Here is a 72,089-nt window from a genome sequence, read left to right as displayed (position 1 = left end):
GCCATTATCTTCAGTTCCGCCACAAATTCCATTCCCTAGCTATCAAATCCATCCCCCTCCCCAGTCAGTGGGATTTAAACCCAGGAGTCAGGTTTGAATTCCACCACAGCAGATGGAATTTGAATTCAATAAAACATCTGGAATTGAAAGTCTAACGATGACCAATTGCCGTAAAAACCCATCTGGTTCACTAATATCCTTAGGGACGGAAATCTGCCGTCCTTACTTGGTCTGGCCTACATGTGACTCCAGACCCACAGCAATGTGGTTGACTCTTAAATGCCCTCCGAACAAAGGCAATTAGGGATGGGCAATAAATGCTCACCTAGCTAGCGACACCCACATCCCATGAATGAATAAAAAAAAAACCTCAGGATGTCACCTGCCAATTAGGTAATCAATAGTGATTGGTTGATCTGAGGTCTTCTTAATTAAGTTACCAATGAACTGTTTGACTGAATGAATGTGAACAAATCAGAATTAGTTTCAGTGAAAATGAGGCACAAGTAAGCAGTAGAAAAACTGGCAAATCAAATTGAATGAAAATAGCAGAAACCAACCAAATAATTTTGTGAACTTTCAGCTTCTACTTTCATTTTTTAACTAACTGAAAACGTAATGGTGTATTTTATCACAGAAGAGCAATACAAAAAAATATAAACAGAATATTAGCTGTAATCATAGAAATGCCTACCGTGTGTTGTAAATCAGTGAGACATGTTCTCTTGCAGAGGTCCAGGGACTATGGGACACAATTTGAAGCACTTGTCCCAGACTTCAATTATTGAGTTGAATTTATAGGCCCATTTTTTTTCCTACTAATGCCTGGCTCCTTAAGATTGGTTGCAGTCCAATCAATCTTGTACCTGCTCCCTTCATGTTAATTCCCGAATGGAGTTCAGGCTCCTTCCTTCTGAGTCCAATGTAGAGCACCGCAGTTTGGAGGTGAGAAGCTGCATAACATACCAAGGTTTCTTTTTGATGATGACAGCCAGTCTAACGACTTAAATATAGAGGTCAGGGTTAAGAAGTTTGCAACTGATGCAAAATTGGAGGAAAGCTATAGACTGAAGGAATAAATGAATGGACTGGTCAGGTGGGCAGAAAAGTGGCAAATGGAATTCAATCCGGAGAAGGATGAGGTAATACATTTGGGGAGAACAAACAAGGAAAGGAAATACACAATAAATGTTAGGATGCTGAGAAGTGTAGAGCAACAGAGGGTTTTGGAGTGCATGTCCACAGATCCCTGAAGGTAGCTGGACAGGCAGATAAAGTGGTTAAGATACATAAGTGATGCTTTCCTTTATTTGCCAAGGCACGGAATATGAAAGCAGGGAGCTTATGCTAGAACTGTATAAAACATTAGTTAGGGTACTGCATACAGTTCTTGTCACCACGTTACTGAAAGCATAGAATCATAGAACAGTTACAGCACAGAAAGAGGCCATTTGGTCCATTGTGTATGTGCTAGCTGAAAAACAAGCCTCCCAGTCTAATCCCACTTCCCAACATTTGGTCTGTGGCTCTGCAGGTTATGGCACTTGAGGTGCACATCCAGACACCTTTTAAACGAGTTGAGGGCTTCTGCTTCTACTATCCTTTCAGGCAGTGAGTTCCAGCTCCCCACAACCCACTAGGTGAAAAAGATTTTCATCCTCTCCCCTCTAATCTTTCTACAAATCACTTTAAGTCTATGCCCCCTAGTCACTGACCTCACTGCTAAAGTAAATAGGCCCTTCCCATCCATTCTATCCAGGCCCCTCACAATTTTGTACATCTCAATCAAATCTCCCCTCAGCCTCCTCTGTTCAAAGAGCAACCCCAGCCTATCCAATCCTCCCTCATAGCTGCAATTTTCCAGTTCTTACAACATCCTCGTAAATCTCCTGTGCCCTCTCTAGTGCAATTACATCCTTTCTGTAATGAGGTGACCACAACTGCACACAGTACTCGAATTGCGGCCAAACTAATGATTGATATAATCGGATTAGATGTAATCGTATTAGAGAGGATGCAGAAGAGATTTACAAGGATTTTACAAGGCCAGAAATTGAGAATTTTACCTTTGGGGAAAAATTGTTGGGCTGGGGTGGTGAGTGGCTTGGAGGGGAAATTCCAGGTGGTGGTGTTGCCATGAATCTGCTGCCCTTGTCCTTCTAGATGGTAGTGGTCATGGGTTTGGAAGGTGCTGTCGAAGGAGCCTTGGTGAATTCCTACAGTGCATCTTGTAGATGGTACACACTGCTGCAGTTGTACGTCGGTGGCGGAGGGAGTGAATGTTTGTGGATGTGGTGCCATCAAGTGGGCTACTTTGTCCTGGACAGTGTTATGCTTCTAGGCTGTTGTTGGAGCTGCACTCATCCAGGCAAGTGGAGAGTACTCCATCACACTCCTGACTTGCGCCTTGTAGATGGTGGACAGGCTTTGTGGAGTCAGGAGGTGGGTTACTTGTCACACGATTCCTAACCTCTGACCTGCTCTTGTAGCCACAGTATTTATATCGCTGGTTCTGTTCAGTTTCTGGTCAATGGTAACCTTCATGTTGAAGTGGGAGATTCAGTGATGGTAAAACCATTGAATGTCAAGGGGCGATGGTTAGATTCTCTCTTGTTGGAGATGGTCATTGCCTGGCACTTGTGTGGCACGTATGTTACTTGCCACTTATGAGCCCAAGCCTGGATATTGCCCAGGTCTTGCTGCATTTGGACATGGACTGCTTCAGTATCTGAGGAGTCGTGAATGGTGCTGAACTTTGTGCAATCATCAGTGAACATCCTCACTTCTGACCTTATGATGGAAGGAAGGTCATCGATGAAGCAGCTGATGACGGTTGCCACTGATTGAATTTGGATTGACATTCAGGAGAGATGCACTCCAAGACCATGCAGTAAGTATTTTTGACTACTTCCTGCTATGTAAATAAATAAAGTGTTTTTGTTATCACTGCAGTTGTGTAAAGAACAAAATTGTCTCCCTTCACATACCATAATTACATAAATAATATGAATGCACTGTATTGTGGTCACTTTTCAAATTTATTGGAGGTAACCGACAGGAAAAATGATGCAACTACATTTAAGAGCTTTTTATGTAGCCTCAGTACACTGCATTCATGCTTATTTATTACGATTGTGGTATGTGAAAGGAACAAATGTGCTTCTGTACCTAAATGAGGTGGGTAAAGAAAACATTTTCACTATTTACTTAACACAAGCAGTCAAAAAATACTTCACGACCTTGGAGTGAATCTTTCTCAAGCTTCGATCTAAAGCCTCTTGGTGCCCAGGTAAACCCTTGCCCACTCTAACACTCACCTATGCAACATTATCACCTCCAACTCCCTGTAAGCAATGCCATTGGAAGCATGTTATTCATTTAAAAAGTTGAACTTTGTACATTAACAAATATCTTTTCCTACAAAACGCCCACACAAAAATTTATTATTATGAATTCCTCCAAACAAAATATTAGATCTAAATCTAGGGTCACATGATGTATGTAAAGTCACTCTCAGCCAACCTCTGATGTGTTAAGCAACACACATCTTTTCTCCAGTAACATCCCATCTAAGGTTCAGTTTATTACTTATGCTGTCCATTTAGCAAAGCAGCATTTCGATATTCTGAGACGGCATCTCAATAGCTACGTTTTTTTTTAAACAAAAACGAAATGTCTGATTAAAGAGGCTAAAATCAACCACATACCGCATGTGATCTGTGCACAACGTAATTTGTGCATAATTTCAATTAGGAAGTAAGTTTTGTGGTCAAGTGATACAGTTAATGTGGTTATATAAGAATGTAAAGAACAGCAGGAACAAACTCGTCCTTCCTGACCTATGAAAGACCCTCATTGTGATATTTTCATATGCAAATTCATGCTTGCAGCTGGGTTCCACTTCACATGAAACAGGGGCAAGCTCAGGTCCTAGTAATGATCAGTTATTCGGCTGGCTGGCTGCCAAGTGGTTGCTAAGCAGCCGCATTCTCCTCAGGCTCTGTGGCACTAGAGAGTTTTCCTTGGTTTCCTCCAGTTTTGTACATAAAGACTTCCATGAGCAATGCTGGATAATCATTTCCCTTTCGTCGAAAATCACAGACTCCATTCTCTGTGTCCTGCTGTGTGAAGGAATAAAAGCTAAAGGTTCAATCTATGTTAACCCTTTGCCCTCACCTAGAGTTCAGGTTTTAGATTCAAGTAATCACTTCATTGGAAACTCTCCTCAGATAAGCATCTGGCTCACTGCACCACATTATGCAGCAAGTAACCTGATTCAGTGAGACCCAGGAAATAGGCAGGGCCACTTAACCCACAAAGTGCAGTCTCTTATATCATAGACAGGAACAGCCACTCAGCCTAGGTACTGGGCCAATGAGAAGAATTTCAAGAGGTAAAGCACCAACTAGAATAAGTAATAACAGTCGTGAGTATTGCTGAAAAAAGAGTCAAGCTGTCAAAGCTTTTCATCTTGCACTCATCACAACAGATGCAAGAATACCAAATTTCAAAGGGAACAACAATTTATAACACATGAGAAAAGGGGTGCTAATTGGTTGGCAGGACAGCTCTGATTGGTCAAAACATTGCCATGGTGAATGCACCAGCAAGTTATTGACCCCCATGAAATTCAGCATTCTTGCATCTGTCCTGGTGAGTGCAAGATGAAAATCTTCGACAGCATAACTCTTTTTATCAGCAATACTCAAGTTCTGTACTACAAGGCAACTATTAATAATAGTTAATAGCTCTGATATCTATAGCTCATTATATGGCTAATAAAGGGAATCAAGGAGTATGGGAATAGGGCAAGAAAGTGGAGTTGAGACAAAAAATCAGCCATTATCTTATTAAATGGTGGAGCCATATGACCCACTCTGGCAACTCTTTCACCATGGCAATGTTTTGACCAATCAGAGCTGTCCTGCCAACCAATTAGTTCCCATGTCATATGCTCCTATCACTAGTATCCTCTGACTCACTGGAACATCTACATTAAAAACCTTGTCCTATGCATACTTCCTGTAAGTATAATGATTACTTCCATCATACTTGTCAATCATTCTCAATGATAACAAAAGGAAGTTATGCTAAAGTAAGGAAATTATACTAAACCTGTATCGAACCTTGGTTAGACCACAATTGGAGTACTACACGCAGTTCTGGTCACCATCTTGTGAAAAGGATATAAAGCCACTGGAGAGGGTGCAGAGATGATTTACAAGGATGATTCCAGGAATGTGTGGATATACAAATCAGGAAAGGATCGACAGGCTATGTCTCCTCTCTCTTGATAAAGGAAGGCTGAGGGGTGGCCTAATAGAAGCCTTTAAAATTATGAAGGGATAGAGATGATGTTTCCTCGTGTGGAGAAGAGGATAACTAGAGAAATCAGAAGAAACTTCTCCACCCACAGAATGGTGAGAATTTTTTTTTTATTTACAGGATGTATTTATTGCCCAACCCTAATTGCCTTTGTTTAGAGGGCATTTAAGAGTCAACCACATTGCTGTGGGTCTGGAGACACACATAGGCCAGACCAGCAGGTTTCCTTCCCTAAAGGACATTAGTGAACCAGATGAATTTTTACAACAATCGACAATGGTTTCATGATCATCATTAGACTTTTAATTCCAGATTTTATTGAATTCAAATTCCACCATCTGCCATGGTGGGATTTGAACCCAGGTCCCCAGAACATTACCCTCGGTCTCTGGATTACAAGTCCAGCAACAATACCACTACACCATCACCTCCCCACCTACTACCATAGAGAGTGGTTGAAGCAAACAGTGTAGATGCATTTAAGGCAAAACTAGACAAGCATATGAGGGAGAAGGGAGTAGATGGTTACAGTGGTAGATTTAGATGAGAAAAGATGGGAGGAGGCTAGAATGGAATTTGAACATCAGCATGGACTGGTTGGACTGGTCTGTTTCTGTGTCACATATTTTATATAATCCAATGGATTAGAATTATCCTAAAATATATTTCTTACCATAGATTAATAGATTCAAACAGATTTTGGAGTCTCAGCAACCTCAGCGAAATAAAGTTAGAACAGTCTGCCATGGATCAATCCGGATGAATCTGCTTTGCATTACCTGTGATTCATTCATATTATCTATCTGAGTGACCCATTATGCTTCCTTGCCATAAAGACAGAAACTACCCTTCAGGGTTTCTGGCTGAAACCCACATGGATTGCTTAATGTTATACAATGTCCAAAGTCACATTTTAAGCAAAAAGAAAGAGTTAGTCAAAACGGTTAAAGTGTTTGCAGCACACAGAAGAGAACAAAGACAATGGGCTGAAGTATCTGGCAGCCCAACATCAGGACTATTCGTGGGTCCTGAGCCCATGTATATGGGCAGAGCATGCCCGCCAGCACAACTTTACATGATGCAGCCTCCTAATTGGCCTCCTCCGTGTTCACCATCCAATTAAGAAGAGGGACGCGGGAGGCTCAACAAGAGGGCCTGAAGGACTTGCTGGGCAAAAACCCCACTGGAAGAGGTGGGCACAGCTGAGGCAGAGGGTGAGCACTATGGCACCTCAAAAACAACAGTGTACTGAAAAGGCTGCAGGAAATTCCATAACAAAAAAGTCCCAAAGTTTTTAGGGCCAACGCACTTGGCCGTGGCTGCGGCCATATCAGGTTTGCGTCAGCCAGCCTCACAGCCATACGCAGGTGGGCTAAATTGGTGCAGTGTGGGACTTTCGCCCATCACGGGGGAGGAGGTTGTGCCCTCAGGAGCTGCGGACCAATCGGATCGGCCGGCAGCTCCAGCAGTCCTGGCAGTTCCCAGAGTGCATTAGTGGGCACTACCGGGACTGTAAACAGGCCCAAGGAGAATGCCCATGGATTCTGGAGCAAGGTAAATTCAGAGTATTGGGCGGGGAGGGTTTGGAGGCGAGGCGTTTTACAGAGCAGGCAGGTAAATGCACAAAGAGCACCCCCACCCCCAAGGATCGTATAGCCCCTGCCCTTTTGAAAGGTTTTTTATAAAAAACACCCTGCCCACTCCCACTTGACTGCCCACGCCAGCAGTATTATGGCATGGGCAGCGTATTATCGGGGTCAATCGGCTTATTAACAAGCTCAATTAACCCTTAATTATTTATTTAAATATGGTGGCTGGGCTGCTGATTTCGGTGCTCACCCACCCCCTGTATTATCGGAAGGGGGAGGGGCGGGAAGGTGGTGGGGTTGGCACCCCCCCTCCCCGGCCCCAGCTGAAAACACGCCTTGTGCGGGCTCATAATATCCAGTCCCTAAATGTTCCTGGTTAGTTTACTGGGTTCACTTAAGGCAATGCAACGTACTTGAATGGCAAGTCACTCACTGAGTTATACTGGGTATAGCGCTGCTTCTGGAGGAGCAGGGCATCTAATTTCCCCATTTAACAGTGCTTGGGCAATCATCAGAAGTCGATGTCAAACTTCCATGTGACGGTGAATGCTGATAGGCTCACCTGGACCTTCTCTCGAAAATGTAAATGTTTTTAAAATGATGAAGGGTTTTGATAGGGTGAATAGAGAAACTATTTCCTCTGGTTAGGCAACCAGTGGCCAAGGGTGATTTATTATTTTTTCCCTCGGGTTTTTAGTAACTAATAAACTTACTCTTTCTTTGACTCAAGAAAGCCCAGTAAAATTGGCTCCTTCTGAAACATAAATATATTTGGACTGGGAAAAGGTATCCACAAGGGAAGGGATCCCTTTTAAATTAACCTTGCTGCGACCAACCAAGGGGGTTGAATAAAAAGATAAAAGCAAAAAACTGCGGATGCTGGAAATCCAAAACAGAAACAGAAACAGAAATACCTGGAAAAACTCAGCAGGTCTGGCAGCATCAGGGGAGGAGAGCACAGTTGATGTTTCGAGTCCTCATGACCCTTCAACAGAACTAAGTAAAAATAGGAAAGGGGTGAAATATAAGCTGGTTTAAGGGGGGGGGAGGTTGTTGGGACAAGCAGCCAGTAATAGGTGGAACAAGGCAAAAGAGAGATATGAAAATCCTGACGGAGAGTAGAACAAAACTTCTTCAAGGTAGGCATTTCTTGAAGAGAAGTGGCAGTCAATTAAACAAAGAGATAAAAGCAAAAAACTGCGGATGCTGGAAATCCAAAACAGAAACAGAAACAGAAATACCTGGAAAAACTCAGCAGGTCTGGCAGCATTGGCGGAGGAGAGCACAGTTGACCTTTCGAGTCCTCATGACCCTAAAAATAAAAAGGGGGGCCAGCTCATTCCTCCTCACCCGGGAACATAACAAAATTGAGGTCCCGTTCAGGAAATAACAATTTGGGGTATCTCGTCCAGGATGATGACATATTGGGGGACTATGCCCGGGGACCGGTCATAGCTGTGTAATTTTAATGGAAGGCAGTTATAGCAGTGAATATGTACTCACATCATTCAACCTGACAATGAAAGCAAAGAGCATAGCAAATGATATAGGGAAAGTTCGATGGGCATTTCACCAACCAGAGAAATGTAATTTCCACAAGGACCAAACTTCATAAAACAGCAGTGCAGAAATCCTGCAGAAACGTTTAGAACGGACCTTTATAGATTATCAGGAAACCGGGTGCAGACACGATATGTCCAAAAAAGAAATGATCATGCACTAACTAGTAGTGGGAATAGATGAGGTTTCGAGTGCCTGACTGCAGTTAGAGGTGTTATTGTCAATTGTGAATGTGTACAGAAAATTCCATTATCACATATGGATGTAGGGTCAAAGTCGAAACTAACTGCAGATCATTTGAGAGCGTCATGAAAAAAAATATTATCTGCAGTGGCACCACGATTGAAGAACATGCGCTTAAAACTCCAAAAGTAACGTAGGATTTTCAGCAAAATTGGGAGAAAGAAATCCCAGGCATAAACTTTCTCTCAGACCTCCAACCAAACTGTGTAAGAAAGGAATGCACACTAAGCATGCATGCTGCATTCCTGCAAGGCAATAAAATTACACAAATACAAGGCTGAGGATGATTTTTGTGGGTTTCAATACAACATTGGTTGTGCCTTCCTGTACGATCTCGACTGGTTTATCTTGGCAATGCTAGTATTCATTGTCACCAATGGGTGCACCGACCTTGGCTTTTGACCGTCCTCACTTCCCCATAACGATGACTCCGCAGGCACGAAAGTGTGAGAAAGGCCGAAATGCCAATTCAGATCTGGCAATACAAGGCAGTGCAAGTGTGCATTTAAATGTGGTTATATGGTGAATCCCAAAGGCTGGGACTATTACATCACAAAATGATTTTGTACGGTGACAATTAAAGTTGACCAGCAACATTGCATTTTTGACATGTTATAAAGATTTTGTTTACCATCCCATAATCAGTGTTTTATAATTCAGACAACCGTATTTACTGTGCTTTACTAGGTTAAAAGTGCATTACATAAATACAAGTTGTTGTTGTATCCATATTTGTTTTGTCCATATTAAACTAGTTATGTGTTTGACAGGAAGGCTGCTGCTAGCAACCCAGGAGAAAAATATTTTGTATTTGCGGGTCACAGCACTTCGCACCTCTGTTATCCCGCCTTACAATTCCCATTCTTATCATCAGGCACCATCAGGTGAGCAAAGAGACTACCTGGCCGTCTCAACCATTCTCCATCTCCCAGAAGTGACCTGGAATTTCTTCATTGCTGGTCCCAGCCTGTGACCTTGTACTTCTGGCAAAGTTGCGGCATACAGAGGGACCAGCAAACCTTGTTATGTCATAGGAACACAGGAACAGGAGTAGACCATTGTGTCCCTCGAGCCTGTTCTGCCACGCAATGGCTGCTCTGTGACCAAGTTTCCTATAGCCAGCTTGGCTCCACGTTCTTTAATACCCGTCGGTTAAGGAAAATCTACTGAACTCAGATTTTAAACTAACAATTTGATTGAGCTTGAATCGTCGTTTGCGGCTGAATGTTCCAAACTTCTTGCACCCTTCGGATGTAGAAATGTTGCCATGCTTCACTCCTGAAAGGCCTGGCAATAACTTTTCAGCTGTGTACGACAGTCAGCAGCAAAAGTCTGGTTTTGGCTTAGGAAATCTGAAATTTAGTCACACAGAAATCACAGTGCAGATGAGGCCCTTCGGCCCATCGAGTCTGCACCGACGAGTCAGCAAACATCATCATTACTCTATTGTGTGTGTGATCTAATCTGTAATCTGATGGGTACGATAGCATAGTGTTAATGTTACTGGACAAGTAATCTAGAGACCTGGACTAATGCTCCAGAGACATGAGTTCAAATCCCACCATGGCAGCTGGTAGCATTTAAATTCAATTAATTAATAAATCTGGAATAAAAGCTCGTCACAGTGATGATGACCATGAAAGGACCGGATTGCTGTAGAAACCCATTTGATTCACTAATATCCCTTTAGTGAAGGAAATCTGCCATCCTTACCCGGTCTGGCCTACATATGTGACTCCACGCCCACAGCAATGTGGTTGACTCTTAACTGCCCTTGAATTGACCTAGCAAATGGTGTACCAAACTGCGACAAAAAAGTTGAAGAAGAATAAAACTGGACGGACCACCCAGCATTGGCCTAGTCGCTGGAAACAACAAAGGCACACCCTACCCAGTCACCCCTGCAAAGTCCTCCTCACTAAAATCTTGTGTCAAAATTGGGAGAGTCAGTCCACAGACTTCTTCAAGCAACAGCCTGACATAGTCATACTCATGGAATCATACCTTACAGAATACGTCCCGGACACTACCGTTACCATTCCTGGGTATGTTCTGTCCCACCAGCAGGACAAACCAACCAGCAGCACAGTGGTATACAGTCGGGAGGGATTGCCTCAACATCAACTCCTGATCCCATGAAGGCATCAAGTCAAACATAGGTAAGGAAACCTCCTGCTGATTACCACCCACTGCCCTCCCTCAGCTGATGAATCAGTGCTCCTCCATCTTTAACATCACTTGAAAGCACTGAGGGTGGCAAGGGCACAGAATTTACTCTGGGTGGGGGACTTCAACGTCCATCACCGAGTAACTCAGTAGCACCACGACTGACTGAGCTAACTTAGCCCTGAAGGACACAGACGCACAGTGGCAGCAGTGTGTACAACCTACAAGATGCACTGCAGCAACTCACCAAGGCTTCTTTGGCAGCATCTTCCAAACCCATGACCTCTACCAGCTAGAAGGACAAGAGAAGCAGACACATGGGAACACCACCACCTGCAAGTTCCCCTCCAAGCCACACACCATCCTGACTTGGAACTATATCGCCGTTCCTTCACTGTTGCTGGATCAAAATCCTGGAACTCCCTTCCTAACAGCATTTTGGGTATACCTACACCACAAGGACAAGCAAAATTCATCTCAAAGGTAATTAAGGATGGTCAATAAATGCTGGCTTAGCCAACGATGCCCACATCCCGTGAAAGAATTTTTAAAATCTGTAAGACTGGGCCTGTGGCAGGTGCTGAGGGAACCAACAAGAAGGAAAAACCTCCTTAAACCAACCCTCACCAATCTACCTGTCATAGATGCATCTGTCTATGACAGTATTGGTAGGAGTGATCACTACATAGTTCTTGTGGAGACAAAGTCCCGTCTTCACACTGAGGATACCCTCCATCCTGTTGTGTGCTAAATCGGATACATTCAGAACAAATCTAGCAGCTCAAAACTGGCCATTTGTGAGGCACTTTGCACCATTATCAGAGGCAGAATTGTATTCAACCACAATCTGTAGCCTCATAGTTCACCATTGCCATCAAGCCAGGGGATGAACTCTACTTCACTGAAGAGTGCAGGAAGGCATACCTAAAAATGAGATACCAGCCTGGTGAGGCTACAACACAGGATTACACACAGACGAAACAGTGGAAGCAGCGTGCGTTAGAGAAAAGTGATCCCACAACCAACAGCTCAGATCAAAGTTCTGCAATCCTGCCACATCCAGTCATGAATGTTGGTGGATAATTAGCCATCTAACAGCAGGAGGAGGCTCCACAAACATCCCCATCCTGATGGGGGAGGCCAGCACGTCTGTGCAAAAGACAAGGTTACAATCATCTTTAGCCAGAAATGCCTGAGGTCCTCAGCATCACAGATGCCAGCCTTCAGCCAAGTCAATTCACTCCTTTTGATATCAAGAAACAGCCAAAGGCACGGAATACAACAAAAGCTATGGGCCTGAAAACATCCTAGCAGTAGTACTGAAGACATGTGCTCCAGAACAAGACATGCCCCTAGCCAAACTGCTTCCACGTTGCTACAACATTGGAATCTACATGGCAAAGTGGAAAATAGTCCAGGTATGTCCTGTTGACAAAAAGCAGGAAAAATCTAATGCAGTCAATTAAAATCTAATGCAGTCAATTACCACCCCATCAGTCCATTCTCGATCATAAGTAAAGTGATGGAAGGGGTCATCAACAGTGCTATTAAGCAACATTTACTCAGCAATAACCTGCTCACTATCGCTCAGTTCAGTTCCTGCCAGGGCCACTCAGCTCCTGACATTACAGCTTTGGTTTAAAGTTGGACAAAAGAGCTAAATTCAAATGTGAGATGAAAGTAACTGCCTTTGATATCAAGGCAATATCTTACTGAGTGTGGCATCAAGGAGCTTTAGCAAAATTGAAGTCAATGGAAATCAGGGGGAGAATTCTCCACTGGTTGCAGACATACCTTGTACTAAGGGAGATGGTTGCGGTTGTTGGATGCAATCTTCTCAACCCAGGGCATCACTGCAAGAATTCCTCAGGGCAGTGTCCTCGGCCCAACCATCTTCAGCTGCTTCATTAATGACCTTCCCTCCATCATAAGGTAAGAAGTGGGGATGTTCGCTGGTGATTGCACAGTCTTCAGTTCCATTCACAGTTCCCCATGTACTGAAGCAGTCCGTGTCCATATGCAGTAACATCTGTACTGCATTCAGGTTTGGGCTGATAAGTGACAAGTAACATTCAAACCACACAAGTGCCAGGCAATGACCATCTCCAAGAGAGAATCTAACTATCTTCGAGTGACATTCAGTGGCATTACCGTCGCTGAATTTCCCACCATCAACTTCCTGGGGTTACCATTGATCAGAAATTTAACTGGTCCAGCCATGTAAATATTGTGGCTACAAGAGCAGATCATAGGCAGGGAATTCTGCAGCGAATAACTCACCTCCTGGCTCCCCAAAACCTATCCAGGAAGGAAAGGGTGGTGGGGTAACTTTGTCAGTATGAGATGGAATAAGTACGATAGCAAGAAATGATCTTGGATCAGAAGATGTGGTATCCATATGGGTTGAGGTAAGAAACAACAAGGGGAAGACGACACTGGTGGGAGTAGTCTATAGGTCCCTGAACGGTAGCTATGCTGTCAGACAGAGAATAAATCAGGAAATAATGAAGGCATGTAAAAAAGGCAATATATTAATCATGGGTGACTTTAATCTCCATGTAGATTGGGAAAATCAAATTGGCAGAGGTAGCCACAAGCAAGAATTCATAGAGTGTATTTGGGACAGTTTCCTAGAACAATATTTTGTGGATACAACCAGGGATCCGGCTATTTTGGATCTGGTAATGTGCAATGAGGCAGGTTTGATAAATGATCTCAGAGTAAAAGATCCCCTAGGAAACAGTGACCATAACATGGTGGAATTTAGCATTTCGCTTGAGAGTGAGAAACTTAGTTCGGAAACTACTGTGCTAAACTTAAATAAGGATAATTACAAAGGAATGAGGGCAGAGTTGGCTGGAGTGGACTGGGAAAGGAGTTTAACAGAAAAGACAGTTGATGGACAATGGCAGACGTTCAAGAAACTAGTTCATGACTCACAACAAAGATATATCCCAGTAAGAAAGAAAAATTGTAGGAAGGGGATTAACCAAGGAAGTTAAGGATAGTATCAAGGTGAAAGCAAAAACATACAATGTGGTAAAGGCTAGTGGTAAGCCAGAGGGTTGGGAAAGTTTTAAAAACCGAGAGAAGATGGCCAAAAAAAAAAATAAAGAGGGAGAAAATAAACTTTGAGGTAGTATAAAAACAGCAGGTAGTATAAAAACAGACAGTAAGAGCTTCTTCAAATATATAAAAAGGAAGAGAGAGGCCAAAATCAATATAGAGAATGAGGCTGGGGAAATAATAATGGGGAACCAGGAAATGGCAGAGGAGTTGAATAAATACTTTGCATCAGTTTTCACGGCAGAAGACACTAAAAGCAATCCAAAAATACTAAATAATCATGGGACAAAAGGTGGGGGGGAGGAAAAAAATACAATAGCTATCACTAGAGGAAAAAGTACTAGGGAAACTAATGGGGCTAAAGGCCGATAAGTCCCTTGGACCTGATGGGTTGCATCCTAGGATATTAAAGGAAATAGCTGCAAAGATAGTGGATGGCGTGGTGGTGATCTTCCAAGAGTCCTTAGATTCTGGAAAAGTCCCAGAGGTTCGGAAAACTGCCAATGTAACAACCTTATTCAAAAAGGGAGGGGGACAAAAAACAGGTAACTATAAGCCAGTTAGTTTAATATCTGTCATTGGGAAAATGTTGGCGTCTAGTATAAAGGATGTAATAGCAGAGCATTTAGAAATGCATAATATAATCAAACAGAGTCAGCATGGCTTCATGAAGGGGAAATCATGACAAATTTATTAGAATTCTTTGGGGAGGTAACAAGCAGGATAGATAAAGGGGAACCAGTAGACGTAATATATTTGGATTTCCAAAAGAAAATCAGTAAGATACCACACATAAGGCTACTCAATAAGATAAGAGCCCATGGTGTTGGGGGTAGTACAGTAGCATGGATAGAGGACTGGCTAACTAATAGAAGACAGGGAGTTGGGATATGGTGGGGGGGGGCATTTTCAGGATGGCAACCTGTAAATAGTGGAGTGCCACGGGGATCAGTGCTGGGGCCACAATTATTCACAATACATATTAATGACTTGGATGAGGGAAATGAACATACTATCACCAAGTTTGCGGATGATACAAAAATAGATGGGAAGGCAAGTGGTGAGGATGACACAAAGAGTCTACAGGGGGATAAAGACAGGTTAAGTGAGTGGGCAAAAACGTGGCATTTGGAATATAATGTGGGAAAGTGTGAGGTTATGCACTTTGGCAGGAAGAATAGAGGAGCTGGATATTATTTAAATGGAGAAAGACTGCAGAAAGCTGCAGCACAGAGAGATTTGGGAGTCCTCGTGCATGAATCCCAAAAAGCTAACATACAAGTTCAGCAGGTAATAGGTAAGGCAAATGGAATGTTGGCCTTTATTTCAAAGGGAAATGAGTAAACTGTTCAAGGCACTAGTTAGACCACACCTAGAATACTGTGAACAGTTTTGGTCCCCTTATCTAAGGAAAGATATACTGGCATTGGAGGCAGTCCAGGGAAGATTCACTAGGTTGATCCCGGGGATGGAAGGATTTTCTTATGAGGAGACGTTGAGTAGGTTGGGCCTGTACTCATTGGAGTTTAGAAGAGTGAGAGGCGACCTTATTGAAACTTATAAGATTCTTAGGGGGCTTGACAGGGTAGATGCTGAGAGGTTGTTTCCCTTTGTGGAAGAGTCTAGGACCAGAGGGTATAATCTCAGAATAAGGGGGCACCCATTTAAAACAGAGATGAGGAGGAATTTCTTCTCTCAGAGGGTAGTCAATGTGTGGAATTCTTTACCGCAGAGGGCTGTAGAGGATGGGTCGTTAAGTATATTCAAGGCTGAGACAGACAGATTTTTAATCAGTAATGGAATCAAGGCTTATGGGGAAAAGGCAGGAAAGTGGAGTTGAGGATAATCAGGACAGCCATGATCTCATTGAATGATGGAGCAGACACAATGGGCCGAATGGCCTACTTCTGCTCCTACATCTTATGGTCTTATGGTCTAAGTAATGAGTGTGATAGAATACTGTCCACTTGCCTGGATGAGTGCAGCTCCAACAACACTTAAGAAGCTCAACACCATCCAAGGCAAAGTAGCCCGCTTGACCAGCACCCCATCTAATATCTGAAATACTCACTCCCTCCACCACTGCCGCTTAGTGGCAGCAGTGTGTACCATCTAAAAGATGCAGTGCAGCAACTTGCCAAAGCTCCTTTGTCAGTACCTTCCAAATCCATAACCTCTACCACCAAGAAGAACAAGGGCAGCAGATGCATGGGAACACCACTATTTGCAAGTTCCCCTCCATACCATTGTGACTTGGAACTACATCGTCATTCCTTCACTGTCACTGAGTCATAAACCTGGAACTCCCTTCCTAACAGCACTGTGGGTGTACGCACACCAGATGGACTGCTGTGGTTCAAGAAGGTGGTTCACCACCACCTTCTCAAGGGCAATTAGGGATGGGCAACAAATGCTGGGCAGTGCAAAAGCATCAGTGTGAAACCCTAGTATAGAAGCTAATCAAACCAGCAGAGAACAGTACTGAAGTTTGGACCTCTGACTGATCTTGAGAAGGTGGTGATTAGCTGATTTCTTGAATTGCTGCAGCCCATTTGGTGTAGGCATACCCACAGTGCTATTAGGGAGGGAGTTCCAGGCCACTTAAACTATACTCTTGTGGATGCTGTTTTCCCCATGTGTGCTTGTCAATTGTCAATTGGAATTGCTATACTAAGGCCAATAAAAATGGAAATGTAACTATACTCAAGTTATAAATATATACCTGTCTGGAGGCTACCAAGCCTGAGTCTGGAATCACCTGTGGGCCAGACCGGGTTATGACAGCAAATTTCCTTCCCTAAAGGACATTGATGGGCCAAGTGGATTTTATGGTGATCTGATAGCTTCACGGACACCACTACTGAGGCTAGTATTTTATTCCATATTTATTTAATTAATTGAATTTAAATTCCCCCAGCTGGCACAGTGGCATTTGTCTAGTCTGTCAGGCCTCTGGATTACTAGTCCAATAACATTACCACTACCTTACTGTTCCTTTCAACAAGGGGGCATAGGCATAATAGGCCGAATGATGGTCTTCTGTGCTGCCTTCTTTGGGGTTTGACTGGGCACTTAAGTTACAGAGCGAAAGTACTGAACTGACAAACTGGACAGGACATGATCCTTATGCCGCTTTGCTGTATACATATTTCCAGCATCAGCAAAAATTGAAATCATTTTCATTCACTAACTTTAAAATACTTTGATTAAAAAGACTAATATGACCTCAAACTTTTCCCACAACTATCAAATGTACTGCTGCACAAATCCCTTTGCTGTGTAGGTACTATTTAATAACTGACTGAACTGCAGACTTAAAACCCAATATTTTGTACACATAAATTCAATGTATATTACAGATTAGCTGTAAAGAGTACACATTTAAATCCACTCATTTTATTAACAAATTCAAACAAACAAGTATTCAACATTTTTTTAACTATATCTTGCAAAGCTTTTCATTAACTTTTATGTTCAAATTTCACGGATGTCAACAAACATTACTGAAATGCTGGCTTCATTAGGTGAAAGAAACTAAGACATATTGAAATTCTCCTTTCCTCACAAAGTCACAGCATTGTGCATTTATACTGTTCTATTGAGTCCATTGCAGGAGCCTTTTAAAATCTTACAAACTTGTCATACAAGCCTGACAAGCCCAGAGCTTCAAATTCTTGATGCAACTCAGCCCCTGATGTAAACTCTTTCACAGCAAATCTTGTAAGCCTAAAAGGGAAATACATTTTTTTTTTAATATCAGTACTTCTCATCTAATATTCAGAATGAAACAATTAATCTACTCTGACACACTGGAATGTGTTGTCCATTGATGCATTTTACCTGAGCTGCCCTGCTTGAAGTTTTTCTTCACAGAGAACACTTATCATCTTCTCTTTGCATCTCTTTCCACTGGAGTCCACATCCACCTTAGAGGTTTTCTGGAGAACTAGATAGTCCTTCCATTTTAAGAACAAAAGAACACACAAATTAAGCTTGCAACGCTAAAGATGTATTTGAGCAATTTAATTTTAAAAACAGCTTGACTGTGGTGAATTTTCTCAACTCTTCACCTTCACTTTTAACTAAAAGGCAGTTTTGAAGGACCTTTGTCTAACAATCTAAAGTTCTGTCAATCTTCACAGTGTTTGCTCATCTCTACCAGCCACATAGCCATTAAAATAAAAATTATTTAGGTAGAAATAAAATTAACTGTCCCAATAATTCAGCAAGTTTACTGAGTGCATAACGTAACCTTACAGACCACTAAGGTCTCCGATTGGATCCCTGGTCCATTCCCAGTGGGCTGATTTCAGTCGGAGAAGCACTAGGGCAACAAGTGATTTTAAGCAACCTTGAATTAAAGAAAAGGGTGGTCGCTTCCCATCACGTCGAGTGGGTTTTGCCAAAGAACCTGTGTGACTACTTATGTGAGAGAAGCGCAGAATTGGTCTCAGCTGCCTTAGCTGAATATAGCTCATCTTTGAATAGTGGGCTTTTGAGGAAGTTACCAAACTATTAGTGCCTACTAAACTATGCTGCAGCAAGGAACCAACAACTATAGGAGGGCAGGGACAGAAAATTAACAGGAAAAGAACATTTTTAAAAAGACACAAAACATAACTTAAAACAGAAAAGGCCTGATAGTAAGCACCTTGATAGCTTTCCTCTCCCCTTGTAAAAGAATTAATATGAGTTTGCCCATGAACATCAGTCTGCCTCCGAGCCTGAGGTCAGAAGTCCACTTCTCTATGCTTTTGATGTACTTTGCTTTGGCTCTCATGTGATCTAAATGCACAAGTGCCACCCACACAGCATCATCTGCATTGCATTGCTGCTGCGAATTGTCACTTTCGTTGACCTTGTCCACTGTGACTTGTTCGACGCCACCCTCAATCTTCTGCTGGAGCCGCATCATTAACTCATAAACCATAGGCTGTGTGAGGAGAGTCTCTGCATATTGCAGCAGGCTTTGTTTCAAATCACAACACTGCTTGCGGGTAAGCTGATCTGAGCAGATGGAGATGTCTGGAAGGCACGACGGATAGTCAGGCGATAACTGAAAAGTGACGTTTAACTGGATTTTCTTTGCATGGTGTTCACAGATGGTATGGATTTGGAAAGTAATCTCCTCGGATTCTGTAACACATCAGATAAACTCAATATTGCAAAGTTAAAATTGGGTACTGAAACTTTTCCACAAAAACACAATAATTTGGCGAATGAAAGTGAGCAGTGCTTTCACAGACAGGTGAACCCTCAGTACCATCGGCAGTAACCTGCCCTGCAAAGTCTGTCAGGTCAGCCACTGTCTCCATATTGTAGCTGGCGGCAGAGTCGCTGGCAATGGTTCCATGATTATATAATCACGCGTGCAATGACATCACCCCCATCTGAAGAATCCTAGAAAACACCCATATAGGCAAGGCAGAAATAAATGCAACTTTTTCAAAAAAATTCATGTTATTTTCAGCACACCCTTTAAGCAGGCAGGAACACATTCCTTCAGGTCACTGGAGGCAACAGACACAAATGGTCAGTTTGCACAGAGGCAGTCCCACATGTCTAACCTGAAGCTCTAAGGGAACCCTGAAGCCTCTAAGCCCTGATAATTCAATGTTGAAAGGCCAGGCATCTCTATCCTATTTGCCTTTCTATCACTTATTTGCTGGTTTGGCCTATTTGAATTTTGTAAGCCTGGTTATTTTCAGTGTCGCTTCCTCACAGGTGGATTAAATCCTAGAACACCAAGATCTGTTAGTATCCCCAATTTCTGATGTGTACAAGTTAGTGGGAATATAAGAGAAAGAACCAACTTGTATTTGTAAAGTAAAAACAGAAAATTCTGGTAAAACTCAGCAGGTCTGGCAGCATCTGTGGAGAGAGAAACAGAGTTAATGTTTTCAGTCCATACGACTCTCCTTCAGCTCTGAAGAAGAGTCATATGTACTCAAAATGTTTTACCAGCATTTTCTGTTTTTATTTCAGGTTTCCAGCATCCGCAGTATTTTGCTTTTATCTTTGTATTTGGATAGCATTTTTCATGACTTGCGGATGTCCCAGTGTGCTTTACAGTAAAGGAAGTATACTTTAGGTTTAGTCACTATTGTAATGCAGGTAAATACAATAGTCAAGTCACACAGAGCAAGCTCCCCCAATCAGCAGTGAGAGTTTTTTTTTAACCTTACTATCTGTTTCTAGTGATGTTGGTTGAGAGATATATGTCTGGCAAGATACCAGGAATATTCCAAGTAGTGTCAAGGGGTCCAGCTGAGAGTGCAGACATCTGCTCAGTTTAACATCTTATTCAGCACTCCCAACAGTATTACACTGAAGTGCCGTCTTCAATTCTGTGCTCCAGTCTGGTGAGTGTGACTTGACCTCACAAGCTACTAAGTCAGAGGTGAGAGTGCCAAGGCTGACACTAAGTGCATTTAAATTGTATACCTCTGGTCAGAAGGTTATGTCAAGGTACAAGTGTTTCATTAGTACCTTTGTGTTGACAAAGCCATCGATCTCCATGACACTAGACCATAAAAGGTAAGACCAAGTGTGCTGTGCAGGTGAAGCAGGGTTGAAGAATGGAATACGAAAGAGATGGGTGATCTGAGGTCGTGAAAGGTGCTACATAAATGCAAGTTCTTTCCTTCACAGAATCACAGAATTGTTAGTGTAGAAGGAGGAAATTCAGCCCATCGTGTCTGCACCAGCTCTCTAAATGAGCATTATAACTTAGTGCCATTCTCCTGCCTTTTCCCCATACCTTTGCACATTGTTTCTATTCAAATAATCATCTAATGCCTCGATTGAACCTGCCTCCACCACACTTCCAGGCAGCGCATTCCAGACCCGAACCACTCGATGTGTGAAAAGTTTTTTCGCACATCACATTTGCTCCTTTTGCAAATCACTTTATATCTGTGCCCTCTCGTTCTTGATCCTTTTACAGATAGTTTCTCCCTATCTACTCTATCCAGCCCCCTCATGATTTTGAACACTTCTATCAAATCTCCTCTTAGCCTTCTCCTCTTCAAGGAGAACAGTCCCAACCTCTCCAATTTCTCTTCACAGTTGACGTTTCTCATCCCTGGAACCATTCTTGTGAACCTATTCTGCACTCCCTCCAATGCGTTCACATCCTTCCTATAGTGTGGTACCCAGAACTGTACACAATACTCCAGCTGAGGTCTAACTAGTGTACTATACAAGTTCAGCATAACCTCCTTGCTCTTGTACTCTATGCCTCCATTAATAAAGCCCAGGTTACTATATGCTTTATTAACTGCTTTCTCCACCTGTCCTTGTCACCTTCAACGATCTATGCACAATACACACCCAGGTCCCTCTGCTCCTGCACCCCTTAAGATTTGCACCCCTTATTTTATATTGTCTCTCCATGTTCTTCCCACCAAAATACATCACCTCACACTTCTCCGCACTGAACTTCATCTGCCACCTATCTGCCCACTCCACCAACTTGTCTATGTCCTTTTGAATTTCTACACTGTCCTCCTCACAGTTTACAATAATTCCAAGTTTCGTATCATCTGCAAACTTTGAAATTGTCCCCCGCACACCAAGATCTAGATCATTAATATATATCAGGAAAAGCAAGTGTCCCAATACTGATCCCTAGGGAACTCCACTACAAACCTTCCTCCAACCCGAAAAATATCCATTGACCATTACTCTCTGTTTCCTATTACTCAGCCAATTCTGTATTCACATTACTACTGTCCGCTTTATTCCATGTGTCCACATTGCTACTGTCCCTTTTATTCCATTCCTTCTTATTTTTTGGATTAGGAATGCAACATATGGGGTAGCAATCCTGTTGATAACAAAGTGAAGCTCCATATCAGATGCTACTAAGCTAGGAGCTTGGTTTACTCCCTAAACTTCACTCCAGATGATGATGTTCCCAACCCTTGTGAAAACGGATGAGTATTTCCAGCATCTTTTGTTTTTATTTAATACTTCACATCTGCTCCCTTTGGCAGAAGGATTGAGAGCCAGAGGACACAGATTTAAGGTGAATGAAATAAAGAAGAAATGGCAACATGAGGAAAAGCATTTTTACACAGTGGGATCTGGAATACAAAGAGGCAGATTCAATCGTGTCTTCGAAAGAGAGTTATATAATTAACTGAAGAAGAAAAAATTGCAAGATGAAGGGAAAAGGGTGGGGAGTGGAACTAGCTGAGTTTTTCTTCCAGTTAGAGAGGCAGCACGGACATGACACCCAAATGGCTTCCTTCTATGCTGTTAACCATTCTCTGATTCTATGTCTGAACTGCAGCAATTGCGGAAATCTCAAAGAGACAGCAGGAGCCCCAGTGTCTCATGTCTGAGCTGCAGAAATCTCAGTGAGAGAGCAGGAGCCTTATCTTATTTTTAGGACAGAGATAAGGAGAATTTTTTTCTCTGAGGGTCCTGCAACTGCCTCTGAAGGCAGTGGAGGTGGGGTCATTGAATATTTTTAAGGCAGAGGTAGATAGATTCTTGTTAGGCAAGGGAATCAAAGGTTATCGGGGTTAGATGGTAATGTGGTAATCCAAACACAAGATCATCAGCCATGGCCTTAGTTAATAGCAGAGTGGGCTCAAGAGCCCGAATGGTCCACTCCTGGTCCAATTTCTTATGAGCCCCAGTGTCTCTGTAATCGTGTCTGAGCTGCAGAAACCTCAGTGAGAGAGCAGGAGCCCCAGTGTCTCTGTAATCGTGTCTGAGCTGCAGAAACCTCAGTGAGAGAGCAGGAGCCCCAGTGTCTCTGTAATCGTGTCTGAGCTGCAGAAACCTCACTGAGAGAGCAGGAGCCCCCAGTGTCTCTGTAATCGTGTCTGAGATGCAGAAACCTCAGTGAGACAGCAGGAGCCCCAGTGTCTCTGTAATCGTGTCTGAGCTGCAGAAACCTCAGTGAGACAGCAGGAGCCCCAGTGTCTCTGTAACCGTGTCTGAGATGCAGAAACCTCAGTGAGAGAGCAGGAGCCCCAGTGTCTCTGTAACCGTGTCTGAGATGCAGAAACCTCAGTGAGACAGCAGGAGCCCCAGTGTCTCTGTAATTGTGTCTGAGCTGCAGAAACCTCAGTGAGACAGCAGGAGCCCCAGTGTCTCTGTAACCGTGTCTGAGCTGCAGCAATCGCTGCTTTAACCCTTAGCCCAGCCCCCGGGCTGCAGCCCTTCACCTGATTCCGCCAGTAAATGGAAATCGCCGCTGTAAATGGCTCCGAGCGCAGCCACCTCCTCCCGAGCAGCCATGGAGCGAGGGCCGTGGGGTGGGTGGAGCAGGTCCTGCGGGGGTGGAGGCTTCATTCTGCTTCCGCTGGCTGGTCTGCACTCACTGACAGGCGGCGGGGCGGGGCGCCTGGAGCCGCTGTCTACAGAGTGTCACTGGCAGAGGGATAGCTACACAGGAGAGTGTGTCACCTGAAATTTAAAACACCGAAACCGAAAACAAAACTGAGCAACATTTACCAACAAAGAAAGTTTCTTTGTTCCTTTGAAGATGCGGCTAAATGCAGCGAGACTTTTAAGAACTCTAGGATTATTGTAACAATCTCTCAGAATGTCTCACACTGGAAATTAAAATGTTACAGTAAAGCGGTTCCCTCATACTTAGATATGATTCCTGTGTGGTATCAAGCCTGATTTGAAAAGAGGGAGGGGGGGGTTTAAACTTCGCCGCGGTCGAGTTCAATGAGATATTCATACCCTCAAAATGGTCACCAAATAGGTGAAACTAGGGCTCTTCACAAGGCAGGAGAATTTCAACTGAACTAGTCTACTTTTGGCTCTGACTGAGACTCCAAATACTTACTATTGCGAAATTGAGTTCCTAAACTGTGACTGAACTGTCTGGTGGATCTAAGAGATGCCACAGCACTATTTCTCAGGAGAAGCATAAGCATTCTCCAATGTTCTGGCCAATATTGATCCCTCATCATTATCAGGAGTGCCAGTGATATGCTTGTTTATTTGTTCATGAGATGTGGTGTCGCTGGCTAAGCCAGCATTTATTGCCCATCCCTAATTGCCCTTGAGAAGGTGGCAATGAGCTGCCTTCTTGAAGCGCTGCAGTCCATGTGGTGTAGGTACACCCACAGTGCTGTTAGGAAGGGAGTTCCAGGTTTTTGACCCAGCGACAGTGAAGGAACAGCGATATATTTCCAAGTTAGAATGGTATGTGACTTGGAGGGGAACATGCAGGTGGTGGGGTTCCCATGATTCTGCTGCCCTTGTCCTTCTAGGTGGTATAGGTCAGAGTTTGGGAGGTGCTGTCGAAGGAGCCTTGGTGAGTTGCTGCAGTGCATTTTGTAGATGGTACACACTGCTGCTACTGTGCATCGGTGGGAGAGGGAGTAAATGTTGATGGTGGCGGATGGGGTGCCAATCAATCAGGCTGCTTTCTCCTGGATGGTGTCGAGCTTCTTGAGTGTTGTTGGAGCTGCACACATCCAGGAAAGTGGAAAGTGTTCCAACAGACTCCTGACTTGTGCCTTGTGGACAGGGTTTGGAGTAGGAGTGGCACATGTTTCAAGCCTAAATCTGATGGTTTCTCTTTGAATTGTTCATTGGTTTTAGTTTGGACAGGCCACCATATTCATTTAATTATAGATGTTCTGGGGATTGGGCGATGCCAAATGCCATCAGCCATGGGTCTATGCTTAACAGGACATGGGTCACAAATCCAGTTATAGATGTGAAACCCTGTTATTTATTACTGTAAAATTTATCGAGCAGGGCCACATTTTGAAATTAAAGTAATTTTCATTCTTGTGTGTTACACTAGGTGGATCTGAATTCCTCAGACACCATTGTAAAAAGGCTTCACAAACTGTGAGAGATGTGATAAAATATATAAGGTCTAAATCCCAGGGTTGTGCAATGAGGCAAAATCACAATCTCTTCAGTGGAACTGGCAAGGACCATAACTGGTAATTAGTGCAATGGTTATGTTACTGGACTAGTAATCTAGAGGCTGGGAATAATAATCCACAGAATAAGAGATTGAGAAATTAAATTCAGTTTATATATCTGAAATTTTTTTTTAAAAAGTTGGTGTCAGTGAAAATAGCCTTGAACCAGTTGTAAAAATTCAACTGATTCACTAATTTCGTATAGAGGAGGGAACCTGCTGTCTTTACCTGGAGCAGGGTACAGACACAATGAGCCAAATGGCCTTGTTTTGTGCTGTAAATTTTTCTATGTTTCAATATGTGATTCTAAACTCACACCAATATGGCTGGCTCTTAAGTACCCTCTGAAGTGGCCTAGTAAGCCACTCAGGGCAACTAAGAATGGGCAATAATTTAGCAGCTTTGCCAGTGATGTCCACATCCCAAGAATGAATTTTTAAAAGCTCCAATGCTTTTAGCTACAAAGTAATAGTCACAGCCTCATGTCTGTAATATCAGACATTTAGAAATTCAGACCTTTCTTTCAGCTGTTCCTACTGCGGAAGGCACTCAGTACCAGATAAATGGTTTCAGGAAGGGAAAAAGAACAGAGTGAATCATCCCTGAGGTTGTCCACACAGAGCAAGGGCCTGCAAGAAGATTTCCAGACTCTTGTGTTAAGTATTGTATGAGATATAATACACACTAGCCTAGCAGCCTAATGGGAGGCATAAAGTAAATATAATGTACAAAAAAACTGAGTGAGTGAAAAGGGATTCAAAGAAAGAGTATTTTAAAATGGCAGAGGATTTTTTTTTTTAAAACACATTAAATGTTGTTGAAACACACTTGTGTCTTGTGAATCAAAGTCCCTGGAACAAAATACACAGATATTGATACTTCAGGTTTTGAGCCTCGCAGAGAACACTGAATTAAAAACATTTCTTTTTATTTAATCTTTCATGGGATGTGGGCTTTGCTGGCAAGGCTAGCACCTGTTGTCCACCCCTTGAACTGGGTTGTTTTCTAGGCCATTTCAGAGGTCAATTAAGGATCAACCACATTACTGTAGATCTGTAGTCACATGCAGGCCAGACCAGGTAAGGGTGGCAGATTTCCTTCCCTAAAGAGCATTAGCGAACTAAATGGGTTTTTTTTCCCAACAATTGATAATAATTTTGTGATCACCATTATTGATATCAAATAGTCATGACTAAAGCTAGCTTTCAATTCCAGGTTTTATTGAATTTAAATTCCACTAGCTGTTGTGGTCAGTTTTGACCCCATGTCCCCCCCGAGCATTAGCCTGGGTCATTATTGGTCTCGTGACATTACCACAACACCATCGTCTCCCCCTAAACAGTTGCATAAAATGGAAAGCAGACCTGAAATACACATCCACTTAATAATGTTATCATGACTGTACTGGAAAATAACACCTCAGGAAAATCCATGAGAGCCAGGAAAGCTTTCTGTGAGACAGTGAAAAAAGATTTGTGAATCTCATATAATTTCTTTTTACAAAACTTGTCAGGTCTATACAGAACTCAACATCAAACTATCAGATATATATATATATATATCCTACGAGCACCATGTGATAGTGTGTGAAGGATGCATTTGAAAACACTGACGGTATCGAGAGACCAAAAGCATATCTCTGAAATGTAAAGGCAAGGATATTAAACTCTTCATTCTATTCTCAAAGGTACTGTTGGGTTTTATGTTGCTTATGTGAAAACCATTCTGACTTGTTGAATTGCAGAGATCACATTCAAAGACTTTACCAACATATGATTGTCGCTAAAAACTGCATAATGTGGGAAGAGGAAACATTTTTAATAATGGAATAATGAAAAAAATAAACAAAAACGCAGTTAGCTACTTGTCTGTAAGTGAGACTCTTCAAAGGTGATGAATTAGCTAAATTTCTTGCAAGAGCTTCTAACGCACTCAAGGCCTATTGCCTAAAAATAATGAAAGCCACTGTGACAGACAAGGTAAAGCACAGTCCCCTAAATCACACGTGTGAGTCTGCTAACTTATCTATCTAAACATTATGACTCTGGTGCAGAAAAAAATATTTAAAAATTAATCCACACGATATAATTTTATGTAATTTGTAAACTGCATAAATAGCACACAGACAAAAATCAGGAATTTGCTTTGTTTTGTTCGTCAGATGTGGGCGACACTTGAAAAGCTGCATTTTACTATCCTTCCCTAGTTGCTCTGGGACAGTGCTGGTGTACCTTCTCCTGTTGTCATTGATGTCCTTGTGCTAATGGTTCTCCTACGAAAAGATAGGGAATTCACGGATTTTGTACAGGAAAAGTGAGAAAACAATAGTACATCGCAAGTAAGAATAGTGTGTGACTTGGAGGTGATAATGTCCCTATCATGCTTCCGGTTTTGTCCCTGAAGCTGGTGGTGGTGGTGGTGGTGGAGGGTAGAATTTGCAGGGCTGGGATTTGCTCTCAAAGTAAGCTTGGCATGTTGTTACTGTTTATTCTGTAGCTAATGCCTGTGCAGTCACAGAGCGTGGGTGATGGAGGCACTGGACATTGAGTTCAGTGGCAGGAACTGCAAGTAAGCAGACTACCAAATGGTGTTCACATCCTAATTTCAGCTAGGCTGATGCGCCAAACACAGCTCTTGGAAATTCTTAAAATGAAAGAAACAGAAAATTCTGGAAACAGTCAGCAGGTTAGGCAGCACCTGTGGAGGAAGAAACAGAGTTAACATTTCAGCTCAGTGACCCTTCGTCAGAACTGTGAGTGCCTGGAGATGTAACAATTGTTAAGTCAGGCAGGGAAAGTGGGAGGGGAGGAAAGAGCAAGCAAGAAGATTTGTGATTGGGTGAAAGGCAGGAGAGTTTAAATGACAAAAGGGATGATGGTGAAAGGTAAAAAGAGACAGTAATGGAACAAGAAACAAAAGTTGTGCCAAGAGGAGGTGTGATGTAAGAATGAAGCTCCCTGGGATGTATCATTACATTATGATGCTGTATAAATATAAGTTGTTGTTGAATGGTTCCAGAGATGAGAAAGTTGCGTTACATGGACAGATTGGAGAAGGTTGTTCTACTTAGCGAAGAGAAGGCTGAGAGGAAATTTGATAGGGATGTTCAAAATCATGAGGGGTCTGGACAGAGTAGATAAGAAAAAACTGTTCCCATTGGCAAAAAGGTCAAAAACCAGAGAGCACGGGTTTAAATTTATTGGCAAACAAATCAAAAGCAACAAGAGGAAAAGCTATTTTATTCAGTGAGTGGTTATGATCTAGAATGCACTATCCAAAGGTGGTGGAGACACATTCAATCATCGCATTCAAAAGTACGAACATACGAAATAGGAGCAGGAGTAGGCCATTCGACCCCTCAAGCCTGCTCTGCCATTCAATAAGATCATAGCTGATCTATTTGTATTTCGAATTCCACATTTCTAACTTCCCCCCACAACCTTTGATTCCCTTGCCTGACAAGAATCTATCTGCGTCTGCCTTAAAACCCCTAATTTTAAAACAGTGCCCCCTAGTTCTGGACTTACCCACAAGGGGAAATATCCTTTCCACATCCACCTTGTCAATACTGTTCAGGATCTTATATATTTCAATCAAGTCACCCCTCACTCTTCTAAACTCCAGTGGAGACAAGACCAGTCTGTCTAACCTTTCCTCATAAGACAACCCGCTCATTCCAGGCATCAATCTAGTAAACATCCTCTGAACTGCCTCTAATGCATTTACATCCTTCCTTAAATAAAGAGACCAAAACTGCACACAATATTCGAGATGTGGTCTCACCAATGCCCTGTATAACTGAAGCGTAACATCTTTACTTTTATGTTAAATTCCTCTCATAATAAAGGATAGCATTCCATTAGCCACCTTAATTACTTTCTATACCTGCATACTAACTTTTATGACTCATGCACTAGAACACCTAGATCCCTCTGCACCTTGGAATTCTGCAGCCGTTCTTCATTTAACTAATACTCTGCTTTTTTATTCTTCCTGCCAAAGTGGACAATTTCGCATTTTCCCACATAATACTTCATCTGCCAGATTTTTGCCCACTCACTCAACCTATCAATATCTGTCTGCAGCCTCCTTATGTCCTCTTCACACACACTTTACTACCTATCTTTGTATCATCTGCAAATTTAGCTACCATGCCTTCACTCCCCTCATCAAAATCATTGATATAAATTGTAAAAAGTTGAGGCCGCAGCAGAGACCCCTGTGGGACTCCGCTTATTACATCCTGCCAATCAGAAAAAGACCCATTTATACATACTCTCTGTTTTCAGCCAGCCAGCCAATCTTCTATCCATGCTAATATGTTACCCCTACACCATGAGCTTTTATTTTCCGCAATAACCTTTGATGTGGCACCTTATCAAATGCCTTCTGGAAATCCAAGTACAGTATGTCTACAGACTCCCCTTTATCCACAGCACATGTGACTCCTTCAAAGAACTCCAATAAATTGGTTAAACATGATTTCCCTTTCACAAAACCATGCTGACTCTTCCTGATTACCTTGAGTTTCTCTAAGTGCCCAGCCATAACCTCCTTAATGATCGATTCTAACACCTTCCCCATGACAGACGTTAAGCTAACTGACCTATAGTTTCCCATTTTCTGCCTCCCTCCCTTCTTGCATAGAGGGGTTATATTTGTTACTTTCCAGTCTGATGGATTAGATAAGCAGCTGAAAGGAAAAAGTCAGAGAGTAAAGCAGCAAATGGGACTTGGTGTGAGTAAGGGTACAGGTAGCAAAAGGAATGTGATCATGTAACCATTTTTGAGAGCCTGCCATACCCTGAATTTACACTAGAGCAAATGGCAGGTGCTTATGCATTAGCTCCACGTATTAAGTAAAAATATTGTCCTAACAAGTAAAAAAAAACTGTGCACGTACAATCTTCAGAAGATCCCCATTATAGATAACAGTGTGACCAGAGAAAAATAATACGCCATAGGACACAGGATAGTGTAGTCCTGGTCTTACAGAAACTGAGTTGCAGCACTGAAAGCAATCCATACACTATTCAGTATTTATTGAATCTACAATTTGCAGCAGAACACAGGGTTAATTAGAATTTACCTATTACCTACAAACAAATTAAGCTAGCAGAACACATTTTAAAACATGACTAAACAGAAAATGCTAGAAGTACTCAGTGGTCAGGCAGCATCAGTGGAGAGAGAAATGTTTCAAGTCTGTGACCTTCCATCAGAACCGGAAAATGTTATGGATGTAACAAGTTTTAAACAAGCACAGAGACAAGGGAAGGTGGGGAGGGGAGGAAAGACCAAAGGGGAAGGTCTGTGATGGGGTGGAAGGCAAGATAGAGTAATTGAGAAAAGGGATGATGGTGTAAGGCAAAGGGAAATGGTAATGGAACAAGTAAAGAAACAAAAGATAGGTCAAGAGGAGGTGTAAATGGCAACACCAGTAGGTGCTGTCTGAAAAAATAGGAGCAGAAATTGTTGAACTCAATGTTGAGTCCAGAAAACTGCAAAGTGCCTGATCAAAAGATGAGATGCTGTTCCTCAAACTCTCCTTCAGCTTCATTGCAACAATGTGGGAGACCAAGGCTGGAGAAGTCAGAATGATAGTGGGACAGAGAATTGAAGTGACAGGGACTGGATGCCTGGGTCACACTTCTGGACTGAAAGGAGGCATTCAACAAAGTAGCCACCCTATCTGTGTTTGGTTTCTCCAGTGTAGCGCAGATGACATTGTGTGCAGCAAATAAAATATACTAAATTGAAACAGGTACAAGTACATCTCTATTTCAACTAGAAGGGATGTTTGGGGCTTTTGACATTGAAAAGGGAGGAAGTAAAATGATAGGTTTTACATCTCCTGCACTTGTGTGGAAAGGTGCTGTGGGAGGGGAGGGGATATTGTTGGTGGTGTAAGACTGGACCAGGATGTTGTGGAGGGAATGGTGCCTCCTAAATACTGAAATGGGAGGGGAAGATGTGTTTGATGATGGCATCACGCTGGTATGGTGGAAATAGCGGAGGATGATCTGTTGAATGTGGAGTCTGTTAGGGTGGAAGATGAGGAAAAGGGGAACCCAATTGTGAAATGGATTGACCTAGTCAAGGGTGCAGTCAGCTAGTGGAAGGTTGCATCATCAGAACAGCTGCAAGAGAGAAACTGGGAGAATGGAATAGAGTCCTAACAGGAAGTAGGGTGTGAGAAGATGTGGTCAGGATAGATGTGGGAGTCTGTGGGCTTATTCAGATATTGGTTGATAACCAATCCCCAGAAATGGAGATAGAGAAGTCAAGGAAGGGAAAAGAAAGATGGGAGATGGACCAACCCAGAATGACAAAACAGTAAAAACTGGAAATAAGAATACTGGTCCGAACTGGCCTTGTAACTGGGAAATAAGAGTAGTGGCCCAAACTGGTCTTGTATACCTTATAATGGAACACCAGTAAAAACTGGGAAATAAGAGTATTGGTCCGAATTGTTTTTTCCCTTCTGGCTAAATGAAGGTGAGGAAGGGGAGAAAATTTGAGGTAAAGTTGATGAAATTTTCCAGTTCAGAGCGAGAGCAGGATGTGGCACCAATACAGTCACACCAGAAACAGATATCTATCAGTGTACTTTTAAAATAAAAATTCAGATTACTCTGGGTGTTGAGGGTATATTATCTTATGCTGAGGGAACACAGCATGGTTTCATATTTTCTGTTAAATGACAGTTTTGAAGAGAGAGCAGACTTAACCTCAATAATTCATTATAGCCTTAGAAATGGGCAATCACAAGCAGCAGATTATTTAAAAATGCTATGTGGGAATGTAATGTGCCACTGCTTTTCTATGGCCTAGGTTTTCACTCCCAGGCCAGGAGTGCAGAGTCGGAACATTCCCCGGCTCCACAAACCCGGACATGGAGAAAGTGCCCCAGGATGTCGGATTTTTGTTCCAGGTTGGCGGGTTTCTCTGGGATTTTGGTCAGCTGTCCCCGGAATGAGTGCAGAGGATGCTGGGTACAGAAGCGAGCTGTGTGGAAGGCCCACCGGCTTTTAAAAAGCAATGAAACAAAAAAACAGCCCTCCAGGCCTCACCCCACACAACCCCTCCACCTATGCCCCGTGCCTCACTACCCACCACCCATGTCTCTTTCTATCCCCATTTCAACTTGGTGCAACTCATGCTAACCCATGCCACCTGCCCATTACCCTTACACCAATCATGCCAACTCACTCAGTATCCACCATGGGCAGATTCAGGACCCCTGCTGAGGTGAAATAAAATACAGTTCCAAGTGTCTATTGCAGACTTTATATTTTTTTTAAAACTCTCATTCACAAAAAACCATTCACTACAGTTACATTCCTTCAACTATATCCTTATTAAAGCAAACAATCCATTCAAGTCCTTAATCCCTTATAAAAGCAAACATTGAAATTCACTGTACAACTTCAAAGAGTCTATAACCATTTTGAGCTGTCAACCAAACTGTGAAATGGAAAACACCCTACTGTGATAATGAAAGGTTGTGAAACCAGTAATACAGCACTAATCCAGGAATGGTAACCCTCAGGCTTATGTCAACAGATGGAGTGAAATAGCAAGCAATAATTTTTTTAAACGTTCCAGACATTTTTTTTCCCCAAAGACTTAAAGGGCAGGAGTTTTAAACATGACAGCTTGACATTTGTCTTTGGCAGTTCATTTTGACAGTTTTGACAGTTGCTCTGGAAGGTACTTCTGACATTCATTTTGACACTTTTGACAGTTCCAATGAGCTTGACAGTAACCGAGTTTATGCACTTTTTTCACACATTCATATCTAGTTTTAACAATCCCAAGGGGTTCCTTACTTATCCCAAGGGGCACCTGATCCCCCCACAGGACAGCTGACCTCCCAAAGGTGTCCTGGGGCCATATCCGAAAGGGTACCCCATCCATCCATAGGACTCTACAGAATTCAGACCTGCTCCTACCAGATCTAACCTGCGCACGCCATGTTTCACACACTTGGGTCACCAAAATTAGACATGAGTGGAGGCCGCTGCTGATTTATATGAGCAGCTGCATCAGCAAAACACGCATGCCCAAATCTCGACCCGGGCCTGTTCTTGTCCTCACAACAGTGGTAGGTGCCGTGTTCAGGGGTGGGACTTCTGATTTTTGGCCTCTTCCATCGTTTTTGCAACAACAAACAGGCTCTCTGTCATCGTGCAAATCCAGGTCTGTGTGTTTCCAAATGGAAAACATGAAAAACAAATCTCTGCTTTTGTCAGAAAAAAAATCATTTTAATTGCTTCCCTGCCACCTTGCGGATTGTCGTTATGACACAGTTAGCAGCACTCTTGTCTTTAAGTCCCTCTCCAGGACTTAAGCATGGAAAACAAGGCTCATGCTCTGGTGCAGTACTGAGGCAGTGCTGCACTGTCGAAAGGTGCCTTCTTTTGGATAAGATGTTAAACTGAGGTCAATCTGCCTGCTGGGGTGGGTATAAAAGATTCCATGGCACTATTTCACATAAGAGTTCTCCCTGGTGCCCTGGCCAATATTTACCCCTCAATCAACATCACAAAAACACATCACCGAATCATTATGACATTGCTGATTGTGGGAGCTTCCTGTGTGCAAATTGGCTGCTGCGTTTCCTACTTTACAATGGTGACTAGCCATCAAAAACTACTCCATGGTCTGCAAAGTGCTCGGTGGTTGTGAGAGGCATTATATAAATGCAAGTCTTTCCTTCTTTTCTTTGTGTGGAGAGCTGACATTTCAGATTGCAAAGTGCAGCTGACATCAGTCGCAGGCTGAGTAAATGAGGAGACCTTGTTGAACAATGACTCAAAACTTCTTTCTACACTCAACCTGCGCTTAGTTTTCAAAATGACTGGCAGCTTTGGGTCCGAAAAAAATGATCTCATCTGAGCTGCCCTCCGCTGATTTCCCAGATGTCAGGTCCTCTCAAAGGCACAAAGGAGGCAATTAAAATAATCATTTAAGTAAGCAGGGTTTACTTTTTAGGTAGGAGATGATAAAGATGGGAATGGACATAATCCACGCAGTGATGTTCTTCTTTAGGTTAAAATCAGGATCACCTCAGTGAAACTGGAACCATAAAACATGCAGTTATAGAAAACATGCAGTCGTTTACAGGAAGATTTGATTTAAATGATTGTACTGCCACCTAGGGTTTCGACTTTTTTTTCCTCCACATTATTTTCAACCATGAGGTTTTAGCTCCTTCTGCTGATCGAGTGGATAATTGCACCCAATTATATGATCCAGCCCAGGAAGGTCCCACATTCAATTCCTGGCCTTTACTGATAAGTTTTTCAATCACATCAAGGGCCTCACGGTTGATTTCAACATTTCTAAGATGGAGAGAGAAAATAGAATCAAGTACCGTTAATACTGTTGAAGATTAATTAGTAACCCCTGCCAGAAGGGTATGGAAATGCAAGCTGCTCATGATGGAGTAGGCTTGGCTATATGTTCACTTTCACCCAAATACGTACAAAACACCCATTTAGACAACGTACAGAAGCAAGATACTGCGGATGCTGGAAATCTTAAATAAAAACAGAAGTTTATCGAATTGAAATGTTAACTCTGTTTCTCTCTCCACTGAGGCTACCAGACCTGCTGAGTATTTCCAGCATTTTCTGTTTTGATTTGGATGACATGCTGGACAGCTAGTACAGCTTATGGATTGACATGAGTCAGCAGATTGTGACAGGAAGATAGATATGGGAGCGGGATTTTACGTTCCCGCTGAAGCCAATGGGGTTTAGAATGTCTCGCCGCATTTTACGTCCCCGTCCCCGCCGAAACAGGGCCGTAAAATTCTGCCCATAATTTTTAAAATTCATGGCAAAGGCTTATCTCTCACTAAAATCAGCCTCGATGTTTATACCCTTCAGAACACCTCCTATGTTACTCTGTTGAAAGGTTAGGGTACAGTCTTAACCTGGGGGGCTCTCAAAAAAAATGGTCACCTGTCTTTTTCACACAAGCTATGCATCACTCCTTGACATGTGGAAAATAGACCTCTTCTGACACCTTTGGCAAGATATCAGGTGAGAGAGCAAATGGGGACATAGGAACATGGGACTTAGGAGCAGGAGTAGGCAGGGCTAGATTTCGACATGCTGAGGCCCTAAGCTATGTCAAGCTTAAGATGCTCCATTGCTTACCAAAAAACGTGTATTATTCCAACAGAAAGGACAATGAGAATAGAAATATTAATGCTTTATATTTACATATATACATAGGTGAGATGCAACAAAAAACTAATAATCTAACTAAAACATATATCTTTCAATAAACCTATTTGCATTATGAAATATTTACAGATTTTTTAATTAGAACGTATGAAAACTTTTAATCTATAGCAACACAAGAGCAATTACACAGATCAGCGCTTGCTTAATAGAAGCAGCAATACAATCTGCACAAAACTCAAAACATTCTTTTTTCATTATTTATGGGCAGCAAAGTAACATGTTATGATCCCAGCTGATGTTACTGTTGGACAGGGTGGAACCTGGCTTGATTGATCCTAACATTTATTTTTTTGTTTAGAAACATGGGGGTGGCTACTGAACAAAGTCACAGAGTCTGCTGATGTACTTTTAACAAAAGAATAAAACATTTTTTAAACAAGAGAAAGATGAACTATATTACACTATCCTTCACCCAGAACCATACCTTTACAGATATATACAGATTCGTAACCTATCTTATACTCTAATGTTCACAGTAAGTATACAGCCCATGTAAACCAATAGGTGACCTGTGGTCGGACACATCACACTCCAAGATTAAGTGACAGGTGCCATCCAAAGCAGATGCTATGGATCTCTCATCAACTCCCCCCAGACGCTTGTTACACTGTGAGCCAACTAGTCTCACAGAACTCCGTCTTACACCCGAGGGTTTCCAATCTCAACACTCGAAAAACTCGCTTTGGAATCTTCCTCCAAACAATGCTTTCACTTGATCATCTTCCATAAGGATCCACCTCCAGGGTTTCATCTTTCCTTCTGATCTTCCTTTCCCCTAGATTGCCACTTGCATTCGAGCTTTGCCTTCCATGCACTCTCTCTCAGATACTCAGCCATGCCAACAGAATACCACTGCTTCACAGGCCTGTAGTGAGGAGTCACCAACCTTTGGCTGTCTCCTCGGATCTTCTGGTTTCTCGCAAGCCGACTTTGCCTTGAGTCTGCTTCCTCCAGCTTTCTCTCTCAGAGCCTTTCCCTCTGCTCCTTGCTTTCACTTCCACTGAACAGGACCTGTTCCCGATTCCTGTTCTTGTTCCTTGACATAACTGTCTTCCTGGGACTTTCTTTTGTATCCACACCCTGGTTTCTGGGACTTTGTTCGTTTGGGAAATCTGCTCTCTGCAATTCCCTCTCCTGTCCAACTTTCTCACCCTGTCCTATCCACAGACCAACTAAACTTAAACTGCTCTTCTGTTTCTCTCTGTCGGTCTCCTGTTGCTAGGCAACAGCACAGTTTTACCTATTTTGTTTTAACTTCCCTAAACCACTTCAGGGGTTGTAAAACTTCATGAAAACGCAGGTATACAAACAAACCCACAGATTTGCTGACTCCAGTATAAAATGAAACCAAAAAATCCAGGCTTCACCTTTCTAACACACAAATGAAAAGAGATATAAATTAAACTTAAACTTAAAGCTAAAGCTTAAACTTGAAGCTATAGCTTATTCCTAACACCCACCAAAACAAAAATGACTTTCTTGAAACTAACTCTAATTCCTAACACACTGATGATGTCCTCAAATGAGAAGCTATGAAGTTTATCATTTCCTTTGCACATATTGCTTAGTGCAGACAGCTTTTCTTGCAGCATTATTGTCTGCAGTTCATTCTTGGGCCAGGATTTTCTGTTCAGCGTGCGGAGGTGAGTTCGGCAGGCGTGCACCGGAGTCGAACTGGTAAGGCCATTAATAAACTAATTAAGCAATTTGACAGGGCTGCTCGTCCAAGCTTAAGGTTGGCGGGCAGGCGAAGAGCCCAGGCAGCCTTCGCATTTTTTATGAAACCTCACGGGCGGGATGAGGTTTCATAAATTAATAAATATTTATTAAACATTTGATAAACATGTCCCAGCTCATGTGACACTGTCACATGAGGAGACATGTGTAAATGATTGTTAACTTTTTCTATTGTGATCTTTCAAATTCAACTTAATTTCCCTGAGGCAGCTCCATGCCTCAGGGAGATTTCTGCACTCTTTTGCGCGCATGCGCGGAAGAGCACAGCCTCTGACTGTCCCTCTTCCCCCCACCCGCACAGGTAGCACTGAGCGCGACCGGGCACGCATCACGCTGGGTGGGCCTTAATTGGCCCACCCACGTAAAATGGCAGCATGGAGCCAATCACGGGCAGTGATTGGCTCCACGCCCGCTCCCGACCAGCCCGCCGGACAGGGAGAAAATTCTCCCCTTGATGTTTTTCGGTCAGGAAAATGACCTTTCTCCTGAGCAGTTTGTTAGCATTAGACTCAAAAGGGGCCACAATATTGTTTCTACATTGGGGAAAGCCAACTGAGTTTTACCTTGGATGATGACTTGACACAGGTCCTGGTGGCATAAAGTTCCTTTATCTGAATAATTTTCCTTGATATAAGCTTGGAAGTGCTTTATTTCTGTAATGAGGTTAACATCAACATCATCAGGATAATTTTTCATCAAAAGCTTTGCACCTTCACACAGCTGTTTTTCTGAGCATCTAAATCAACCAAAAATGAAAAATTGTTTGTAATATTTTCATATATGATTGCTCTCTTCTTCAAGTTGGTTTCAAGTGCGTCCATCATAAGGATAAAGGATTTCACCCAAACCTTGTCTCTTGGAGAAAACGTTTCATTAATATTTGATGCACCATCATCATTGACTTATCTTTTTTCTCATTCTTTTCCTTTTATTCACACACCTGTAGTCTACATCAGGCAGGTTCCTTTTGCTTCGAGTTCAATTTCATCAAAACTTTCTTGGGTTTCTTTCAAGATGTGAGTGAGTGACATGTAAAGCTTTGCACATGTGCTAAGGGCTATTGGTCGATCCTGTAGGGCCTGGCTGGATTTGTGGAACTGATCCAACACACGATTCAAAAGTTCTAACACGAACACAAACTAATTCCTCCATTTTCCCCTGCAGCTTCTCTCCTTGTATCACCTTTTTCATTATCATCAGTATGACGATGAGTAAGAGCATCAATAATTGAACCTTAACTCTCAGCTAAGGCTGAAGTAGCCTTTGCATGTGTTTCCCACCTGGTGTCAGAGAAATGTTTTGGCACGGTGGAATCAGGAATCAGGACCCAAAAATGATTTGAGTACTGTCCAGTGTTTTATAGAGGCAGAGAAGAATGTGTATATTTGTTGCACAACAACAAAAAGGTTTACTGTATTTAGACAGCGATCAACTGCAACACGGCCAACAAGATTCAGTGAATGTCCAACACATGGAATATATATAGCATACTTATTTTTCTCTAGAGGTTTTTGCTGTATGCCATTATACCTTCCTGGCCTGTTAGCTGCATGGCCATATGATTGTCCTCTGCACTTAATGAAGTCAATTATTTGCAGTCATTATCTAGACAATCCAGCACCATATTGGCCATACTTTCATCACTATAGTTTTCTAATTCAAGGAAAGTTAGAAAGCGTTCAATGGGAAAACCATCATCAGGTGACACATACCTTACAGTAACAGTTAATTGATCAACATGGGAAAGATCTGGCGTAGAGTCAACAAACAAACTGAAGCACTCTGCCTTTTTACATTATCCAAAATAGACCCTCTTACTTTTTCAGCCATAAGCTGGATGAGTTCATCACATTTTTTTTAGACAAGTAAGGCTACCCAGACCCACTGCTTCCATAATGTTTTATATGACTGGCAAGAAATGGATCAAAATTAGCAATGAGTTCTATTAACCCAAGAAAGTTCACATTACATGGCGAACCAAACTTTTCATTGCCTCCACTTAAGCTAGTCCACGTTCTGCTTATGTCACACAACTGCAATAACACATTCAAGTATATGTCTCCAGTACTCTTGCTCCTTTTTTATCCATTCCTACAGGTGTGAATCCAAGGTTAACTCACGTTGCCTCACCAGATATGTAAGCAGAGCTTTTCTTTGATCCTCAGGATTTTCATGATTTTGAATTCTAACAGGGTTACGTCAGTCATTAAACCCATCCAGCCAGTGCTGTTGATAATGTTAAAAAGAGTTTGCAGACAAAACAGTAAACACAACCGGTTGTTGGAGAGTATACTAGCCACTCTTGATGGTATTTTTCACCATTAACTTTCATTGAATGAAGTAAACCCTTTGAACAATATCTAATTTGGTTTTTGAATGACCATTTCGATTTCTCAAATGGGCTGTTCCAATGTTGACACTCCGAGGGACCTTTCTGTGTCCAGAATGAAATATCATCCTCAGTTAAGATATCCCAGGGACCAAGATCATGGGACTTTGTGTATCTATTTCCTTCAGCTGGGATTTCAGGCTCTGTAACATTCTCAAGTGTAGTAGTCAGATTCATATCTTTATCAGGCAGATGCTTGTGGTTGCTGTGGGCCGGGCTGAGGTCCCTTCTTTTTTACAGTGAAATAACTATCAACTTTCAGTAATTGTTTTAACCGCCCTTCAAACTGCTGCTTTTTTCTCTTCTGACATCCACTTTCAAAAGTTCTTCTCATTTTTAACAGGCCTCTCTATAATAATGACACAATTAAACCTTAGACAATCCTTTATGTTTACTAGTAAAGTAGAAGCAAAAAATACAATACATATATTTCAGTAATATATATATTTATCTGGCGTCAAGGAGAGAAGGGAGATCCCTGCTCAAAGTTTTCTGAAGACAGCTGTATCACGGTTTTTCACGCTTTATTAGATTCTAGAATTTTTTTTTAAAGGAAGATATTTTTTTTTTAATTTTTAATTTATTATCTTGAAAAAGCCATATAAAGCACTTTTATTTAGTGTTCAAAGCATCTAAATAGATTGTGTGACTGTCAGAGGTTAGGGGAAATGCAGCACAGTCCAGCACCATGGCTATGAATTATAGTTATTTCTGCTCAGATTTATAAACTCAATATGACAAAAAAATTGTGTGGCCATATAAGCACATTTTTGTCGTATCAGAACCAAAATGTTCGTTTTAGGGTCTCTTTTCTCCGCCTCCTTCATTTTTTCAACCAATTATGTAAAAATTTGAAATTTAGTCTCTTATTTTCATGCTTAAAGACCCCTCATAATGTGAGGCCCTAAGCCATAACTTACTTAGCTTATGCATAAATCTGGCACTTGGAGTAGGCCATTCATCCCTTTGAACCTGCTCCACCATTCAATAAGATCGTGGCTGATCTGGCTGTGGTCTCAGCTTCACTTTCCTGTCTGCCTCACCACAACCCCCTGCCCCCCCGATACCCTTGATACCTTGGTTTATCAAAAGTCTGTCAAGCACTGCCTTTTATAAATTCAATGACCCAGCCTCCAATCCTCCCCATGGAGGAGAATTCTACATACTAACAACCCTTTGAGAGAAAAAAATTCTCCTTATCTGAGTCTTAAAAGGGAAATCTCTTATTCTCAAACTGCATCCCCAAGTTCTACTCTCGAAACGTCCACCCGCTATCTACCCTATCAAGTTCCCTCAGGATCTTACATGTTTCAATAAGATCACCTCCCATTCTTCTAAACTCCAATGGGAAGAGGCTCAGCCTGCTGAACGTACTTCTTAGGATAAGGCCCTCATCCCTGGTATGAGTAGAGTGCACCTTCTCTGTACTGCTCTTAGAGCAATTAATTCTTTTCATTCAGAGCTTGGGGCCGAGGCAATCGAAGGCATGGCCACCAATGATGGAACAATTAAAATTGGGGCTTTGCAAGAGGCCAGAATTAGATGATCGCAGATATCTCAGATGTTTCTGGGGCTGGAAGAGGTTACGGAGATAGCGAGGGGCACATCCATGGAGGAATTTAATAATAAAAGTGAGAATTTTAAAATTTAGACATTGCTTAATGTAGGTCAGAGAAAGAACAGGACTTGGTGCAAGTAAGCACACAGGCTGTAGGAGTTTTGCATGACCTCAGGTGTATGGAGAGTAGAACATGGAAGGCTAGCCAGGAGTATGTTGGAATAATCAAGACTGGAGGTAATAAAAGACACGGATATGGCTTTCAATAGCAGGTGAGCTGAGGCAGGATTGATGGAGGATAAAAGCAAAATACTGCGGATATTGGAAATCTGCAACAAAAACAAAAATTGCTGGAAAAACTCAGCAGGTCTGACAGCATCTGTGGAGAGAAAGACAGAGTTAACGTTTCAAGTCCATATGACTCTTCAGAACTAAAGAGAAGTAAAAATGTGGTGAAATATATACTGTTTAAGGGGGGGTGGGACAGGTGAAACTGGATAGAAGGCCAGTGATAGGTGGAGGCAAAGGAGAGATTGCGAAAGATGTCATAAACAAAAGGTCGAAGGGGTCTTCATGGTGGTGATACTGACTAAAGGAAGTGCTAATGGCGACATTAAGTGTAGAAAGCAGGGTGAGCGAGTGACAGATGGCCCTAGTGTGTGGGAGAAAAGGTAAAAATAGGCCAAAAGGTGGGGATAAAACGATGAATAGAAATAAATTGAAAAAATAATAATAGAAAAAGGTGGGGGAAAAAATATAAATAAAAATTAAAATATAAATATTTGGAAAAGGGGGATCAAAAAGGGGTAAGGATGGAGGAGAGAGTTCATGATCTGAAGTTGTTGAACTTAATGTTAAGTCTGGAAGGTTGTAAAGTGCCTAATCGGAAGATGAGGTGCTGTTCCTCCAGTTTGCTTTGAGCTTCACTGGAACATTGCAGCAGGCCAAGGACGGATATGTGGGCATGAGAGCAGGGTGGTGTGTTGAAATGGCAAGCGACAGGAAAGTCTGGGTCATGCTTGCGAACAGGCCGAAGGTGTTCTGCAAAGCAGTCACCCAGTCTGTGTTTGGTCTCTTCAATGTAGAGGAGACCACATTGGGAGCAGCGAATGCAGTAGACAAAACTGAGGGAAGTGCAAGTGAAATGCTGCTTCACTTGAAAGGAGTGTTTGGGCCCTTGGACGGTGAGGAGAGGGCAAGTAAAGGGGCAGGTGTTGCACCTTCTGCGATTGCATGGGAAGGTGCCATGGGAGGGGGGTTGAGGTGTCGGGGGTGATGGAGGAGTGGACCAGGGTATCCCGGAGGGAATGGTCCCTACGGAATGCCAACAGGGGGGTGAAGGGAAGATGTGTTTGGTGGTGGCATCATGCTGGACTTGGCGAAAATGGCGGAGGATGATCCTTTGAATGTGGAGGCTGGTGGGGTGAAATGTGAAGATAAGGGGGACCTTACCATGGTTCTGGGAGTGAGAGGAAGGTGTGAGGGCAGAGGTGCGGTAGATGGGTCGGACACGGTTGAGGGTCGTGTCAACCACCGTGGGTGAGAAACCTCGGTTAAGGAAGAAGGAAGACATTTCAGAAGCGCTGTTTTGGAGAGTGGCATCATCAGAACAGATGCGACGGAACTGAGAGAATGAGATGGAGACCTTACAGGAAGCAGGGTGTGAGGAGTTGTAGTCGAGAAAGCTGTGGGACTTGGTGGGCTTGTAATGAATATTGGTGGAGTCTTTCACCAGAAATAGAGACAGAGAGGTCAAGGAAGGGAAGGGAAGTGTCAGTGATGGACCATGTGAAAGTGATGGAGGGGAGGAAATTGGAAGCAAAATTAATACATTTTTCCAGGTCCAGACGAGAGCATGAAACAGCACTAAAACAGTCATCAATGTACCGGAGAAAGAGTTGTGGGAGGGAGCCTGAGTAGGACTGGAACAAAGAATGTTCCACATACCCCATAAAGAGATAGGCATAACTCAGGCCTATGCTGGTACCCAAAGCCACACCTTTTATTTGGAGGAAGTGAGACGAGTTTAAGGAGAAATTGTTCAGTGAAAGAACAAGTTCAGCCAGATGGAGGAGTGCTGGTGGATGGGGATTGTTCAGTCCTCAGTTCAAGGAAGAAGTGGAGAGCCCTCAGACCATCCTGGTGGGGGATGGAGGTGTAGAGGGATTGGGACGTCCAGTGGAGGATTGGTGGAGGAGTTGAGTATTGTTACAGAGGTGGAAATAAGCAGTCTTAGTGACGGCACCAATATAAGGTCAAATATGACATCAAGGTAGCAAACTGTCCGATTCAGCTGCAGACAGCTAACAGGGAGAGGGATGGAGTCTCTTCCTAGGGAACAGAGTTTCTAGTGGAATTGTCCCAATATTTAATTGGAGGAAATTTGTTCATCCAATACTGGATGTTGAATATACTGTCTGATAATTCAGCAACATGAGAAAACTGATGGCTACAATTATATAAGAATTATCTTATCATATCTTATCAAGAAGAATTATCAGGCAAGCGCAGTCCCCCCCCCCCCCCCCCCAAACCAGCTGAATAACAGTGGAGAGACTTTGGAGGATGCTTTGTTAGGAAATGTCCCAAAAATACAGGATTTAATACTATTTCATCACACTGTATTCAAATGCACATGTGGACTCCATAAGTTTCAGTTAGGAAATGAAGGCAAACACGGGCAGTTTCACCGTAATTACACCACAAAATCCGGGCCCTTATGTCTTTACTACCAGTGTGTGCAAATGACTACATCATGATGTCAAGAGGAGCCAGCCATAATTGAGAAAATTTATGCTCATAAAAACTCATTGATGTCATTGGTTTACTTAGAAGCAAATACAAATCTCCACTTGGAATAATGAGGATAGGCCAGTCATACTCAGAGTACACAAAAGAAGTGTTTTTTCTCCACCATCCATCCCAAGAAGCTGACAGAAAGAAACAGCTAGCCAGTGGAAAACTGTTTTTGCTATGGCAGCCCCTACTAGAGTTAACAATTCTTAGTCCAAACAATCCTATTATAGGGCTAAACAGTTTTATTAAGACGGTCAGTCTCTCCATCTCTCACGTCCTTTTCACCAGTTAAATTGCCTGCAAGTCCTTAAGGCTCAACTCATGTATTTTCTGAAACTGCTGATTACCTTGTGCTAGGGAGGCAATGTTCCCTCTAAATTCTCTTTGCTGTGTGCGGCCTGTTTCTTCCACTACAGTCCCTTTAAGATTGCTGTGCAAGCCTACACCTTAAAGAGAACATTGGTTGTGCCTGATGTTTGCTCTTTTCACAGTAACATTCCAGATTTCTATGCAGTCACGCGCCCATTGACTGGAGACTTTTCAATCGTGCCTGTACTCCCAATATACTTGTATCTTCCTTTGCTTCAAAAACATATCCAATTTTCAATAATTGACACTGTGGTCGTTACCTCAACCAGTCCCTACAGCAAAGAATTCCATCCTCCTAAAGCCCTCTATGTAAAGAAATTCCTTCTAAATTCTCTCAAGATATAATTGGCAAAAGAACCAGATTTTTTTGTTTTTAAAAAAGTAGTAACTTAATATAATCTGTAATTGCGGGAGAAGACTCTATCGTAACTATCTATAGGAAATTGGATAAATATTTAAAAGGGAAATGTTTACATGCTATGGGGAAAGAGAGTGGAACCCAGGGTCCCTTTTCAGGATTGCTGTACAACTGGATCACAGAGGTAAAGGATAACAGACGATTTTTTCAAAGTCTATGCAAATTTGACAGAAATCAAAGTTATAAGTCTGACAGAACGCGGGACTGCACCTGTGTACCATGCAATTTTTATATCATAGTGCAAGCGCTCAGATGTGGCTGCATGTTTAGCAGGCCGTGAAAGAATACAGTTCTAGAGACAATGAGATGCAAAAAAAAATGTCATCGGCCCCCTAGAGGATGTTTGTGTGCACTATTAGTTGCACAACACTTACTTCAGGAGTTGATTGCACTCAAGCATGCTTTGGAAGTGTTTCAAGTCAAACTGCTGAGAAATCCTACATAGGTAAAGTTTCTATGTGCCTAATATTAATTCCATATGCTATACCCAGCCTACAGCACTTAGGCAGAAGGCAACAGTCAAGGATTAGGCCAGCCGCAACAAATTTGCATGTTTCAGGCTCGTATCCAGAACATTTATTCTATGCTTCAGTCAAATATAATGCTTAAAGATTAGTACTTTAACTTTAAACACTGCAGGAAGAGTTCATTGAAAGTTTTTATGGGGAATACAGATAAAATTATTTCCATACTTCAGAAAAGAATAATTTTATTTCAGCTGTGCAAGTTTATTTATTACAGAAATTCATAATGAGGGTATGCCAGCGTTTCTAAAGCATGAATCTCCCCAGCAAATAAATTTGGGCAATAATAAACAAAAAAGTCAAAACTTCAGCATAACTGCAACCTTGACCGATTTGCTAACATGGACTATTGGTGTATGGAATACACAAATTAGAATTTTGGTTGTCACCTTATGGTTTTGACTAATATGCTAGTTCAGACTAGTAACCCTCACATTCTGAAACCTCTACAATATCCACTGTAGTTAAGCAAGTTATGGGAAAATCTATTTTATAGTATCAAGTCTGTTGCCTGTCATTAAGAAAATACTGAGAATGCCAAGAAAAAGCACAATACATCAAGGAAGACCAGCAAAAGTAGTTTTTACTTCCCATTCTAACAGAGAAACTAATGTATGTAAAATTTTACTGCTGTATCTTTATTTTTCAGAACTCGTTCAGCTCTCTGATACATCAGGAAAATTACTATAATTAATCTATTCCAATCTTCATTTGAGAGTGATGCTGCTCAGTCCTAAAGTCAAGAGAAAGTACAGGACTCGTATAGCATTGCACCATAATTTTCAAGCACTACTGCATTGAAAGCACAGGAAAAGTCTAAAGGCTGCAATTATCCCAGTATACCATCAAGCTGTTCAAACTCTGAAACAAATATAGTCGAGTTTAATACTTTATGAAATTAATACATTGAAGCATCAAGAGTAAGGCCTCACGAAAGTAATTCCCCTGGACTATGTCTTCAATATAAATATAATATAAATGTCTTCAAAATAAATGAATTTTGATTGATTATTTCCATAAGCAATTACAAGAACTAAATGTATAGAATGCAACACAACATACAGTACAAGCCGTACAAGCCATACATCAAGCCTGGAAATATGACAAATCGTATGCACAGAAAATGATCAGAATTGTTTTAAATAGTTAAGAACTTTTAAGGGTGTGGTATCTGGTCAATGGCAGGTGCAGGTTGCAGCTTGTCCAGTTGTTCTTTACAGATAATTCAGTTTTAAGTTTAAAACATTTAAAAGATGACATCCACAGGCTCATGTGCAATAAATGCTACAATCCAAATAGAGTTTATGAAGTCCAGCGCCACCATGCCACTTTCATTCTGTCCCACACTGCAGAAAAGGAATCCAGAGCAGGACGTACATCTAGAGCGGTGAACTGGTACGTTGACTTGTCAATCTCACCTCCATCATAGTAATCAATCACATATCGTACTTCTCTTCCACAACGGTTCACAATCCAGTCATGTCGATCAAAGGGCAGTTCATACCTAGCAGTTTTAAAACAATCAATTGAGATCCCACAAGCTAATATTAAATACGTGCAGAGTTTTACAATTTAAATTTTGTCTCAAGCAAAGATGACCAGGTTCTCTGTCTTAATGGCTCACTTACCTGCATGCCATGGAGCCTCAATATAAAACACTAAATTCATGGTATGCTACTTCAAAACATTAAGCTCAAAAGTATTTATTTTTGTTTCTTTTTTATTGGATTTATGGGATGTGGGCTTCGTTGGCTAGGCCAGCATTTATTACCCATCCCTAATTGCCTCGAGGAGGTGATGGGGAGCTGCCTTCTTGAATCGCTGCAGTCCATGTGGTGTAGGTACATCCACTGTGCTGTTGGGAAGGGAGTTCCAGGATTTTGACCCAGCGACAGTGAAGGAACGGTGATATATTTGCAAGTCAGGGTGGCGAATGGCTTGGAGGGTAACTTCCAGGTGGTGGTGTTCCCATCTGTCTGCTGCCCTTGTCCTTCTAGATGGTAGCGGTTGTGGGTTTGGAAGGTGCTAAGAAGCCTTGGTGAGTTTCTGCAGTGCATCTTGTAGATGGTAGGACTTGAGCACAAAAATAAAGGCTGACACTCCAGTATACAATTGAAGGCGTGCTACATTATTGGAGCTGTTGTTTTTCAGATGAGACATTAAACTGAGGCTCCGTCTGCCCTTTAGGTGGGTGTAAAAATCCCATGGCAATATTTTGAAGAGTAGGGGGGGATATCCCCACTGTCCTGGTCAATAATTATCCCCAATCAACATCGCGCGCACACTATCTGATCATTATAATATTTGTGGGAGTTGGCTGTATGCAAATTGGCTGTCACCTTTCCTACTTTACAACTGTGATTTTACTTCAAACATACTTCATTAGCTTCAAAACGCATTGATACATCTGGTGGTTGTGCAAGTTTTTTTCTATGAAGAAGTGGAAAAGCAAGAAATAATGCTGAAAAGAAACAAAATAATATAAACGACAAAATGCCTTCTCATTTTCACTATCAGTAGGAGTGACCACCGCACAGTCCTTATGGAGACAAAGTCCCATCTTCACATGGAGGATGCCCTCCATCATGTTGTGTGGCGCTACCACCCTGCTAAATGAGATAGATTTCATACAGATCTAGCAACTTGAGACTGGGCATCCATGAGGCACTGTGGGCCATCAGCAGCAGCAGAGTTGTACTGCACCACAATCTGGAACCTCGTGGCTGGCATAACTCCACTCTACCATTACCATCAAGCCAGGGGATCAACCCTGGTTCAATGAATAGTGCAGGAGGAAATACCAGGAGCAGCACCAGCTGAGCTAACCAGCCTGTCACTAGTGGATTTAATGTTACCATTGTAAAAGCAGCACTAAGATGGCTTTTGCAAACCACCAAATGTGTGACATTGAAGAAAAAAAAGTGCCACATAAGGCCACAAATAAAAAAAGTGGTCTCAGGGCATGTAGGGTCATAGATTAGGTACTTCTTCTCAATGACATATTACATCTTTAGATGCCAGAATTTGTTCTTTTTTCACATCTGATGAAATTAAGCCAGTTTTGCAATTTGATTCAATGTTTTATTAATTGTATGTAAATCAACATGAAATTAATTGTAAACTGCAGCCACTCATTAGAATGTGATGGTTAATTTTATAAAAGGCCCAGATTTTGCTGTCAGTGAAATGACAACACTCATTGCTCAGCTCGAAGAAAGCTGCCCACAAAAATCTCGCAATCTGTGGTGTGGATTTCCCCTTTCTAATTTGAATCTAGCAACAAGTTACCTGACATTCCACAAATATACAATTAGTTTTTTTTTTAAAAAAGAGCTACAGAAGCTGTTCAACAGTAATCATGAACCTGGCACGCTGTTAAAATCCAGTCACACCTCATTCAGCTAGACAACTTTTTCAAGGATTTTTAGTGAGACTAATAACATAAAATGGTTCTCATCAGTTCAGTGATTTTTAATTGATTGCAGTTTGCGGGAACTTCAACAGCGCAACCTATGCAGAAGCGTAGGATCACAGACAGCAACTACGGGATGTTTAGCTGCGCATGTGAGGACTCCAGAAGTTGCTGCCAGTTTTAGTGGAGAAGTTACAGCGAATGTTGATAGTTTTGCTATCATTACTACCACAAAATCTGGGCTAATACAACTAACACACTTTTTAATGCCAATATAATGCCATATCATACAGTACAGCACAGGAAGCCATTCAACCCAGTGCATCTGCACCTGCTGCATCAAAGAGGAATCCAGTTATCTGCACTCCCCTGCTTTTCCCCCATACACCTGCAATATTTTCAAGTGTTTATCCAATTCCCCTGTGAAAGCTACCATTGGATCTGTACTCACCACCCTTCAGCTAATGCGAAACAACTTCAGAGGAGCAGGAGGAGGAATGGGCCATAGAGAGCCAGTCTGCTCCATCATTCAATATGAATCTAGCTGATCTACCTCAACTCCAGTTTCTCAGACTCAACCCATCCAAGGTTGGATGGGTGGAAGGTGAGTCAGTCAACATCTCAATGAGAAAATGAAGCAAACTAGGGAACAAATAATTCTTGTCTTCAAGGGAAGGGACTGGTGAGTAATCATATGTGGTGGAGCAAGTCAGCTTGGCACCATTCTCTACAACGCGGTTCCTAAACCCTCTATCTCTCCACCTCTATCACCTTTTAAAAAGCTTCTCAAGGCCAGCTCTTGAACCAGGTTTTTATTCACTTCCCTAATCTAGCCTTCCGTTGTTCAGTATTCAATTCCCTGTTTTAATTTGTGAAGTGCCTTGTGATTTTATGTTAATATACAAATGCAAATTGTCCTTGAAAAATATGAAATTCACATGCAAGTAAAATGATAATGCAAATTTGTATTAGTTTAAAAATATACATATGCAATCATTTCTGTATTAAAAGTGCAATAAAACAAATATTTATCTTCAGCACGGTTCTGTGAATAAGTTTTCAGCAACCTTTTCCTAATGTAGTGCTTCAAAATTCCAGCAGATGGTAGTCATTGCATATCGAAAAGAAGAAATAAGGCAGAAAATAAACTGTACAGGTGTACCCATGGTGATTCCCTGACCTTTAGCTCACTCACATTTAATATAAAAAGTAATTACATTAGATTGTTGATTGTTCTATAATGGTCATACATGTCCCAAACAATGGTAAAACAATGATTTATGTTCCCTCACCCTCAAAAGGGAATTCTTAACCTCAAAGTTTAATTAAAGTGAAGGTGCCACAGTCAGATTAAAAGGTTAACAGCCAAATCTATGGTATCATTGATGAGGATTAGGGACAGCATTTGAGCAAGTTTAACTGGCAGTACAACTAGGCTGGATTCAAGAAAATTTACTTTGAACAATACTGCAGCACAGAAGAATTTAAACCAGTTGGTTACCAAGTTCTCTTGCATGCCTTCTCTTACACACACACACACACACATCCATCCAAAGAGGTCTTATTTCTCCCGAAAACAACAAAAAACAATTTATTTACATCCTCAAAAAGATCATGCAATCTATGACTATTTGACACTTTAAAAAAAGTGTCCACTTCTTGCACAATCTAACTACATTAAGTAACACAACGAACAGTTCATAACATACCCAATTAAAGAACGAATCCGAGCTCTTGGTGAATATTCCTTAGCTTTTCCCCCAAAGCGGAGTAACGAAGGCCCACAGGGGCATTCCCTAAAAACAAAAGTATACCAAATATTTTTAATTTAACTAAATTGACATTAAAGCCCAATATTGCTCCCACAGTTTTATTATATGCATTGACTATTTAGAATATTATATAGCAGTGTGATTGAATTCATGTTTTCTGAACCTTAAGTTTTATTGGAAAATATGAAGAAATTATGATTCTGAGAAAGACCACCTGACAGTTTAAGGAGACAAAGAGAATGGCTGGAGTACATTTTAAGATATGACCAAGTACCAAAAGAATACTGGAACTCCTCCCCATGTGACACCACCCGAGTTGCAATGCTCCACAAATTCAGCCATGCAAGTAATGACCAGTAGTGCAAAGTTGCTCTAAAATTTCAAGATTTATAGATTAGAAGTGGGGACATTCACTGATGATTGCAGAGTGCACAGTCCCACTCATAACTTCTCAGATACTGAAGCAGTCTTTGTCAGCATGCATAAAGGCTTGCGCTGATAAGTAGCAAGGAACGTTTGTGCCACAAGTGTCTTGACATTGTAATGACCTTCTCCAAGAGAATCTAACCATACATAAAAACAAAGTGATGGAAAAATGCAGCAGGTCTGTCAGTATCTGTGGAAAGAGAAACAGAGTTAACGTTGAGTCCAATATGGCTTCTTTTCCAAGGAGTCATATTGGACTCGAAACATTAACTCTGTTTCCCTCTCCACAGATGCTGCCAGACCAGCTGAGTTCTTCCAGAATTTCCTGTTTCTATTTCAGTTTTCCAGCGTCTGCAGTATTTTGCTTTTATTTTAAAGAATCTAGCCAGTTGTGAATGGTGGAGGACAATGAAACAACCAACAGGAGGGTCCACGAATATCCCCATCCTCAATGATGGGGGAGCCCAGGCAGGCTGATGCATTTACAACAATCTTCAGCCACAAGAGATGAGTGGATGATCCATCTCAGCCTCCTCCTGACGTCCCCAGCATCACAGGTGCCAGTCTTCAGCCAATTCAACTCACTCCACATGATTTCAAGAAACGGCTGAAGGCACTGGATACTACAAAAGGATGGTGGCCCTGACGACATTCCAACAACAGGACTGAAGGCTTGTGCTCAAGAACTAATGCACCCTTAGCCAAGCTGTTCCAGTACAGCTACAACGCTGGCATCTACCTGGCAATGTGGAATACTGCCCAGGTATGTCCTGTCCACAAAAAGCAGGACAAATCCAACCCTACCCATTATTGCCCCATCAGTCTACTCTCGATCATCAGCAAAGTGATGGAAAGTGTCGCCGACAGTGCTATCAAGCAGCACTTACTCTGCAATAACCTGCTCTCTGATGTTCAGTTTGGGTTCCGCCAGGGCCACTCAGCTCCTGGCCTCATTACAGCCTTAGTCCGAACATGGACAAAAGAGCTGAACTCTGGAGGTGAGGTGAGGGTCACGGCCCTTGACATCAAGGCAACATTTGACTGAGTGTGGTATCAAGGGCCCTAGCAAAACTGGAGTCAATGGGAATCGGGGTGGGGGGGGGGATTTCTGCACTGGTCAGAGTCATACCTCGCACAAAGGAAGATGGTTGTGGTTGTTGGAGGTCAATCATCTAAGTCCCAGGATATCAATGCAGGAGTTCCTCAGGGTAGTGTCCTAGGCCCAACCATCTTCAGCTGATTCATCAAAGACCTCCCTACATAATAAGGTCAGAAGTGGGTATGTTTGATGATGATTGCATGATGTTCAGCACCATTTGCAGTTCCTCAGATACTGAAGCAGTCCTTGCCCATTTGCAGCAAGACCTTGGCACCATTCAGGCTTGGGATGATAAGTGGCGAGTAGCATTCACACCACACAAGTGCTGCACAATGACTATCTCCAACAAGAGAGCATCCAACAATCTCCCCTCGACATTCAATGGCATTACTATCACGGAATCCCCCAATCAACATACTGGGAGGGGTTACTATTGACCAGAAACTGAACTGGACTAGCCACATAAATACTGTGGCTACAAAAGCAGGTCAGAATTCTAAGCGAGTAACTCACCTCCTGGCTCCCCAAAACCTGTCCACCATCAACAAGGCACAAGTCAACATTGTAATGGAATACCCTCCACTTGCCTGGATGAGTGCAGTTCAAGAAGTTCAACACCATTCGGGACAAAGCAGCCCTCTTGATTGGCACCCAATCCACCATGTTGACATTCACTCCTTCCACCACTGACACACACTGGCAGCAGTATGTAATATATACAAGATGCACTGCAACAACTCAACAATACTTCTTCCAAACCCACAACTTCAACCACCTAGATGAATGAAGGCAGCAAGTGCATGGGAACACCACCTGCAAGTTCCCCTCCAAGTCAGATTCCATCCTGCCTTGGAAATCCTTCACTATCACTGGATTAAAAGGCTTGGAACTCCCACCTAACACTGTGGGTCTACCTACATCAGAAAGATTGCAGTGGTTCAAGGCAGCTCGCAATCACCTTCGAGGAAAATTATAGATGGGCAATAAATTACCTTGGCAGCAATTTCATCATCCCATGAATGAATAAAAACTTTAAAATTGTACTGATGTTTGTTTCTATAAGGATTTTAAGTAAATGGAATGTATATACATATTTTATTCATATTTTTATAGATGAAAGTTAGCTGGATTAAAATTTTTTAAAACTACAAATGGTAATGTAAACACAAACATTCCCCAAAGGTGTGGGCAATATCCGAGTGCAGACTGGATTAACAAACTCCTTTTCATTTTCCAGAAAGTTAAATATTCCGCAATTGGAAACAGAAAACGCTGGAAATACTCAGCAAGTCTTGCAGCAACTGTGAAGAGAGAAACAGAGTTAACCTTTCAGGCTGGTGAACTGCTGAGTTCTGCCAAAACGTCATTGACCTGAAACTTTCAGCTTTCTCTCTTCACAGATGGTGCGAGATCTGCTGAGCATGTATTTCCAGCATTAACATCTCACATCTCCAGCATCCACAGTACTTAACTCTTAAATATTCAGCAATTTAATCCAAAAAGAAACCGTTATACATACTGACTACAAAATAATCTAAGATATGAAAGCAAGCAATTATTGATAAATATTTAAAAAATAGATTCAACAACAAAAATCCAATCTAACAAAATTATATACCTTAGAAGTTGCATATTAAGTGAATAAATGGAAATGAACTTGATATTGGGATATTATCACCAGGTCTAGCACGATTTAAATCATGTTGACTATATGCAAGAAAATCTGTTTACACAGGCTGTTAAGTCTGTCCCAACCCATGTGTTTTTAAACTGCTGATTGCATTGTAATAGATGTGAACTATTGTTACAAGTGAGATAGACAGGTTAAACGAATGGGCAAGAACTTGGCAAATGGAACACAATATGGGGAAGTGTGAAGTTATCCACTTTGGTAGGAAAAATAGAAAAAGCAGAGTTTGGATGAAAAGTCACAGACCTGAAACATTAACTCTTGTTTCTCTCCTCACAATGCAACCAGGTCTGTTGAATGTTTTCAGCATTTGTGTTTTACTTTAGAAAAGTAGAATATCTTTCAAATGGTGAGAAACTAGGAAATGTTGGTACTCAGAGGGACCTGCGTATTCTTGTTCATGAATCACAGAAAGTTAACATGCGAGTACAAGCAAACAATTAGAAAAGCAACTGGTATGGTATACTCCAATCCCTTTGTAATAAAGACTGAGTGAAGAAATCTTAATACAATTATAATGGACCTGGGTGAGACCATACCTGCAGCCTGTGTACAATTTTGGTCTCTTTTCCTTAGGTAGGGTGCTTCCCTTAGAGGGAGTGCAACAAAGGTTCACTAAACTAATTAAAGGGATGAGGGGATTATTCTTTTGAGAGAGATTCAGCAGACTAATCTTATATTCCCCAAATGTGGAAGGGTAGAAAGTGACCTCATCAAAATACACAGAATTCTTTCGCGGCTTGATAGAATGGATGGTGAGGGTATGCTTCCCCTGGTTGGGGAGTCTAGAAATCGGGCTCAATCTTAGAATGAGGGGATCAGCCATTTAGGACAGAGATGAAGAGAAATTTCTTCACAGAGCTGTGGGTCTTTGGAATTTTCTGACCCAGAGAGCTGTGGATGTTCAGTCACTAAGTATATTAAAGAGAGAGATATATCACATTTTTAGATATTAAGGGAATTAAAGGATGTTGGAATTAGTGCAGGAAAGTGAAGTTGAGGTAGATGATCAACTACGATGATAATGAATGGTGGAGCACACCTGAAGGATTGAATGGTCTACTCCTGCTCCTTTATTTACATTCTTATGACCCAATAATAGGTAACAGTATATTTCGCAATGGGTATTACAAATGGCTGCAGTACTAAATTTCTAAGTATTTATGGTTTTGACACGACCAAAGTTGCAAACATTGCAAAGGCATTTAACAAACTATTACACCCATTTAAGTAAAACATTTGTCAGCAAAAATAGATTAAGACCATATTCTTCCCATTTTTCATTGCTTCTATTATGATGCTATTTTAAGCCAGAAGTTTTCAACATCACAGCTGACTAAAGTGTACCTGGGCAGTTCGAAAAGAGCAAGCACAGAGCACGATGAATAAATCAAGTGTGTGATGAATGCGTGCCTGCAGAACATAGTTGACTGGTCAGTCAGTTGCAATGTTGAAAACCAATTTCAGTCACCGCCAAGATTGTAGCTTCCAAACAGGGTTCAATGGCTTAATTGAATTCCAGATGGTAATATTTTAGTTCACTTAAATATCTGGAAAACAGAGGAAATCATATGAAAGAATTTCTAAGCAGAGAATTCTCACAAAGCAGCAAGGGAAATGTCAAGGTTCTAGAGCAGAGCAGCATTTTGGGTAAAATTAAGTAGGCTGGCCAGGAATAGACAGAGTAAGAAAGGTATAGGGCATGAGTGATGAAGGGGACGTCAGGGAAAATTAGTAAAAAGTCAAAGCTAAAAGCACTATTTCTGAATGCACGAAGCATTTGCAACATATTAGTTGAGTTAAAGCATCAATAGAAATTAATAGGTTTGATCCAACAGTCATTCCAAAGACATGTTTGCAGGGTGACTAAGGTTGGGAACTAAATATTCCAATATGTTTAATTTTTAGAAGAGATAGGCAAAAGGAAAAAAGTAGAAGGGGTAGCCCTGATAATGAAGGATGTGATAAAGGCAGTAGAGAGAAAGGATTTTAAGCTCAGAGAATTAATTATAATGAGTTTGGGTGACGCTTAGAAACAGCAAGGGGCAGAAAACATTGGTGGGGGTATTTATAGGCTCGCTAACAACAGTTGTAATAGGGCAGATTGTAAACCAGGAAATTAGAGTCACATGTAACAAGAGTAATACAGTAAGCATGGGGAACTTTAATCTTCATATAGGCCGGGCAAACCAGATTTGCAGTAATAGTGTGGAGGACAATTTCATGGAATGTACACAAGTTAATTTGAGATCAGTACGTCAAGGAGCCAACTAAGGGACAGACTATTTTAGAACCAGCATTGCGCAATGAGGAATGATTAATTAATAACTTTGTAGTAAAGGGGCCCGTAGGGAAGAGTGACCATGATAGAATTGAGGATTGGTTAACAGACAAAAAACAGAGTAGGAATAAACAGGATATTTTCAGTTGGCAGCCTGTAACTAGCAGGGTACTGCAGCATCAGTACTTGGGCGTCAACTATTTATAACCTATATCAATGACTTGCATGAGGGGACTGAGCGTAATATATCCAAGTTTGCTGACAATACAAAGTTGGGTGAGAAAGTTATCAGTAAGGCGGACAAAAAGGTGATGCAGATGGATATAGACAGGTTGGGTGAGTGGGAAAGAACATGGAAGATGTGATAAAGTGTGAAATTAAATAAACCTTAGTACAATCATACAGGGCATTGGTGAGGCCACACCTAGAGCAGTGTAAAATTTTGGTCCCCTTACCCAAGGAAAGACAGACTTGCCGTAGGAGGAGTGCAACAAAGGTTCACTAGACTTTTTCTAGGCTGAATGGATTGTCCTATGAGGAGAGGCTAAGTAGACTAGGCCTATATTTCCTGGAGTTTAAAAGAATGTCAGGTGATCTAATTAAAACATATAAAAGACTTAAAGGACTTGACAGGGTCTCTGCTGTGAAAATACTTTCACTGGATGGGTGAAGTGGGGACAAGGGATCTTATATTAGTAGGGTTAATATTAAAATGCTCTATTAATCTTAAAATAAGCACTATAGTTATGAGGGTTCCTTTCTTAGGCATAATCGGATACTTCATCAAAGGTGGCTCTGGGGATGCTGGCTCAGCAGCTAGCAATAACAGCCTTAACAGCCTGTATGAACATACTATTCATTGCTATGTATAGGAAGCAAAGGGGAACCGAATACCAGCAAAGATGGTTGAGTCACCATGGAAATTAGCAGACACAAGGCTGAAAGTTGAGATAATGGGAACATCTGCTGGGCCTGCATGATCCAGGTCACTGATGGAATAGTAGGGTTAAGGATTAATGACTGTCACAAAACATTCTACTGAAAGAAGAACGCTAAGAACTATGAATATGTGCTGTAAACTGTATCATTGAGAAGTTCCTTGGGTGACTGAGATCTTCTCCCTTGCGTATGCTGAAATAAAAATCTTTGCTTGTTTGAATTCCTCAGACCCGAGAGTACCACAACAACAGGGAATCTAGAACATGGGGTTACAGTCTCAGAATAAAGGGACAGCCCTTTAGAACCAAGATAAGGAGAAACTTCTTCAGAGTTGCAAATCAGAATGGTCTATCCTAGAGGGCTGTGGATACTCAGTCATTGAGATACATTTTTGAGTACTGAGGGAATTAAGGACTATGGGGACAGTGCAGGAAAGTGGAGTTGAGGTACAAGATCAGCTGTCATCTTATCAAATGGTGCAGGAGACTCAAAAGGGCCAAATGGCTTTCTCCAGCTCCTAGTTATGTTAAGTGGGAAATTCACTTACGTGGCCTCCACTGTACTACCATCAGTATCACCAAGTTCTTGCCCACAAAATAAAATCCGTATCATTTCCTTTTAAGTTCCCTGCATTGATGCTTCAAACTAAAAAATAGAAGTCTTATTACAGGCAAATGGAAATAACTAACACGCAAACTGATATGTACTTTCAGAACCAAAAAGACCGCAAACCTTCTGAGAATGGTGGATATTTAGCCTTCCAAGTTTTCATTTTAGTTAAGTGAAACAGTAATGCAATAAATCAGAGCTTGATACACTACAATGTCAATTTCATTTCATAACCCCAGCAACAGACAGCTTCCACTGTGCTGCTCAATAAATGCATCCATTATGAACTATGAACTAACTTGGCATGGAGTGCTTCCCACTTGAGTATTTCATTCCAGGCCTGTTCATTGTTCTGATTATGGATCTTAATAATGTTTGACATATCATTAGCTGTAACATCTTCATTCCGCCAGCGCCACCTGTAAAATAATTACAGAATGGAATATAATTTTAAACCAAGGCACTGAATGCTTCGTCACTGTTAAAATAATCCATTTTCTTCAGCAAAACACAAAATTATAGCGAATGAAATGAATGTTGAATTATAGAATATAAAACTGTGGCCCTTTTCATATTCAACACTTAATAACCAGAAGATAGCACTACGTCAATGATGAATACTAGGCACTCTGTAGTGGGATAAAGAAAACCATTTTCATTTATTGACAACATACAGTTCTACCATCATAGGGTTTAAGCTCATATTTCTATATTCTATTTTTAAAATCTGCCTTTCCTCTCTGGAGGTCTTGCTGGGGTATGGCTCTCTGTGTCAGCAATCTCCACTTGCCACTGTGAGAGGATAGACAATGAGTGTCAAGAGACTTTTACCCACGGAGGCATCAGAGCTGAGCCCAGCTAAGACTTCACATCCCACCCCTATACGAGGTAACTGGAGGGCAATTAGGAACAGGAATTTTGCTGGTTTCCCCATACCGTCAGTTTTAATTCTTCCATCTGCATTCCCTTCCCTTCGAGTTCTTCACAGAAACTACAATTTTGTTTTCAAGTGTATCTACACAAGTGTAGCTGCGTGATTCAGACTACAGACAGAATCAGAATTTAACCTGCAAGCACCAGATTGCCAAGTGGCATTCCTTTGCTTAACCCATGGCTGACAGTAGTAATGGAATCTGATATTCAAGCTCCATAACCATTCCCTCCATAGGAACAAAAATAGGCCATTCAGCCCTGAGCCTGCTTCTGCTCATTAGAGCATGGTGGTCATCAACCTCAATGCTATTTCCCTGCACTATCCCCCTATCCTTGGATGTCATTAGTATCTAGAAATCTATTGATCTCCAGCTTGAACATAATGATTGAGCTTCCACAGCCTTCCGGGGTAGAGAATCCCAAGATTCACCACTCCCCGAGTGAAGAAATTCCTCCTCAGTCCTAAATGGCCTACTCCTTTTTCTGAGGCTATGTCTCCTGGTTCTAGGCTCCCCCAGTCAAAGGAAGCATCCTTTCTGCATTTACCCTATTTGGCCCCTTAAGAATTTTGTTATTTGCAGAGATCACACCTCATTCTTCTAAACTCTGGCTCTGTATTCTTTAGTCTCCTTAATCTCTCCTCAAAGGACAGCCATCCCAGGAATTAGTCTGGTGAACCTCCACTGAACTCCCTCTAGGTCAAGTATATCCTTCCTTAGGTTAGGAGACCGAACTGTACATAGTGCTCCAGGTGCAGTCTAACCAAGGCTCTATACAATTGAAGCAAGACATCTTTACTCCTGCACTCAAATCCTCTTGCAATAAAGGCCAACGGACCAACTGACTTCCTAATTGCTTGTGCATCTGCAGCTTAGCTTTCAGTGATTTATGAACAAGGACACCCAGGTCCCTTTGGACATCAACACTTCCCAGTCTCTTACCAATTAAGAAATGCTCTGCACCTCAATTCTTCCTATCAGTGGATAACCTCACACTTATCCACATTATATTCCACCTCTCATTAAGCCTGTCAAAATCCCATTGAAGCCTCTTTGCATCATCCTCTCAAATCATATTCCCATCTAGTTTTGTGTCATCCACAAACTTGGAAATATTACATTTGGTTCCCACATCCAAATCAATGATATAGATTGTGAACAGCTGGGGCCCCAAGTACTGATTCTTGTAGTACCCACTAGTCACAGCCTACCAACCTGAGAATGACGTTTATTCCTACTCTGTTTTCTGTCTGTTAACCAATCCTAAATCCATGCCAGTATATTAACCCCAATCCCATGTGCTCTAATTGTGTTTACTAACCTCCTGTGTGGGGCCTTTTCAAAAGCCTTCTGAAAATCCAAATACACCACATCCACCAGTTCCTCCTTACCTATTCTGTTAGTAACATTCTCAAAAAACACCAACGGGTATACTATTAGCAACTATGTAATAATAAACCTTTGTCTGCTTACCCTTTCCTGACCATTGCATTCCAAAACATCTGCTCAGAAGGATATACCCAATGCTTGTCTGAAAAAGTCCTAGGAATGGAAGACTCCTCTCTGGCTACAGAAAGTGGAAATGGCTGATCTGGTGATGGCTTCTGATTAGGTGGTGGCATCTACAAAACAAAGTGATAAGGATCTTATGCATACAATTACTAACTTCCCCACCCCCTCCCCACCTCATCCTCCCTGTACCCCCAAAAAATTACAAAGATATCATATAGCTTTTCCTAAAGACAAAAAAGGTAAACACAGCTCCCATTGAACAGAATTGATTTCACAACACTGAATCTTAAGAAAATACAAAACTCAAAATTTGAAACCACCATCCACATTCACTGTTCTAATGCTAATTTCAGCTGAAGTAAAATTTATGTTCCCCAGAAAAATTCTCCTCTGGTACAGCTAAGCTATGCAGTCTACCTACATTCCCTGTAACATGTGGTAAGATTTCTATTACTTCTTTACAAGAAAGGCATAGCAGAAATAATTTATTAGAAGGTGTAATACGTTGGATTCAGTAATAAAATTGTCACTACGCAACATCTTTGATGTGCCACACTTCAACTGCTCAACCAATCAACAATTATCACAAGCATATAAAGAGAAGAATTAAAGCATCACATTTTGTTGAAAAACAACATATTATAGTCTACTCAAGACATTCACCTTACTCCATAAGGTTTTTAAAATAATTAGCAAGTCATTTTTTGCCCTGTGTTACTGAACACAATAAAATGTTGCTGAATCAGAATGTATTAAGTTATGAAATAAAAAAATCAGGATGTGTGGCTGTGTACAGAATAATTTGACATTATTTGTGCCTTTGTGGCTTCTTGACACAGGGGACAGAATCTTCTGGTCGGCGTGTGGGGGCAGGGCATGCATCCCAATGTCACCGCACATCATTCCAATCTTCAGTTTGGCAGGCGCGCACCAGAAGTGGCTGCGCCCCCGCCAAACTGTAAAAGGCCTGTTAAGGCCATTAATCACCTCATTAAAGTCATTGCCAGGGTTGCCCGTCTAACCTTAAGGTTGGTGGGCAGGTGAAGAGCCCAGGCAGCCATCACATTTTCCATGGGCGGGACGACGTTTCATGGAGGGTTTATAAGTTTAACAAAATTTTTTATTAAAATTCATTGACATGTCCCAACTCATGTGACACTGTTACACGATGGGACATGTCTGAATAATTAAAAAAAAATTTTTTCAATGTTTTCATAATCAAAGTAATTTCCCTGAGGCAGCTCTGTGCCTCAAGGAGATTTCTGCACTCTTTCAAACTGCTGCACGCCCACCCGCGCCTACTCCTGCCAAGCCCGCCCAAGGGGGAGAAAATTTTCCCCAGGGTTTTCTTTATCCCCTCAGTCTGTGTCTCTAAGGAAGGGTAGCAGTGAAACACTAAATCACAAGTGGAAAAAACAGACATTAGCATTTGAAAGATTAAGACAAATCCTGTCTTACTTACCATATTACTGGGGTCAATATCATCTTCTGTTTGCGGTTTGTTAGCTGTTTTCATGGGACACTCCACGTATTCATATGCCTTCTCCTGATGTGCAGGCACAGGATAAGATGCATTCTCTATTGAGGTAGTTGTTGCAGCTGCCTGATGCATTGGACAACCTGATGGAACACGGGTTGTAAACAAAACAAACAATTCAAATCAGTGAATCATTACAATTAACTGTATCGATGCTGTCGTGCAATGACAGCCTTGAAATTCTGTTGTTTGTGTTGGAGCACAAAAGCTACATTTCTTTGTTAGGTTAAAAGCATCACGAAAGCAGCAAAGTAACAAAAGTATTAAATATTTGAACATTAATATTCACAGCATATTGCCCAAGCCAATGAGTTTAAAATACTTGTTTGTGCATAATGCTAATATCACAGATGTCTGAAGAACTATATAGTGACAATACCAGTACTTTCTAATATACTAAATAAGTTGCCATCATTCTGAAGGGACTCTAAAATAAATCCAAGGTATATTTTAAACTTGTCAATAGTGATAAGAGTCTCCAAAAATTTGCTTAACATAAAACGGTTTGCAAGAAAGAATTTTACAAGTTGGCGGCACAACATATTTGAAGCTTCAGGTAAAAAAAATTCTGGCGCCAACATTTTTAAAATGTTTACCTTCCTTCTTGGCTTGATGCATAGGACATTCTGACGGTAATGTTGCTTGTGGCGTAACAGTAGCTGAAGCTGTTTGCGCATTGTTAGGTAGCGCTGATGTGGATACTCCCATTCTTTGAATGACTTAAGGCCTCAAGTAACTGCTGTGGAACATGGTAAGTCCTTTAAACTTAGAGAACAAGCAACAATCCTACCATAAGCTGAATGCAATGTGAGCTCTGCAGTATTATAAATGTTTAAAACATCAAAATGTCAGTATTTACCCAACACATTGGTTATAATTAATAACATACAAAGCAGACTACTTGTTCTTTTAAATCAATATGTGATTAAGAGAAAAATCAACCTAACAAGACTCTTGCAAAAATTTTTTTTAAACAATTTCCATACTTAAATATGCAGGCACACAAGAATTTATTTTCACTTATTGAATGAAAAAACCCAGTTTCCATGATGGTAAATAATTATCTCTACCACAATCAGATAGTTAAACTGTCAGCCTTCACTCAGTGGTATGTCTCTATCTTGTGATAAAAACAAAAAGCTAAAAGCTACTGCGGATGCTGGAAATCCAAAACAAAAACAGAATTACCTGGAAAAACTCAGCAGGTCTGGCAGCATCGGTGGAGAAGAAATCAGTCAACGTTTCGAGTCTTCATGACCCGCTGAGTTTTTCCAGGTAATTCTGTTTTTGTCTCTATCCTGTGTTTGAAGGCTTTGGGTTCAAGCCCCATTTTAGATTTGAGCATGTAATCTTAACAAACACCACAGTGCAGTAGTGAGGGAATGCACTGTTCAAGGTGTCATTTTCCCAATAAGGTGCTAAACTGAGCCCCTGTTTGTCCACTCAAGTGGGCATAAAATACTCTATGCAAGTATTTGAAGAGATGGGGAGTTCTCTCAGGGTCCTGGCCAACATTTATCCTTTAATCAATACCAGTAAAAACGATTAGCCAGTCAGTTATCACACCACAGGATCTTGCTAGAAGCTAGGAACACATCTGCTGACATTACAATGCTGATTACAGCGACTGATGTACATTTCAAGCGTAAAGTGCTCTGAGACATAGAAAAGGTGCTAGATAAATGCAAATTCCTTCTTACATAATCATGATCAATGGGAAGATTTCAGTTATCACATACCAACTGGCAATTACATTGCTACACTGACCATTGTAAATAGTAAAAACGCAAAAGTTCTAAGTCATGAACTTAATTCCTCCAGTAAACGTTGGCCATGATTAAAATTTATATTCTCCAGGCATCAAGAATACTTATACTCAACCTATTGCATACAACTATTTGCATTTGTGACAGCATCATTGACAGAAAAAGCATAACATGCTTCAATAATCAAATTGCAGTCTTGGTGCTGATGTTGTAAATGAGGGGAGTGTGTGATCTCTAAACATATAGAGGGGCGAGACGAGACGGGGGGGGCGGGAGAGGGGCGAGACGAGACGGCGGGGTGGGGGGGGAAGAGAGAGAGACGAGACAGCGGCGGGGGGGGGAAGAGAGAGACGGGGGGGGGTGTGAGATAGCGACAGAGCCCCCTGACAATCCCGGCCTTACCTCCTCCTCCGGCTTCTCGAATTCTCTGCTCAAGGTTAACTCCCACAACCCCCCGCGCCGCCGATAGACCGCTTCCCATTTACGTCACTTCCTGTTCTCCGGCCACGCCCACTTCATGTCGTCAACAAAGCCCAGCTCCAGGACCGGGGTCAGTGTGAATTACCCCTGCTTGCCAGCATGACAAGGTGCATACTAATTATCCTTAAAGGTGTCGTGGTCATACACAGCTGCAGTAAAGGAAGGAAAGACTTACAGTTATATCACGCTTTTCACGACCTCAGGATATTCTTTTACAGCAGATGAGTTACTTTTGAAGTGTAATCACTGTTAGGATGTAGAAAACACAGGAGGTCATGTTCTTGTGAAGTTGACCGAGGGATAAATATTCACTAGGACACTGCAGATCTCTCCCCAGCTCTTTTTCAAAATAGCGCCAAGGAATCTTTCACATCCACCTGAAAGGGCAGACACGGCCATGGTTTTGAGTCCCATCTAAAAGACAGCACCCCCAACAGTGCAGCACTCCCTGAGTACTGCACTGTCAGCCTTAATTTTTGTGCTCACCTCGTGGAGTGCGACTGCTGTGGCTCAGTTCGTAGCACCCTCACCTTTGAATCAGAGGGTTGTGGGTTCATGTCCCACTCCCGGAAACCAAGAACTGTGATTGTATTCGAAAGAGTTGCAATCTGTGACTGTTGATAATTCGAAAGAGTTGAACCCAGAACCTTCTGTCTTTGAGTTAAAAATACTACCCACTGAGCCACAGGGCTGAAGCAGCTATTTTAATATTTCAATTGACTCAGCATCTAATAACCCTTTGTTCTGGATTCCCTTACAAGGAGGAAATAGTTTTTCTATATACCCCACTGAATCGTTTTTTCCATTTCAAACACAAAGCCACCCTCAACCTTCTAAACTCAAGGCAACACCACTGACCTAGGAACTGGGGAATTGTGGAAGAGATGTACACAAATCACTACATTCTCCTCCAGAGGTCCCCAGCATCATTGATGCCAGTCTTCAGCTAATTCGATTCGCTCAATGTAATATCAGGAAATGGCTGAGGGCATTGGGTACTGCAAAGGCTATGGGACCTGACAATATTCCGGCAACAATACTGAAGCCTTGTGCTCCAGAACTTGCTGTGCCCTTAGCCAAGCTGTTCCAATACAGCTGCAACACCAGCATCTATCCAGCAATGTGGAAAATTGCCCACCTACATCCTGTAGACAAAAAGCAGGACAGATCCAACCTGGCCAATTACTGCCCCATCAGTCTACTCCCGGTCATCAGTAAAGCAATGGAAGTGGTCATCAACGGTGCTATCAAGTGGCACTTACTTGGCAATAACCTGCTCACTAATGCTCAGTTTGGGTTCTGCCAGGGCCACTCAGCTCCTGACCTCATTACAGCTTCAGTTCAAACATGGACAAAAGAGCTGAACTCAGAGATGAGGTGAGAGTGATTGCCCCTGACGTCAAGACCACATTTGACCGAGTGTGACATCAAGGTGCCCTAGCAAAACTGGAGACAATGGGAATCAGTGGTGGTGGTGGGGCTGGGCACGGGGGCGGGCGGGGCTGGGCAGGGGCGGGCAGGGGTTGGGGGATACAATCCGCTGGTTGTAGTCATACCTAGCACAAAGAAAGATGGTTGTGGTTGTTACAGGTCAATCATCTCAGTTCCAGGGCATCACTGCAGGAGTTCCTCAGAGTAGTGTCCTAGGCCCAACCATCTTCAGCTGCTTCATCAATGACCTTCCTTCCATCAGAAGGTCAGAAGTGGGGATGTTCGCTGATGATTGCACAATGTTCAGTGCTATTCACAACTCCTCAGATGCTGAAGGACTCCATGTCCTCAGACTTGGATAATATTCAGGATTGGGCTAACCAGTGGCAAGTAACATTCCCGCCACACAAATGCCAGGCAATGACCATCTCCAACAAGAGAGAGTCTAACAATCGCCCCTTGACATTCAATGGCATTACCATCACTTAATCCCCCACTATCAACACCCTGGGGTTACTGTTGACCAGAAACTGAACTGGACTAGCCATATAAATACTGAGGCTACAAAAGCAGGTCAGAGGCTCAGAATCCTGCGGCGAGTAACTCACCTCCTGACTCCCCAAAGCCTGGGGAGTGAAGGAATACTCTCCACTTGCCTGGATGAGTGCAGCTCCAACAACACTAATGGAGTTTGACACCATCCAGGACAAAGCAGCCCACTTGATTGATAACCCATTCTCAAACATTCACTCCCTCCAACCCCAATACACAGTGGCAGCAGTGTGTACCATCTACAAGATGCACTGCAGGAATTCACCACAGCTCCTTAGACAGCACCTTCCAAACGTTACCATCTAGGAGGACAAGGGCAACAGACACATGGGAACACCACCACCTGGAAGTTCCCCTCCAAGCCATTCACCATTCTGACTTGGAACTATATTGCCATTCCTTCACTGTGACTGGATCAAAATCCTGGAACTCCCTCCCTAACACCACATGGACTGCAGCGGTTCAAGATGGTAGCTCACCACCTCTTTCTCAAGAGCAATTGGAGATGGGCAATAAATGCTGACCTAGCCAACAACGCCCAGATCCCATGAATGAATCCAAAAAAATTTTGTGTATAGGTATGAAAATAATCAAAGAGGCTAATGCAATGTTTGTCTTTATTGCCCAACTGTTTTGATATAAAGAGGAGGAAGGTATGCTTCCATTGTACAGAGCATTAGTCAGACCTTATTTGCTGCACTGCACTCAGTTTTGGGTATTAAATTCATGAGTGAAAAATTTGCCTTGTTAGGCGTACAATGCAGCAGAATAACTGTCACTGTGTAAACAGCAGCAATACTTGGTCTTAAAGGATTCAACTATAAGGACAGGTTGCACAAATCTGAGCTGAGTTCCCTTGAGTTTAGAAGCTTGAGGAGTGGGCAGAAATTTATTTCAATTGCATATTGGGAGACCATAGCTATTGTATCCATCCTTCTGCCTCGGCACTGTCTGAGTGCCAAGAAGATAAGAATGTTATTGGAAATTATTTTAAAATAGAGTTCTAGTGGGGTCTGTGTCTATGCGTGTGTCTGTGTATGTCTTAATTGGATTAAAGCCAGCTGGTCTGGGTGCTTTGATGTAGCTGGTCTGGGTGCTTTGATGTATAGTAGTTTTGAGATGTTAATTAGATAAAAATAAGGTGGGTAGAAGGTAAAGTGTAAATTTGCATTTGTTAAAAGAAACCATTCAAGACTGCAGGTGAAATCTTACACCTAGCTAGAAGACACCAAGCAACATGTTTTTTTTTTGCTTACTAATAAAATTGGTGGAATGAAAGGATGTTATTGTTAGAAGAGGTAAGGTTAAAAGCCTAGTGATACATTGGAAGGTTTACATTCAAAGAGAAATGTTTAAAGGAGAAAGGAGATGGAGTGTAAGGGAGAGGCAGTTTAAGATCCAACAAGTGTGAGAAGCCTCCAGCCTGTAAGCCTCAATTCTGTCTGCAAGGACCCAAAGCTGAAAGAAACTCATTTCGAATGCAGCTGTCCAGGCTTTGCCAAAGGTCTGTTAAATCTATGAGTTTTAATGTTGTTTTAATGGGGTTGTAGCTGCAAGTCAGATTAATTAGGGGATTTTTGTAGTTATTATAGAGGTAATTTTGTAGACGTATGTATGTGTTTATAACCTTTCTTGCATTAATAAATGTTTAATTTTGTTTTATAAAAACCTCTTGAGACTCGGTAATCTTGTTACTAATGAATACAAAGCCTGCATCTCAAAACATACAAATTGCAAAAATAGGTTATGACATTTGTTTCAAGTTTCCCTCTGGGATTTGAACAACTCAGCTTTTACCATTGGCTGTGTTATAACACTGAGGCTGAACCAGATTGTTCACAACCTTGGAGTCTTATTTGATCCTGAGATAAACTTCTGACCCCCATATCGTCTCCAACTCTAAGACTGCTTACTTCCATCTCTGTAACATCCCCATCGCTGCCTCAGCTCATTTTCTACTGAACCCCTAATCCAAGCCTTTGTTGCCACTAGACTTGTCTGTTCCAATTCTCTGCTGACAGGTCTCCCTCGAAATTTGAGATCATCCAGAAAAGCTGATACCCGCATGCTAACTTGCACAAAGTTCCATTCACTCCTCACTCCTGTGCTGGCTTATCTACATTGGTTCCCAATCCAGTAATGCCTTGATTTTTAAATTCTCATTCCATGTTTTCAAATCTCTCCATGGCCTCACCCCTTCCAATATCTGTAACCACCTCCAGTCCTGCAAGTCTTGGAAATGTCTGCACTCCTTCAATTCTACCTCTTGCACATTGCCAATTTTCTTTGTGGTCATGGCTTCAGCTGCCTAGACACCAAACCCTGTAATTTTCCCCTAACCCTCCCCACCTCACTCTCCTCCTTTAAGGCACCCCCTTAAACCAAAACTCTTTGATCAAGATTTTGGTCAGCAGTCCTAATAGCTCCTTAAGTGGCTCAATGTCAAGTTTTATTTGATAATCATTCCTGTGAAATATCTCAAGGTGTGTTACCACATTGAAGGTGCTATATGTTATAGATAAACTAACAATTTATCTCATTGTGCAGCAGAATAATTGTCACTGTGTAAACAGCAGTTATTATACCCTAAAAATACTGTTGAAGCACTTAAGTGGTTTGACAGGATAAGGCACAATATAAATGCAAATGTTGATTTTTAATTCATTCACACAATGGGGGCGTCACTGGCAAGACTAGCACTTATTGCCCATTTCTAATTGCCCTTGGGAAGGTTCCTTGCCCTGGTGAGTCACCTCCTTGAACCGCTACAGTCCATGTGAAGGTACTTCCAGTGCTGTTAGGGAGTCCCAGGATATATTCCACATTAGAAGGTGGTGCTGTTCCTGTGTGTCTCCTGTCCTTGTTCCTCTTAGCAGTGGAGGTCGCAGGTATGGGAAGTGCTGTTGAAAAAGCCTGAGTGAATTGCTGCATTGTATCTTGGTAGATAGTACATACCACTGTCATATTGCATCGGTGAAGGAGAGAGTAAATATTTAAAACAAAAACAGAATTACCTGGAAAAACTCAGCAGGTCTGGCAGCATCGGTGGAGAAGAAAAGAGTTGACGTTTCGAGTCCTCATGACCCTTCAGCAGAACTGAAGTATAGTTAGGAGAGAGGTGAAATATAAGCTGGTCTAAGGTGGGGGGGCGGGGGGAGAGAGAAGTTGAGGGTGGGGTGGTTGTAGGGATAAGCAAGCAGTGATAGGAGCAGAGAATCAAAAGATGTCACAGACAAAAGGATCAAAGAGGTGTTGAAGGCGGTGATATTATCTAAGAAAAGTGCTAATTAAGAATGGATGGCAGGATACTCAAGGTACAGCTCTAGTGGGGGTGGGGTGGAAAGACTAACAAAGTTTTAGTTTTAGATTTAAAAATAATGGAAATAGGTGGGAAAAGAAGAATCTATATAAATTATTGAAGAAAAAGGGGGGGGGGGAAGAAACGGGGTGGGGATGGGGGGAGGGGGAGTTTAAGATCTAAAGTTGTTGAATTCAATATTCAGCCCGGAAGGCTGTAAAGTGCCTAGTCGGAAGATGAGGTGCTGTTCCTCCAGTTTGCGTTGGGCTTCACTGGAACAATGCAGCAAGCCAAGGACATACATGTGGGCAAGAGAACAGGGTGGAGTGTTAAAATGGCAAGCGACAGGGAGGTTTGGGTCTTTCTTGCAGACAGACCGCTGGTATTCTGCAAAGCGGTCGCCCAGTTTGCGTTTGGTCTCTCCAATGTAGAGGATACCGCATTGGGAGCAACGAATGCAGTAGACTAAGTTAGGGGAAATGCAAGTGAAATGCTGCTTCACTTGAAAGGAGTGTTTGGGCCCTTGGACGGTGAGGAGAGAGGAAGTGAAGGGGCAGGTGTTGCATCTTCTGCGTGGGCATGGGGAGGTGCCATAGGTGGGGGTTGAGGAGTAGGGGGTGATGGAGGAGTGTACCAGGGTGTCCCGGAGGGAACGATCCCTACGGAATGCCGCCGGGGGGGTGAAGGGAAGATGTGTTTGGTGGTGGCATCATGCTGGAGTTGGCGGAAATGGCGGAGGATGATCCTTTGAATGCGGAGGCTGGTGGGGTGATAAGTGAGGACAAGGGGGACCCTATCATGTTTCTGGGAGGGAGGAGAAGGCGTGAGGGCGGATGCGCGGGATATGGGCCGGACACGGTTGAGGGCCCTGTCAACGACCGTGGGTGGAAAACCTCGGTTAAGGAAGAAGGAGGACATGTCAGAGGAGCTGTTTTTGAAGGTAGCGTCATCAGAACAGATGCGACAGAGGCGAAGGAACTGAGAGAATGGGATGGAGTCCTTACAGGAAGCGGGGTGTGAGGAGCTGTAGTCGAGGTAGCTGTGGGAGTCGGTAGGCTTGTAATGGATATTGGTGGACAGTCTATCATCAGAAATTGAGACAGAGAGGTCAAGGAAGGGAAAAGAAGTGTCAGAGATGGACCATGTGAAAATGATGGAGGGGTGGAGATTGGAAGCAAAATTAATAAATTTTTCCAGGTCCCGACGAGAGCATGAAGCAGCACCGAAGTAATCATCGATGTACCGGAGAAAGAGTTGTGGGAGGGGGCCGGAGTAGGACTGGAATAAGGAATGTTCCACATACCCCATAAAGACACAGGCATAGCTGGGGCCCATGCGAGTACCCATAGCCACACCTTTTATTTGGAGGAAGTGAGAGGAGTTAAAGGAGAAATTGTTCAGTGTGAGAACAAGTTCAGCCAGACGGAGGAGAGTAGTGGTGGATGGGGATTGTTCGGGCCTCTGTTCAAGGAAGAAGCTAAGGGCCCTCAGACCATCCTGGTGGGGGATGGAGGTGTAGAGGGATTGGACATCCATGGTGAAGAGGAAGCGGTTGGGGCCAGGGAACTGGAAATTGTTGATGTGACGTAAGGTGTCAGAGGAATCAAGGATGTAGGTGGGAAGGGACTGGACAAGGGGAGAGAGAAGGGAGTCAAGATAACGAGAAATGAGTTCCGTGGGGCAGGAACAGGCTGACACGATCGGTCTGCCAGGACAGTTCTGTTTGTGGATTTTGGGTAGGAGGTAGAAGCAGGCCGTCCAAGGTTGGGCGACTATCAGGTTGGAAGCTGTGGGAGGAAGATCTCCAGAGGAGATGAGGTCAGTGACAGTCCTGGAAACAATGGCTTGATGTTCTGTGGTGGGGTCATGGTCCAGGGAGAGGTAGGAGGAAGTGTCTGCGAGTTGACGCTCAGCCTCCGCGAGGTAGAGGTCAGTGCGCCAGACAACAACAGCACCACCCTTGTCAGGAGGTTTGATGACAATGTTGGGGTTGGACCTGAGAGAATGGAGTGCAGTAAGTTCAGAGAGAGACAGATTAGAATGGGTGAGAGGAGCAGAGAAATTGAGACGGCTAATGTCACGCCGACAGTTCTCAATGAAAAGATCAAGAGAAGGTACGAATCCAGAGGGAGGGGTCCAGGTGGAGGGACAATATTGGAGGTGGGTAAAAGGATCCGTTGAACGGGGAGAGGACTCCTGCCCAAAGAAGTGAGCACAGAGATGAAGACGGCGGAAGAAGAGTTCAGCATCATGATGAGCCCGAAATTCATTGAGATGAAGGCGCAAGGGTATGAAACTAAGTCCTTTGCTGAGCACTGAACGTTCAGCATCGGAGAGGGGAAGGTCAGGGGGTATAGCGAATACGCGGCTGGGGCTGGGATTGGAAGATGGGGTGGGGACGGAGGGACAAGCAGGGGTGGAGGGTCCCAGATGGGTGTTGGTGTCGATGAGTTGTTGGAGCTTGCGTTCCTTAGCACTTGAGAGAAAGAGAAAAAGTTTCTTGTTGAGGCGACGGATGAGGCGAAGAATAAAATGAAACTGGGGGCACGCACAGCTTTGAAAAAGGGTGCGGCGGTGCTGCTGGAGGGAGAGGTCGAGTGTGTTCATATGGCAGCGCATGGCACTGAGTGTGGATCTCAGAATGCGACGGGAACAGCAGTCCGAGAAACGTTTTATGTCCCGGAGATACCTGTAATCCTGGGTGGGTTCGAAACAAGAGGGATGGAATTTCAGTTGAAATCCATGTGGGGTGAGTCGGAGACGGAGACAGTCACTGAGAAAGGAAATATGGCTGTGAAAGCGGGTTTTAGTAAACACCTTGTCAAACACCATTTTAAATATTTAAAGGTGTTTGATGTTATGTTCTTCTTTTCTTCAATGTAAACTTATCATACACAAGGATTAGTGAAACAATGATGTGGCTTCTTTATTTGAAGATTAAGACTATGTTTTTAGGAAATTAAGATAGTTTAAGTAAGTTATGTGTGCATTCGGATGTGTTAAACATTAAAGGTATACCTTATTCTTAAGGTTAATTTGTATTTTTGTAGTAGTATGTTAAGAAAAGGAGAAGTTGAGTTTTAGTTTCACTTTAAAAGATGCCTGCATTCTAATGAAGTTTTTTACGCCCCTGAGGGAATAAAACAAACAAGGTTTAAAAAACTGTGCTGTTGCCTAGCAACAGGAGGCCCCACAGAGACAGAAAAGTAGTTTCAATTCAGTTGACAGCAGTTTGAGTTCAGTTGAAGCCAGGGAGGTTGGAAAGCAGAGGGACAAGCTAAACTTGAAGCCAGCTGCCAGGAGAAGCTGGACAGGAGAGGAAACTATAGGAGAAGGTTCCAGAAGCTAAAGAAGAAAGTCCCCAAATCCAGGGTAGTGGAACAGGAAAGATCCCTGAGGACAGTCTAGTCAAAGGACAGGACAGGAATTTGGGAAAGGTCC

The 72,089-nt window shown here is 42.2% G+C and overlaps 2 protein-coding genes across 4 annotated transcripts; both read right to left on the bottom strand.

The window, feature by feature from the left end:
* Nucleotides 1-17,326: 17,326 nt before the first annotated feature.
* On the bottom strand, nt 17,327-23,255 carry rwdd3 (RWD domain containing 3). 2 transcript variants are annotated; one of them, XM_078560828.1, is made up of 4 exons: nt 23,132-23,255; nt 18,601-19,085; nt 17,790-17,905; nt 17,327-17,675 (listed from the first exon to the last, which is right to left on the bottom strand). In XM_078560828.1, exons 1-4 carry the CDS (start codon nt 23,202-23,204, stop codon nt 17,570-17,572), a joined length of 780 nt encoding a protein of 259 aa, XP_078416954.1. In that variant the 5' UTR covers nt 23,205-23,255; the 3' UTR covers nt 17,327-17,569. The 2 variants fall into 2 exon arrangements, with proteins under 2 accessions (XP_078416954.1, XP_078416955.1); XM_078560829.1 differs by lacking the exon at nt 23,132-23,255 and adding an exon at nt 19,213-19,775.
* Nucleotides 23,256-45,080: 21,825 nt separating this feature from the next.
* On the bottom strand, nt 45,081-61,857 carry hccsb (holocytochrome c synthase b). Of its 2 annotated transcripts, XM_078560825.1 has the most exons (6): nt 61,718-61,857; nt 61,047-61,204; nt 59,546-59,694; nt 57,440-57,559; nt 50,034-50,120; nt 45,081-46,416 (listed from the first exon to the last, which is right to left on the bottom strand). In XM_078560825.1, the coding sequence occupies exons 1-6, from the start codon at nt 61,827-61,829 to the stop codon at nt 46,215-46,217; spliced, it is 828 nt and encodes a 275-aa protein (XP_078416951.1). In that variant the 5' UTR covers nt 61,830-61,857; the 3' UTR covers nt 45,081-46,214. The 2 variants fall into 2 exon arrangements, with proteins under 2 accessions (XP_078416951.1, XP_078416952.1); XM_078560826.1 differs by lacking the exon at nt 50,034-50,120.
* Between the last annotated feature and the right edge of the window lie 10,232 nt (nt 61,858-72,089).

Source organism: Cetorhinus maximus, chromosome 17 (genome assembly GCF_964194155.1).
Source record: "Cetorhinus maximus chromosome 17, sCetMax3.hap1.1, whole genome shotgun sequence".
NCBI lineage: Eukaryota > Metazoa > Chordata > Chondrichthyes > Lamniformes > Cetorhinidae > Cetorhinus > Cetorhinus maximus.
The sequence above is the reverse complement of the archived record's forward strand: the minus strand, read 5'-3'. Positions and strand labels throughout refer to the sequence as shown.

Bases quoted from the DNA above. Each gene is read 5' to 3' on its own strand.
- rwdd3 (XM_078560828.1), bottom strand. From the start codon at position 23,204: ATGGCTGCTCGGGAGGAGGTGGCTGCGCTCGGAGCCATTTACAGCGGC. The intron at 19,086-23,131 runs GTGAAGGGCTGC...GATGTGTTACAG, and splicing joins CCATTTACTGGCGGAATCAG to AATCCGAGGAGATTACTTTC. The intron at 17,676-17,789 runs GTAAAATGCATC...TTTCCCTTTTAG, and splicing joins CTTCAAGCAGGGCAGCTCAG to GCTTACAAGATTTGCTGTGA.
- hccsb (XM_078560825.1), bottom strand. From the start codon at position 61,829: ATGGGAGTATCCACATCAGCGCTACCTAACAATGCGCAAACAGCTTCA. The intron at 50,121-57,439 runs GTTAGTTCATAG...TTTTGTTTTTAG, and splicing joins TGGGAAGCACTCCATGCCAA to GGAATGCCCCTGTGGGCCTT. The intron at 46,417-50,033 runs GTATGTTATGAA...TAAAACTGCTAG, and splicing joins CGGATTCGTTCTTTAATTGG to GTATGAACTGCCCTTTGATC.